Here is a 72,089-nt window from a genome sequence, read left to right as displayed (position 1 = left end):
AAGCTAATTCTCAGTTTGTATCTAAGTGCAGTTTGCGTCTAAGTGCAGATTGCGTCTAAGCGCAGTTTGCGTCTAAACACAGTTTGCGTCTAAGCGCAGTTTGCGTCTAAGCGCAGTTTGCGTCTAAACTCAGTTTTACGTCCAAACGCAGTTTTACGTCAAAACGCAGTTTTACGTCTAAACGCAGTTTTACGTCTAAACGCAGTTTTGCGTCTAAACGCAGTTTTACGTCTAAACGCAGTTTTACGTCTAAACGCAGTTTTGCGTCTAAACGCAGTTTTACGTCTAAACGTAATTTTACGTCTAAATGTAGTTTTGCGTCTAAAAGCAGTTTTGAACCTTGAAAAGCGTTTTACGTAGAAAGCAATTTGCAGTTATAAATGGAATCCGAATGTAAGCGTAAACTGCAGTGTGAAGATCGTACGAAAACACGATTTACGTTTGAATGCAGATTCTGAAAGATCAGAGCTTAAAAACTCGTTCGTAAAGGCGCTGAGGGCAGTAGCAATGTAGGAGGTTTGCAGTAATGATAAAGTGCTCAAGGTAAAAGCAAACCAGAGATTTAGAGTGGTTCGGTCAGTCTTGACCTACTCCACTTTTGGCTTCCTCCTCCGACGAGGTCACCGACGTCAACTAGCTGCCTTCCTTCAATGGGCGAAGGCTAACTGCCCTTTTACAGTTTCTCTCCTTTTGACAGGCTCAGGAGACAACCTTTACAGATCCTTTCTCTCCTCTCTTTACAACTCAAGATTTGAAGAACAGAAGGAGGAGAACTTTAGGACTTTACACAAATTTGAGCTCTTAGAATCACTGAAAAGATCAAGAATTCGGTGTGGATCTGTATCTTTTCAGTGCTGAATGGGTGGGGTATTTATAGGCCCCAACCCAGTTCAAATTTGGAGCTCAAAACGATCAAATCGATCAAATCCCAGAATTCTGGGATCAGGCGGTTGCACCTCTTGACTGGAGAGGTGGCACCGCCTGGCAGAGCTCGAAGACTGAGCTCAGGCGATTGCTTCTCTCTGCCAGAGCTCGAAGACTGAGCTCGGTGATTGCATCACCTGGCAGAGCTCGAAGACTGAGCTTGGTGATTGCATCACCTGGCAGAGCTCGAAACTGAGCTCGGTGGTTGCATCACCTGGCAGAGCTCCAAACTGAGCTCAGGCTGATGCACCTCTCTGCCAGAGCTCGAAGACTGAGCTCGGTGATTGCATCACCTGGCAGGGCTCGAGACTGAGCTCAGGCTGATGCACCTCTCTGCCAGAGCTCGAAGACTGAGCTCGGTGGTTGCATCGCCTGGCAGAGCTCGAAACTTGAGCTCTGGCGGTGCTACCTCTTGGCAGAGGAGGTTGCACCGCCCAGTCTAGCTCGAAGACTGAGCTCTGGGCGGTTGCACCTCTCGGCTGGGGCGGTTGCACCTCCCAGCCTCGCAGCCCTGGCGGTTGCACCTCCTGGCTGGGGCGGTTGCACCTCCCAACCTCGCTGGAAGACATAGCCTGGGCGGTGCTACCTCCAACCCTGGCGGTGGCACCTCTTTCACTATTCCAGCTCACTTGGTTTGGCTCCAAACTTGGTCCAAACCAGTCCGAACTTGGGCCTAATTGGCCCCTACTTGGGTTATAGGATTAACACCTAATCCTAACCCTAATTAACGTGCTAACTATGAATTTAAAGACATTTTCTAAGCTTTTACAAAGTCCGCAAGTCAAGACTTCTTTTGGCGAGCTTCCGGCAAACTTCCGGCGGTCTTCCGATGAACTCTCGGAAACCATTCTGCGGACTCCCGGCAAGCTCCTAGACTTCACGATTTGTTCTTAGCGAGTTCCAACGAGCTTCTTCGGCAAGCTCCGATCTTTCTCGGCGAGCTCCGCGAACTCCCAACGAATCTTCGAACTTCCGTCGAACTCTCGAACTCGCAACAAATCCTTCGCGCTTGACTCCGACACTTTGTTTCGCTTTATGTCTTCATCGTTATCATAGTTAATCCTGCACAATTAAAACAAAACTTCGATCGAGACAATTAATCCTTAGCAATTAACCAAGTTGTCCGGCATGTCATTGGTCCCTCGACGCTTCGTTTGATTCTTCGGCGCATCGTCCTCTCCTGCGGCCTATTGCCCAATCGGCCAGTTGACTCCGCAACTCCGATATCCTTGGCACAATACCCGCTCTTCTTGGCCCGATGCCCGAGTCTACGGCCCGAAGCCTTCTGTCGATACGTCGACCGATCCACCGGCCCGACGTCCAATCTCTTGACATGTTCCTCCGGCACAACATGATTTTCCTGCTTTAATTGTCTCATCCTGATCAAAGCATCCTGCGTCACTCAAAACGCAGATTAAATCATAAACATATATCAAGTAGTTTCATCATCAAAATACGAGATTCAACAATCTCCCCCTTTTTGATGATGACAACCACTTGATGACGGAGTTAAACTTAACTCCCGGAGTTTAAACAAACTCCCCCTATCAATATGCCATATTGATAGAACCTTGAATTCAACCTGAATTCAAGTCATTGCAATATTCATCATGAATACTTGCAACACATCAACATGAACATATGCATAAACTTATGCATCACATGTCATGTCATCAACATACTTCTCCCCCTTTGTCATCAACAAAAAGGAGAAGTACCACAATCAAGTGTTTGTGATATTGGTTCAATTCATTGCATGAAAAACATAGTATCAAGTTTTATCATAATGCAATCTTTGGAGCTAGAAGATTTAGCAAGTATTTCATCATGCTTAGAACATTCATGCTATCAAGTTTTAGATATGCAAGTTTTATAGCATATGAGATAGCAAGTTCTACATCATGTAAGCTAGCAAATTAGAGATGTTCAAGAAGGCAACTCTTGCTTCTTGAAAATTTTGCTCACTTTGCTAGATGCGCAAGTTAGCATTTTTGCCTCTTTTGAGATAGCAACTTTTTGCTTCTCTTTAGACCAACAAGCTAGCAATTTTTACGATATACAAGTTTCACAATATATAAGCTAGCAAAAATTTCGAAAGCAAATACAAGATAGCTTTCTTGTGTAAGCTCATGATTCTTGCTTCCTATTGCAATGTGCAAATTGCAAGTTTTGCTTCAACTAAGATATTCAAGATAGCGATGTTCAAGAAGACAATTTTTCTTCTTGAAATGAGCAAGTTAGCAATCTTTGCTGCTTAAGATAGGCAAGCAAGCAGTCAAGTTTTTGCATCTTCTTGACTTGTACAAGCTAGCTATCTCCCCCTTTGTCATTGTAAAAAAGGAAGAGAGAATACAGTTTTGTACTTCTTTTTTCCTTTTACAACGATTTCAAAATCATGACAAAGGATGAATAATCAAGTTATGAATGTCAAGACAATTTTTCATCATGAATATTTTATCATTGCATGCATCATTATCATAAGTTAAAGTATTACATGCATGATATCATATCACCATTCATAATTACATTAATGTTTCAATATAGCAATTTCTTCTCAAAATGTGTAACTTGGCACTCATAGCATTTTAGATCATGATTTACATCATATGCAATACATCACATCATAATTAGAAAGCAAGTATTGCATGCATAATTGCACATCATAAATGTTTCATATCATGATGGTATCAATTTTGTCAAATTATATCCTACCATGCATGATCAAAACTTCTCCCCATTTTATCATTGAAAACAAGAAGAAGGTAGGGGTAAGAGCATAAAAGTGTTAAATATTTCAATTATTTCAAGGCATTTACATCATAGATCAAGTCATGATTCATGATTCATCATAAATCAAGTTAGTTTTCAATCATCACATAAGGCATTTAAGGAATTTTTGAAACATAGGAGAATGATTAATTTAAGCACACAATGTTTCAATCCAATCCAAGTCATGAATATCAATGCTTTCATATTGTGAGTATCAATTCATGAATACCACAAGATATTATTTGTGACTTCAATTTTGCAAGATCAATATTATGATTTAAATAAAACTTATTCAAATCAATTCATAATCAAGTCATTAAAATTAATTTCGAGATTCACAAAATATCATGAAATCAAAAGACAAGTTGCATTTCATTTGAAGAACTCCTTTTTGATAAATCTAGGGAGCATAATGAACGATCTTGATTTATAAAGAGCTTCATGTTATAATTATCAAGATCATGATTTTAATAATTATTCTCTTTAGCAAAGAATCACAAAAGCACTTTATTTTTGCATTAGAATTCTCATTGTATTATGATTTATAAATTCTTTTTCTGCACATGAATCATAGGAGATATGTATGTGAAACAAATCTTTGCAAGCAAAGACACTATCATTCATATTTCAAGATGGAATTTATAAGCAGGAATCATTTCATCAAATCCATTTTAGAAAAATATTTTTCATAAGTGTATGAGAAAACCCGATTGTTAGGATACCAATTGTTAAGTGAATCCGAAAATGAAATTAGTACTTTCATGCATTCGGATAAGATTTTGCTATAGATTTTCAAGTTCAATTATGAAGATAAAACATGCTCATGATCATAAAAATTTATGTATCCAAAACATATAATTTCCAACATGTTATAGTGTAAAATCATCATGGCAATTAAGTGATTTGAACATTGAATCAAGAATGTCCGAAAAATAATCTTAACACGTTCATGCATTCGAGCACATTTTTGCCATAGTTTTTCAAATATACTCATGAGAATAACACATGCTTATCATTGGCTTAAAACCTCATGCATAAAATTGTTAATCAAAATATTTAATTTCATCATTATGCATTTCTTCAAATCAAACATGATCTTTAATTAAAGTCGAGAAATATCAATGGAAATCAACGTAATACACATTTTTACTTCTTAACCATGATTTCATATTTTCAATCAAGATCATTTTATTTATTTATTATAGCATATGCAATATTATCATTTTCGAAATTACTAGCATGATCATGTAATTTTCAAGAAAATTAATTCTAAACTAAAAAGAAAATACATCATGAAAGCGTCAAGTAATTTCAAAATAAATCAAAGGCATTCTAATTACCTCAACGTCGTAGGCTGTTAAGGCGTAGTTTGCCACCTCGCTTTTGTTGATTTTTTCTTCGTCTTCGGAGGAGCTCGATTCATCCCAACTTTTGTTCTTCTTCTTGCGTTTAAAGCAAGTAGTTCCATTCTTTTTGCTTTTTAATTTTCGTTTCATTTGTAGTTTAAGTTCACCATCACTTGAGCTTATGCTCGAGTGGTCTTCAAATGTTCTATGTCCCAAATCCTTCCTGTTCTTTGGAAGGTTGTTTTGTTCATCATTGTCCTCATCACTTGAGTCATCGCTCAAGTGGCATTCATTTGTCCGGAGTTCCAAATCCTTCCTGTTCTTTGGAAGGTGATTGTGTTCAACATGTTCATCATGTTCATTGTGCACCATTTCGTATGTTATCAACGAACCAATTAGTTCTTCAAGTGGTAAGTTGTTTAGGTTTTTAGCTTCTTGTATTGCAGTTACTTTTGAATTCCACTTCTTAGAAAGAGAACGCAAAATCTTGTTTACGAGTTCAAAATCCGAAAAACATTTTCCAAGAGCTCTTAAACTATTGACGACATCCGTGAAACGGGTGTACATGTCGCCTATAGTCTCGCTTGGTTGCATTCGAAAAAGCTCAAAATCATGCAATAAAAAGTGAACTTTCGAGTCTTTGACTCTACTAGTTCCCTCGTGCGTGATTTCAAGTGTTCGCCAAATGTCAAAAGCCGTTTCGCACGTAGAAATCCGATTGAACTCATTTTTGTCCAAAGCGCAAAATAAGGCATTCATAGCCTTTGCGTTTAAAGAAAAATACTTCTTCTCCAAATCCGACCATTCGTTTGTTGGTTTAGAGGGAAGTTGAAAACCGTTTTCAATGATATTCCATAAATCCAGATTTAGAGAAATCAAGAAAACTCTCATTCGAGTTTTCCAGTAAGTGTAGTCCAATCCGTTAAAGAACGGTGGACGAAAGACCGAATAGCCCTCTTGAAGAGCCATTTCTCTCGGGTGTAAATCCGAAATGAGAAATACCCCGCTCTGATACCAATTGTTAGGATCGAGAGCACTAAGAGGGGGGGGGTGAATTAGTGCAGCGGAAATCTTACAGCGATTAAAAACCAAAAGCTGCGTTCGTTCAATAAAAGCTATTATGATGCAAAAGCTAATTCTCAGTTTGTATCTAAGTGCAGTTTGCGTCTAAGTGCAGATTGCGTCTAAGCGCAGTTTGCGTCTAAACACAGTTTGCGTCTAAGCGCAGTTTGCGTCTAAGCACAGTTTGCGTCTAAGCGCAGTTTGCGTCTAAACTCAGTTTTACGTCCAAACGCAGTTTTACGTCAAAACGCAGTTTTACGTCTAAACGCAGTTTTACGTCTAAACGCAGTTTTGCGTCTAAACGCAGTTTTGCGTCTAAACGCAGTTTTACGTCTAAACGCAGTTTTGCGTCTAAACGCAGTTTTACGTCTAAACGTAATTTTACGTCTAAATGTAGTTTTGCGTCTAAAAGCAGTTTTGAACCTTGAAAAGCGTTTTACGTAGAAAGCAATTTGCAGTTATAAATGGAATCCGAATGTAAGCGTAAACTGCAGTGTGAAGATCGTACGAAAACACGATTTACGTTTGAATGCAGATTCTGAAAGATCAGAGCTTAAAAACTCGTTCGTAAAGGCGCTGAGGGCAGTAGCAATGTAGGAGGTTTGCAGTAATGATAAAGTGCTCAAGGTAAAAGCAAACCAGAGATTTAGAGTGGTTCGGTCAGTCTTGACCTACTCCACTTTTGGCTTCCTCCTCCGACGAGGTCACCGACGTCAACTAGCTGCCTTCCTTCAATGGGCGAAGGCTAACTGCCCTTTTACAGTTTCTCTCCTTTTGACAGGCTCAGGAGACAACCTTTACAGATCCTTTCTCTCCTCTCTTTACAACTCAAGATTTGAAGAACAGAAGGAGGAGAACTTTAGGACTTTACACAAATTTGAGCTCTTAGAATCACTGAAAAGATCAAGAATTCGGTGTGGATCTGTATCTTTTCAGTGCTGAATGGGTGGGGTATTTATAGGCCCCAACCCAGTTCAAATTTGGAGCTCAAAACGATCAAATCGATCAAATCCCAGAATTCTGGGATCAGGCGGTTGCACCTCTTGACTGGAGAGGTGGCACCGCCTGGCAGAGCTCGAAGACTGAGCTCAGGCGATTGCTTCTCTCTGCCAGAGCTCGAAGACTGAGCTCGGTGATTGCATCACCTGGCAGAGCTCGAAGACTGAGCTTGGTGATTGCATCACCTGGCAGAGCTCGAAACTGAGCTCGGTGGTTGCATCACCTGGCAGAGCTCCAAACTGAGCTCAGGCTGATGCACCTCTCTGCCAGAGCTCGAAGACTGAGCTCGGTGATTGCATCACCTGGCAGGGCTCGAGACTGAGCTCAGGCTGATGCACCTCTCTGCCAGAGCTCGAAGACTGAGCTCGGTGGTTGCATCGCCTGGCAGAGCTCGAAACTTGAGCTCTGGCGGTGCTACCTCTTGGCAGAGGAGGTTGCACCGCCCAGTCTAGCTCGAAGACTGAGCTCTGGGCGGTTGCACCTCTCGGCTGGGGCGGTTGCACCTCCCAGCCTCGCAGCCCTGGCGGTTGCACCTCCTGGCTGGGGCGGTTGCACCTCCCAACCTCGCTGGAAGACATAGCCTGGGCGGTGCTACCTCCAACCCTGGCGGTGGCACCTCTTTCACTATTCCAGCTCACTTGGTTTGGCTCCAAACTTGGTCCAAACCAGTCCGAACTTGGGCCTAATTGGCCCCTACTTGGGTTATAGGATTAACACCTAATCCTAACCCTAATTAACGTGCTAACTATGAATTTAAAGACATTTTCTAAGCTTTTACAAAGTCCGCAAGTCAAGACTTCTTTTGGCGAGCTTCCGGCAAACTTCCGGCGGTCTTCCGATGAACTCTCGGAAACCATTCTGCGGACTCCCGGCAAGCTCCTAGACTTCACGATTTGTTCTTAGCGAGTTCCAACGAGCTTCTTCGGCAAGCTCCGATCTTTCTCGGCGAGCTCCGCGAACTCCCAACGAATCTTCGAACTTCCGTCGAACTCTCGAACTCGCAACAAATCCTTCGCGCTTGACTCCGACACTTTGTTTCGCTTTATGTCTTCATCGTTATCATAGTTAATCCTGCACAATTAAAACAAAACTTCGATCGAGACAATTAATCCTTAGCAATTAACCAAGTTGTCCGGCATGTCATTGGTCCCTCGACGCTTCGTCTGATTCTTCGGCGCATCGTCCTCTCCTGCGGCCTATTGCCCAATCGGCCAGTTGACTCCGCAACTCCGATATCCTTGGCACAATACCCGCTCTTCTTGGCCCGATGCCCGAGTCTACGGCCCGAAGCCTTCTGTCGATACGTCGACCGATCCACCGGCCCGACGTCCAATCTCTTGACATGTTCCTCCGGCACAACATGATTTTCCTGCTTTAATTGTCTCATCCTGATCAAAGCATCCTGCGTCACTCAAAACGCAGATTAAATCATAAACATATATCAAGTAGTTTCATCATCAAAATACGAGATTCAACAATAATATATCGTGACAATGTCAGAGCCACTTATCTATGCGCTAATCCAGTATTTCACTCATGCATGAAATACATATCCATCGACTTTTACTTCATGCGAGAACAAGTTATCAGACATCAACTACGTATTTCTCACGTATATACGACTGATCAACTAACGGACCCCCTCACAAAGCCTCTCACCTGCAACTTGCTTTCATCACATCGGTCCAAGATCAACGTCCTTAACAAAAGATCCCATCTTATGGGGGTATGATAACAGTCAAGATCTCCCATGATAACAACCTTAACAACAGTCGAGATCTCCCCAACTTTGTTGAGGAGATGTCGTAAATCTGTTCCTCCTTTATTGAGGAAAATTCTCTCTTCTATTATGTATAAATAGAGAGTATTATATTGTTTCAACTCAATGCATTTGTATTTCATTTTGTATCGCTTCTTTTAGTTGGTGTTAGCTATGGGTCATAATATTATTTTTCACATCATTTATTGTTATCGATTACTTGGTTTTAAAAGATGATTTCTAAGAGCTTCTTTCAACCTAATGCTTAGAATGCCTTCCGTCGTCTATCCTTTTTTTCTGGCTTCCTTTTCAATGGTCTGATCCACCGGATGAAATAGTCCAATTATAGTGTTTTCAGTACTATATGAACAAAAAACAACATAATATATAAAAAATCTAAAATAATGTTTTCATGATATTGTTGAAAACACTATTTGCTATATAATGTAAAAACACTATAACGTAGTACAAAAACGTCGTAATATAATATCTTTATACTGTGTTATAGTGTTTTCAATAAATAAATAAATAAATAAAAACACTGTAACACAGTAGAAAATATTGTAATTGGACAAGTTCATCCGGTGAATCGACTCCTAGAGAAAAGAAAGAGCAAAGACATAAACAACTGGCTCTCAAATCAAGAGTATTTAATGTATTAGGGAAAAAATGACATTGTTAGATGTCATTATTAATTAGGTCTACAAATACAAGATGTGCAAGCATTTCCTTTCCAAGGATTTAGGTCTATAACCACAAGTTCTCCAAACCCTAATCATTTACTTCTCGGCGTGTCTCCAAAGTAGTTTGCATCCCAAGTCTGAACTGGTATACTTTTTATTGGTCTTTGGTTTGCCTCTCCAGTTCTCAATCTTTTTATTTGTTTGGGCTCATATATTGGAACTACAACTACATGAGATCTTCAGACTCCTTATGCAACAAAGTGGATTGAGACTTGATAGGATAGGAATGTAAGGTCCGGAGACTTCTCTCTAAGTACATGAAGTTGTCGGAAGCTTGACATGAAACATTTTGGACATAAGTAGTCTGCAAGTGTTATTATGGCAGCATTCTTCGTCGGTAAAATAATGTCAGTTCATGCAACCTTATGTATCCCGCTTCTGACTATACGTTCAAGATCACACGAGCAAGGAAGCAAATTACTTAATAGGGAAATCCTCTGTTCTGTTGAGAAAAATTTTTCCTCCTAATCTGTATAAATAGGAAAGAGACATGTTAATGCATTCAAGCTTCTTCAATAAAGCTTTTTCAATAAAACTTCTTTAATAATTTTTCTTATCTTCTATTCTTTCCAACATGGTATCAGAGCGTGAGACGAGCGAGGCTCCACGACCATCGAAGCTTGCCATTCATCATATCCTTTGCCTCTGTAGAGCAAAGAAGGGGGGAACTCATTCCCGCCGGACTCACTTCCCCGTTGGACTACCCTCTCCGTTCACTGTATGACCGTCTACTGTACAACGCGTGATGCCTTCGCTGCTACCCCAGCTGCTACCATGACTACACCCGGCGTCGCCATCAGGTGCAGCCATAATAATGAGGGCTTGTTTTGGTGTGGTCGGCTACTCACCCTCGGTAGTGGATCCCTCTCCAACCCCTGCCCACTCCTTCCCTCTTCTCCTCCATGCGACCTTCTTCTTCATCGGCACCGCTTGCACCGACCCCAGGCTCGACTTGTCCGCCGTCGTAGTATCGTCTTCATCAGGCTGTGATTTGCATCAATCACAGCCCGCTACCTCACTATCAACTATCGATCCTTAGCTCCTACTAAGAGCAAATCATTGAAAGTTTCTCCACCAAATCGTTGCAGCTTCCTCTTCTACTATAGCTTTCTCTTCTATTGTAGCATTGTTGTAGCTACCTCCTCTGTTGTAGCATTACTGCTCCTCTACTGCACCTCTACTATAGCTTTCTCCTCTGTTGTAGCATCATTGTAACATCGCTGCAGCTTCCTTCTTTGTTGTGGCTTCTTCCTCTGCTACAGCATTGCTATAGCTTTCTTCTTTGTTGCAGCCATCACCGTAGCCGTCGCAGCTATAGCAATAGCAAAAGTAGCAACGATATGCTCTTGCTCTACTCACGAAGCCTCTCGCTCATAAATTGTTTGCTTTGCATCGATCCAAGATCGGTATCCTTGATAGGAGTACCATCTTGTGGGGCATGATAGCAGATAAGATTTTCCCAAGTATATGAGCAAATCTCTCTACTCTATTGAGGGAAATCCTCTATTCTATTAAGGGAAATCCTCCCTTCTAATTTGTATAAATAGGAGAGGGACATGTTAATATATTCAAGCTTCTTCAATAATTCTTTTTATCTTCTATTCTTTCCAACAGTATCATGATCTCATTTCCTGTTTCCAATCATGGCATCTTCGTGATCACTAGTTGTGCAACTAAATCAACCCAAATACACTACTTTTGCAACGATGATGGAAGCTAAAATTGTCGAGCTTTATTTTTGTTGGGAACAAAAGGCACTTTTTGAATATTTAGAGTCAGATATTTTGGAGGATAAATAAAGAGTTCCAGCATGGAAGAACTTCTAGAAGAAGAAGAAGAAGAAGAAGAAGAAGAAGAAGAAGAAGAAGAAGAAGAAGAAGAAGAAGAAGAAGAAGATCTAAGAATTAGGATTTGATTGTTCTTTAGATATCTTAAGAGAAAAAGTTTTGAACATTTTATTTATTTGGTAAGTGGGTAAAATGATAAGCGATCGTTTGAGCCGAGTAGTATTATTACATTCCTATATATTTTTATACAAAATTGATTCCTCATATATATTATAACGATAACATGCATGAATTAGATGGTTGTAAAAGCACCACATGACATTTCTTTTGATTTCCTTAACTTCGACACAGATGGCAAGGAGAGTTAGTATGACTTTTATCTGAATGTTATTCTCCTCGTATATTCAACATCGACTTCATCTACCACAATAATACGTATGTGGTTGTTGACGATTTGATATTGACATATGGGATGCCAAGAAATTAAGTGTTTTGAATTCCATGGGAAACGGCCATCAATCTTCGAATTTCCAAACTTTAAATCCTACCAAATCTTAATGTGTGTGTGTATTTATTTGCGTTGTCTAAATAGTAAAACAGTACTTCGGTTCCTTTCCTAAAAAAGTAGAGCTTCTTCGAATGGAAACTACTAGATTAAGGTTTAATTTTTAGGAAAAATCTCATACATAGATCGATCCAAATCTTTAGTTCAAAGCTTTCTTAATCATCCTTTCATTAGTTCGACAGATACGCTAGCATTTCAAGGTCTAATTTTTCTGTATCAAATAGTAGGAACCAAGTCCTCGATCATAACTACTAGATTAGACTTGATCCCATTGAATCTTAGATTCAAGAGGAAGAACTCATCATTCTTCCATAACTCCGTCGAAAGAAAACTGCATTGAAACGTAATGCAAGTGCTACTTCTTCCACTTCTGATTTGGAACCTGTTCTAATATGAATCAGCAAAGCGAACAGTTGCGGTATTGCATTTAGATTTCCACTACTGCATCTCCATTTGCGGGTCATCATCGCCTGGTTTGGTTCCCTCAGTTAAAAGCATACATGAGTTCCACCGTCGCACATTTTAAGCTGTCTGCAACGGTGCTTTCCCTTGATGCCGTCCCAGAAGCACACATCGGGGGAGGTGACAAGCCATGTGGATGCATCGTTCGTCTTCCTGCGCTCTTTACAGCAGAAACCATTTCAGAGCTGTGGAAGCATGCAGTGACTCTCAGTCTCCTCCATGGATTGCTGTCCCGCAAACAGTGGGAGGAGGTGACAAGAATGAGCATATTTCATTCCCACTTAGTTTCTCCCTCTCATGTCTCGGTTCTCGGTGGCAGCACCCAATCTGATCCCGCTCATTTCCTGTGCCAAGCTCGTCATGTCTACAGTAACATACCATCCTAACAGTGAGCAACTGGTGATGGACTTCTTCCTCCTCTCTCTCTCTCTCTGTCCTTTTCCTTTGCCTGGTCTTCGTCAGCGTCGACGGGACCGCCCAATCGCAGGCTACGAATCGGGCGTGGACGAGCCGCGTGTCCGAATGACCGGATCTGGACCGTCCGTTTCGCCGACGCGTCCGCCTGGTGCCGTGCGCCCAGCGGCAGGTGCACTGAAGTGCGGGCCCCGCTGTCCACGTGTCGCCGTCGTTCTCGAGACACAATGAAACGAAACAACCGACCAACGCGTCTACCTGGCTGTTCATTGGAACTTGGTGGGCCCGAGCAACCTCCTGATGATATGTCAGGGGGTGAGTGGTAGGAACCGGCAGGCTTGTGGCAGCGTGTTCGCGATCGAAATCATGACGGTGACCACATCACGCATGATCAGGACTCAGTTGGACGGCTGAGATCGTGTCAACGTCGCGCGAGGACGGGTTGGGGTTTCTTCAGGCCGGCGGCACCGGTCGCTTTACCGCAATAAATAGTATGGGGAGTGGGGTTGGAAAACCGAGGCGTAGAGCGGGAAAACGCAAAGGAAAAAGGTGAGCGGTTGCGGCCTCTCTCTGTCTCTCTCCCCCTCTATTATTAACTATTTCTTTCATCGTGACCTTCTTGGCTTTCTGGTCTGCCCCACTCCTCTCTCCCTCTCTCCCTCTCTCTCTCTCTCTCGATCGATCGATCGATCGATGGCGGTTTCCATGGACAGCTTCTCGATTCGGTGAGTATACTCTCTGAATTGTTTCTTTTGACGTTGATTTCTGATTGGGGTTTGATTTATTGGTTCTCGTTCGGGGATTGAAAGAGAGTACGCGGCGAGGATGAGGAGCGTCGACTACGACAAGTGCTGGCCGTTCGCGGATGAGAGAACCGGGCGGTCTTTACCCCCGATTCCGACTCGGAGATTTCGGTGGTGGGTCGATGAGATGCGGACAGCGCGATCCGCCGGCGAGGCGGTCGATCCGGTCGAAAGAGCTGCCGTGGGTATCGTTGTTGAAACCCGGGACGGACCCGGGGTTGACTCTGCTGATGACGGCCGCGGCCTGGATGCAGGCGGCGAGGAGGCGTTGGCCTTGGAGGGGCAGATGAAAGCTCCTCCTCCTTCCATGGCAAAACAACGAACGCTCAAGAAGAGATCTCTTCTCGAGCTCTTTGCGGTGGCCCCAATGATTCACGGTGTACAGGAACTAGACGGCTTGGATGGTGGTGGAGGCATAGAGCAAGGAGAAGAAGCAGCTGCCGCGAAGAGCGATTGTGGGATCGGCGATGGAGGGGATGTATTAGAGCTGATGAAGAGAAAGAAACGGGTCAAGGAAGGTAGGAAGAGGAGGGTGAGAGAACAGATTGGGGCAAACAAAAAGTTGAAGGTCACGAGGAAGATGATGGCGAAAAAGAAGAAACTCAAGGTTGAGATCCGTGCTGCTAAAAAGGTACGTGGGATGTTCTTGAGGACGCATACTTTACCCCCAGCCTTTCTGTATCTGTATGCAATAATTTCACTTGCTTACTCTTACACTGCATAGCATGTGGCTGTACTGGCTGTATGGATCCTGTACCTTTGTATGCGGTAATTTTAGTGTGACTATGGATTGCTTAATCATGCTAAGGGTCAGGTCAGGAAGATCATTAGGGTATAGGGGGAATACGGATCATAGCTATTTTTGGGTGGATGGGCTATTGATATTTCATGTGGATTTTGAGTGTAGTTGGGCCGTTGGTGGCTGGAATCAGCTAGGGCTTTGGTTGATGAGTGGCAGGTGCACGGCATCTGCTTGGCATGGATTGCTGTGCGTGTTCCGGATGTGAACAAAGTGTCAGCTGACGTTTTGGGTCTAGGAAGCAGTCTGTAGGTCGAGTGAGAACATTGCTCATTCTCTCTTTTCGTCCCTTCATCCATTGATAGCGGTGAAGCTAGGAAGGGCATTGCGTTTTGCACTTGCTCCAGCTTTTGTGGATCTATTTTCCTTCATTGGCACGATTATCTACTTCATTGTGGCCACGGATAATTTTCCTTCATTGGCACGATTATTTACTTCATTGCGGCCACGGATAATTTGTTTCAAATCTACTTGTCCAATGTTTGATTCACTTACTTCAAAGGATTCGAGAGTAACCCTGTTAAGAAATTGAACCAACCTACTACAAGATCGAAGAGGACCGAGAAACACCTCATTTGCATGAAGGATTAACAAAAAATGTATTGATAGTCTTTGCATTATAAAATATGTCATTGCTACCGTAATCGAGGTGCAGTACTATAGATCATTGCCTATGATTATTAAATCAGTCAGCTTCTCACATGATTGATGGTTTAGTGTACCCTTGTACCGATCTGTTAGCTTGATGTTCGTCTGCTTTGTCACTTAACATATAGCTAACTGCAGCCCATAAAGTTATGTCTTTTGGTGAATTAAATGGCATTTGAAAACAAAAGAGGGTTCATAGTATAGCAATTTGTATATTTTATTTGCTGTAAGTTCTCTCCTTTTGCCCTTAAAGGAGGCTAATATAAAACCAATGACCACTAGAAGAAATGATATTATAGCATTGGAGTGACATTGTCGTTTTGTTGGAAACATAAAATAGAAAAACAAAACAGCTTGTAAGATGAATTAAATTACTAGAAGAAGTCTCAGGATTGTTCCTTAATCTAGTTTTTTCTGGGGTGAAAGTTACAATTTGGAAGGACAAAATTTCCTTTTTGCCGTAGATAACACTATTCATCATTGCTGGAAGATTTCACCTAGAACCTTGAGTGAATATATAATTGTTGAACGTGGGAAAATGAATAGGTCAGTGATGGTACGAGGTGTGGAGAATTTCCAGAATTGTTTCTTAATTAGTATAAGGCACAAGAGATCATTTTCTTCCTAAGAATTATTGAGATGATGAAGGCACAACATATTAGTGGCACAATATACATAGAGAATAACAAAAAATGTTGGGGGTCACAATGGTAAACTCTTAACTTGGGTGAATAAAGTTGAGCAACATACAAGTGAATGAACCAAAACATAAAAATATCACTTTCTGAAATTTATGAATGTACTTTGGAAGAAATCATATGGCAAAAATAATACTTAATAATGCCAACTTTTCCTCATGAATTATTTAGTGTAAATTGATCTATTAGAAATTGGGGAAGAAGATACATGGAACAATGGGAGTACTAGGAGAGAAAGAAAAGTTTTCTAAGGCACAAACTTTTGGAACTTTAAAGCATTGTAGATTCAGAGAAGTCAGCTTTAGATATCTAGGGAAACCTCAATTTTAAGTATAAGATACTTGAGCTGGCACAAAATAATTATATACTAAAATAGAAATTAATCAAGTCGAGCCATGTTAGATTTGAACGGAGGTTTAGTCTTTAGCCTGAGTATGGATGAAGCTTGAGTATGGGCTGGTCCTTTTGTTGATTGGTTATGAAGAAAGAGGCTAGAGCAAGTTTAACCTATGCGTATTATTGGTGGATGATGATAAAGGAAGTATCCTTGATGGATAAAGATAAAGGAATTGTTATCATCATTAAGCCAAAATTACATCAGTTGTCCATTCGCCACTTCAAATAGGGATAAGGTACTGAATAAGAACTCGGTGGTGGCCAAAGTTATACGGGCCTCCTTTGAGGCAAATCAATTGAAGCAACGTGGGTCCTCTCTTGTTGTCATCCTCCTCTCCTCAATCTTTTCATTTGGCTAATCGAATGTTCTCGATGAGGTTGTCCCATGAATTGATAGAGAAGGCTATCCTAAAGGAATCTATCTATGGGTGTGCTAGGATTGGCAAGTGTCTTGGGATTTCTAGAACTAGTGTCATAGGAGGACAAGGAATCCTAGTACAAGGAGTTCTCATGGAGAACGAAAGGCCTAACAATTAGGGCTTAGTTCTTCTCTACCCATGTATCTCTAGGTTTCGGTGGTGGGGAGAGCAAGATGTGATGAATACTTTGGGTGGTCCTAGTTTCTCTCTAGGGTGTTTAGAGAGGGTGCTCTCTAGGGTTTCTAGACAAGGTGAGAGAAAGGTGTAAATTATTTGGGGTCTATGTGAGACAGTATACAAGGGAATTATGTTTGAGTGGAGATAACTTAAGGGTCTTATAATTGATCTCATATGGTGAAGAATTTGATTTTTCTCCATGGATATAGGCAAGAGTTACTAAACCATGTTAAATCTTGTGTCGGCTTTTTGGTACGTTCTTGATTGTTGATCTCTATGATTTCTTTTAGTTTTTGAAAGTCTTCTCTTCCTTCCTAATGAGTGGTATTAAAGGCCAAGAGATTTGGTGATCAAAGATTCAACAAGGATAAGCGACGAATATTTGAAGGAGTGTGAAGTAAAACTATTTTCTCTTTAGGAGGAACAAAAGTGAATAAAATACTCACCAAGGGAGAGATTGTTGAGATTGATAAGTATTGATCAGAGATTCAACAAGGACGAGTGACCAATATTTGAAGGAGCATGAAGTAAAAGTATTTTCTCTTTAGAAAGAATAAAAGTGGATAAAATATTCACCAGGGGAGAGATTGTTGAGATTGACAAGTATTTTAGGATTCTTGGAGTAATGTCCTTATAGGACAAGGAATCCTAGTACGAGAAGGAATCCTTATGGAGGAAGTAAACCCTAGTAGGGTTTAGTTTATCTACAAATACCTATGTATCTCTAGTTTTGATGGTGGGGAGAGCAAGATATGAAGAATACTTTAAACTAAATTTACATTATAAAACACCAATGAGATATAAAATGAAGATATATACCTAATTCGGACTTAGATACAACTAGGACCAGTACGGCTTCAGTACCCCAATTTGCATTTATTACAGTGGTCCTAGCACCAAAATGAATGACGTGAGTTGGGGATCAATGGATCAGGGTCCTCACATCAATTAGTTTGGAAGGGATTTAAGATAGAATTTAGTGAATTTTGAGAGACATTAGAGAGAAAATGAGAGTGAGAAAGAGAAGGAGTGAGACTAAGGGCAGATTTGGGGGGTTTTGGGGACTGCTTATAAGCTCTAGAAAACCCTCTACTTTTCTGGTTATATACAATTGAAATTAGACAACTTAAAACTAAATTTATATCATAAAACAATAAATGAAATATAAAACAAATGTATGTACCTACTCAAACTCGGACGATGCATCTAGGAACAATACAAGTTTGATACTCTTAAATTGAATTTATTACAATGCTCCTAGCACCAAAAATGAATGACATGAGATGGTCAATGGATTGGGATCCTCCATCAATAAGTTTGGAAGGGATTTAAGAGAAAATTAAGGTGAATTTTGTGAGAAATTGGAAAAAAAAGGCTCTCAAAATGCCTATTTAAATGATTTTCCTTAGTATAGCTCCTGACCAGAGCAATCTTTGATTGTTCATGAATATAGACATTTTCTATTCTACCTTTCCTAGGAGCTTTACACATCCTTCACAACATCCTTGTCTTAGTAAGATCATCATCTTGTTCAATTATTTCTGAATGTACACAAAAGAACTGTCCCATCTCAGTTGTATAGAGAAAGCTAACTAGCAGCTTTTCTAGTTCACTGTATTGGTAGTTCTCAATCTATCATCCCAGCTTAATGATCCATTGCACCATCCTTGACTCTGATTTTAATCCTTTAAGCAGTTGGTCATAATTCTGTGCTGCCTTAATTAACAAGGATTTGAAAATCTGAATATATACCTGCCTTTAATGCTGACACTAAAATCACCAGAATTTGATATAGAAATAAGTTAAGTTACCTTTCCATTTGTTTATCTTGAATTTTTGTGGGAAGTTCACCTATCTGCTTTGTATCTTTTGTTAATTGGTTTTACAAGTCCTGTTTGTAGTTTTGCTTCGTCTTTTACTTCATTTCAGGAGCAATTTATGAGCTAGTGTATTTTCTGTTATGTAGTTTCATCTTGCTTGCTCTGTTACTTCAATAAGTATTTATATCCATTGTGAATATGGATTTGCACATATATGATAGAAAAAGAAGGGATTTCAGTTTTGTAGATATATCCTGTTGTGGTAACTGGTGGGCACTTTATGTACCATGGTAATGCTCCTTGTTGACATTATGTTGATAGAGGCATGCCATGGCACTGATTATGAAGATATAAATGGAAAATGAGATGGGATGATTTATAATGATGGCTTTTGCCAAACAATAACACTGATGGATGGTGGAAGAGAACCAATTGGCCATACTCTTTGATTACAGGGAAAGAAAAAATAGAGGTGCTAATGACCTCATGTTTATTCATTAGATGTTTTTTCTTTTATATAAAAAGTAGATGTAGCATCTTAAAATTTGAAGCATCCTCATAAATAAGAGTGTGCATCAAAGTTACTAGGTTTGCTGTGACACACTTGGAACCACCATCCAGAGTGGTAAATGGTCCAGTTCATGGAAAAGAGACATCCTATGTGAATAGATCAGCATGTGGAAACAAGACTCAAATAATTGCAAAAATTAAAATTAATTCTTTGGTCCATTTAAATTGAAATTTATCCCAACGTTTTGGTTGTACATGTTGGGATTGGAAGAATCTGAATTTGGAAACCTCTTGACCACAACTGCTTTTGATGAGTATCAACTAATGGTAGTAACACATATCAACTATATCATGTTTAGGTACTGTATTGTACCAAAGAACAGCAACACCTTTTGAAAATTCTATTTTTCTGTAGGTATCCCATAATATACTGAACAAGGATAATATATGCTACCAGGTTTAATACCTTGGTCATTATTATATTTGGCAATCCTTATTTATAATATTCTGATATGGATTGGGATGGGCTGATTTTCATCCATATTTCATGACCGGTATTTTTATGTTAAAGAAAATAAAACTGATATTTAAGAGAGTTTCTGATCAATAGTAACGTTTATGTGCCATCCCATAATGTATGATTGAAAATCCTGAATAACGGAGTTGTTAAATATAACCAAGGTAGGCAATACCGAATGATACCGCCCGTACTGGGTGGTACATACCGGTCCGACAGTATACCGGTACGCGGACCGCCCGCTACCGGGTGGAACGAAAAATAAGAATAAAATAATATATATATTTATATATAAATATTTTAAAAAAGGCGACATTCGGCGACGTCGCCGAGGCGATGCGATGTCGCCTTTTTCGGTGAAGTTGCCGAGGCGACGCGATGTCGCCTTTTTCGGTGACGTCGCTGAGGCATCTATTTCGGATTTTATATATGTATATACATATATATACATATATATATATATGTATGCATGTATATATATATATATATGTATGTATGTATGTATATATATATATATATATGTATGTATGTATATATATATATATATATATGTATGTATGTATATATATATATATGTATGTATGTATGTATGTATATATATATATATATACATACATACCGAGCGGTATACCGTTTCGTACCGTACCGAGCGAACGTCGAAACGTTGGTATGGTACGGTATTTCGAACCTTGAATATAACCATCTTGAATAATTTGTTCCCAAACTAATCAAACCCTCAAGCTATTCTTTTATCAGAAAGCATTTCAGAGGATGAAAAAGCTCAATTTCTTTATTTTATCCAATTGCATATGATTTTTAGGAGGCTTATTAAATTTTAGAAAATCCAAATAAATTTTAAAGCAACCAACGTAAATTGCAATTTCTGCCCATTTGTTCAAGTCATTACTATGTGAAACTGAATGAAGAAGCAGGCCTAGTTCTTGTATTGGTTTTTGTTTGGTAACTTACCCTATTGATATCAATTATCTCAGCCAATTTAGAGCAATATATTGCCCAACAAAATATAATTTACCATGGAGACATATGTGTATGAAAATATTAAATTGAAAATTGAAGAGCTAGTTTCCTGATATCGGCCATTATTCAACAAGTACCAATTTCAATGTATGTGTTATGATAATAAAAATGGTTGATTATTCTTTCTTTTCTTTCTCATTTCAGCACTATTGAAGTGATATCTTGTTCCATTTTGGCATTTGTGTCCCAACTAGGCCACTATGATAACCATTCTTAAAAGCACCAGGAGATGCAGAACGATGTTGAGCTTTACCATTAAAAGAGCTGAGTAGGTATGGCTTATGGTTACACTATTACCACCATGATGAATGAAAATTAATGAATCACTTGATTGGAGATGCTTGCATAACTGTGTCGTGCAATGTAAGATAAGGAATTGGGTTTTTTCTGCTTTTTACTCCATGATACATTTGGGTTGGCATGGCCATTTAGTTTTATTAAGTTACCTGCATGTCAGTATGATACTACACATTGATTTATCAATGTAATTTGTGGTAAACCATATTGATTTGTTTTTCAGATCATTTTTTTGTTCCTTATTTTCATTGTACTCCAGTGTAATTTGTAGATGTTTCTCTCCAGAGGATGAGCTTATATCAGCTTATCCAGAACTTAGTTAATATTTCAGTTTTTGCAATAAAACCTAACTGCAGTGGTAGGTGAATTTCTCCTCATGGAAAAGATGAGATATATTTTACCACTACATCCTACGATTGTAGGAAGTTCTCAGAAGCTAAAAAATTATTGTCCTTTCTTTTCCAGGGCAAGAAGTTCAAAATGGCATCTCCAATTGATACTTGCAAACTACTTAGAAACAAAGTGTATAAACAGTTCGGAAAGATGCATAAAAAACATGTTCATAGCCAGACGAAGCCAACTACAGTCAGAACTTTCCTAAAGAATTACATCTTTAGACTTGTTCAGTATTCAAAATTGGTTTCCAGAAACCAGGTGGTAGCATGGGTGCCTCCTGCACATACTCCTCTTAAGAAACAAAAAAGAAGTATTTCTACGAAGAAGAGAAAGACAATAGAAAGAGAAAATATGAAGTGCGGTGATATTGTAGAGCTATGTTGCAAGTCAGCCAAGCGTTTGAGTTTTTCTGGTAAGGATGGTGGATCTGTGCTTGCCAAAAGACGTTTTCCTTTACAGCTGCCTTACTTGCAAACTCTTTGCAAAATAGTTTCTGATGTCTTGGCTGCACCAACAGATCTGGAGAATTTGGAGAAATGTCCATCTGTCACTGAGGGAGCTCAGTTGAACTTGAATGATAGAACAGCTCAACTGAACTTGAATGATGGAGTTATTGCAGGAAATATTGAGACAGGTGAAATTTCCTTTGAAAAGCAACTCACTGGTTCTTATGGTCATGTAAATAATAAAGACTCTGCAGTCACAAAAATGACACCTTTGGTTGGATTTGACTTAAATCAACCAGTGCTGGATTGTGTTGATTTAAACCATGATAGTCTGGATGGATCCACTTTGACACCTAGTCCCGCGTACCTAGCTGAGCATAAGGATCCCAGTCTTGTGAACAAACATGGCCTTGATTCTGATCCTGGAAACTGTCAGGAACAAAGTTTTTCTCTAACCTCAGATGATATCTACAGTTTTCATGATTCTATTAGACAGTCTGTTTCAGTTTCTAATGCAAAAACTTCACAGTGCCATTATTTAAACCGAGACAAGCAGCATTGGATATATTGTTCAGACCAAAGGGTCATGCAATCCACTGAGGGTCAAACTCATATGATGGACCCTATGAAATATGTATGTGATGAATTTCCTGAATTTCAGCCAGTGCATCATCTACCAAAAGACATGGTAATTAGCACTTGTTCTTCAATTATATCAAAGGCTGCTGTAGAAGCATCACCAAATGTGCGGCCTTTTTGGAGGGACACGTGCACAGAGGAAGGTTTCACTGGGTTGCCTCTTAATTCACAGGGAGAGTTTATCCAGTTGCATCCTGGTAATAGGGGGTTTCATGAGGTAGATAAGATGCCAAATTCTGCATTGAATTCTCTTCAGGTTCTTCCCTCTTCCAGTCATTTTCAGCCCCAGTCTAACCATGTTAGGACAAATGACAAGTTTCCTTTTGCACCAATTTACCATGAGGATGATCAACATTGGTTCTTGAAGCACTACTATCCTGCAAGTAAAGTAGTGATATCTGACTGTTCTACTGAGTTGCAAGGTCTTGGAAAGGTGGAGCATCAATCCGATGACAAAACTCAATTTGACAGTTGTGATTCTAGACAGATGGAAATTTGTTGTTGTGGGTGTACCGATCACATCGTAACAGGAAATTGCTTTGATAGGTTGAATTCTCATACAGAGAGGGACTTGGAGCTAGGAGTTTGGCCTGCTATCCAACCAACTATGCGTCTGATGGGTAAAAATGTCACTGTTGGTAGCTACCACAAAGAAAACCAAGAATGTAATGGAGGGAAAACCTATACTGACAAGGAAACTATGACTACCAGCTGCCACACCACAAGGGTGTATGACAAACCCATTTTGAAGAGATGGCATGATGAGGAATGCATTTTGCAAGCAGAATCTAGGGCATCAAGGGAATTTCCTTACAAGTCATTAGAGGTACCTTCAAACTATTGTTGTATATCAGCAGATAAACATATGTTTGATTGGACACATCATGGTTTTAGATCTCATTGGTTAATAAGTAATGCGAACTCTCCCAGTGGTAATTGTGGCTTTCAAAATATAAATCCAATTCCATGCCAATCTTTTCTTAGCAAAGCATCAACTTCTGCAGCTCATCGTTCCCCAGTAACTCAGTTTTTGGATATGGGACAGTTTAAAACATTTGGGACATCCCATCCGCAAAAAAAATGCCAGCATATGCTTCTAAATTCATCCCAATGCAGACACAATCATAGTATATCTTACAACATTCCATCAACTTCCCACCCCCCATATGCTAATCAAGTGCCTATCCAAACATCAAGTGGTCCTTTTTCACAAAAAATTCCCCATTGGCTGCTAAATGCAACCAGTCAACAGCCACCTTTTATCCCTTTTCACCCAGTTGCAGAGGATCAGTCCTGCACCATAGCAGAAAATAGTGGTTCTCCTTATGCTTCATATTTAAAGCACATTACAACTTTCCCTTGTGGTAGTAGCAGCATGTCTCAAACATATGATTCGTATGCTCCCATGTCTGTAGTTTATCCTTCATCTGTTTCAGCCTTAACAACAGATAACTTCAGTTCAATGTCCTCAGATTATGGATACAACATCAAAGCTAAAGATGGCATGAGATTTGACTTTTCTCATGTTAAGAATCAGAATCATTCTAAAAGATGTAGAAAGCCTGCAGCCAAAGATGATAAGATCATTGAAAGAGTGAAAGGGCCTAACCTCAAACTTCAAGAAGACTTAAATTCTCCTACATCAGTTATAAAAGAGCAGCTGCACGGAGGGAAACCAAATATTATAGGATCATTAGAAATCAGTGCTTGTGCAAACAGAAGAATAGATGTCCTTTCAGACGCAGATCATGAAACGGATATAGTCGTGGTTTCAGGTTTGTCATTCCCCTTAAAATCTGGTCACACAAGATCACGACCTGTTAAACTTAGTGCAGGAGCAAGGCATATACTGAGGCCCAATGAAAGCTTGGATCAGGATAAATCTCATCCAATACACTCAACTGTACCTTCTACTCAAGGAACTAGTGCTGGCAAGGATGATGTTTCACAGGAGAAAGCAGCAAAGATCTGTAAGTTTTAAATTTATATCGACTACTCAAGAGACAAAGAGATTTCGGGATGATGTCTGCAACTGTGTATCATGGAACCTACTTTTGCTATGTCAGTAACCTGGATATGCTTTATAGGAATTTTTTTTCTTATTCCGTTTGCTTATGATGTGGAAGGAAAAAATTTTAATGATCCCCCTTCTAAATATAGTCACGTGCAATAGTGTGTGGAAATATTGGCTTTGTATTTTCTTCGTTCTTGTTGACATTGTAGAACTGTATCAATAGTTAACTTGTGTATTTATCCTAAATTCAGTATACTTATAGACATGCTTATTGCAAGTTTTGATATTTGACTGTTCTCTGAGATTGAGTCTCCTTAAATAAGATTGTCATCATTGGTGTCTTTAAGGGAAAGAAATCTCATGCTTTTGCCTGCTTCATGAGATATTGTCTTGTTTTTCGATTTTATGTTAAAAAAATAAATAGTCAATATCTGTTGTCATCAGTCAATCCATATGATCGATATGTACTGGCTTATCGGTGCTATTTAAAACCATGTGGTCAATACACAAACTTTGCTGTTTATGTTCACTATCTAATGTCAATCTAGTGTGATCTTTAAGTTTCTTAATTTCGAGAGTCATGTTCCTGTTAAATTGTTTGTATTCTGTAATGATGATAGATCTGTGTCCTTTTTATTATGATGATAGATCTGTAATGATGATAGATCTAATGATGATAGATCAGCGAAACAAGAGAAAGAAAGGGGACACTATGCTTTTTTTTATTGCCTCGTGGTTCTTTGACTTGATTATGTTGAAAGATATAAATTTTTATCTTTCCTTGGTTAAAGAATGTTGAGCACTATAATGGCAAAATACAATGCAGAGTTGCTCCTATTCATAGTTAACATGTCACATTTGACTGATAGTAAAAAAGTCTGGACAAGGCGATGCTGCTCTTTGCTTCATGTCCTTTTACAATATGCATTATTTCCAATGAAATTTATTTTTCATATAGGAATGATTTGTTGGTATTTGTCAGAAAAATGTTTCCGTTTTATCTTTTCTTACAATAAAAGATGCTATATTATATTTACATAGATTTTAGATGAGAAACACAATTAAATTTCAATTTCTTGGTATCATCGTAGTCATAGTTCTGATTCACTGTCCTTTACGTTCTTCTTCATCTTCTTTCCATCTACAGACATTGTTGTCGATATATAATTATTTGAAAATGCTTGGGAATTACCCAATTATAGTATAGCTTTGCAAGGTATGAATACTTTGTAACACTGCACCTTTTTGCTAGAACAGTGTAATAGTAGAATGTGGGAAATTGGGAACAACAAGATTTTTGTGCAAGAATTTAGGTTTTGGTGCTTCCTCTATCTGTCAGTGTGATTAATATGGTATTTGTTCTTCGCTATTACTCGGCAGCAAGCTGGAGTTGGCTTTAGCATGAAACCAATTTAAATGGGATATATGATATCATAGAATACAAGATCTTCTGATACAATCAATTATTGTTGTTTATTTTTTTTAATGTTCCTGTGTTTCTGAGATTTATTAGATTGTTAGGGGCATCATATATACAATGCTGTATTGAATGGTTTTGCTTTGTGTTTGCATCTCATGTTAAATCTTGTTTACAATCTCATGCCTAATTTTATATCGTTATGCGATAAAAAAAATAACCATGAACAATTATTGAGTATGCCAATCACTCACTAGCTTAAAAAGGATATTTAAATATAAATCTTTTGAGAAGTTTTGCCTATGCGAGGAAGAAATATATGGTTACCTTAAATGGTCATAAAGAAGACCATTTAGAGGGGATGGGTTTTTGACACCTCTGTTAATATACTAAATCCATACACCAGTCGGACTCAGCCAAAACATGACCATTTCTGTTGTTTTTTTTGTCATCCCTTTGTCTTTTCTTTAGTTTGTGCAGCCAACTTTTCTAATCTGGCTTTTATTATTATTATTATTATGTTTTTGAGGACATTTCCGAAACATTCAGAAGGGTATCTTCAGAACACAATGAGCAGCATGCCTTAGTCAGCTTATTTCTAATCTGGCTTCATGTTACCCTCGGTGTTAACCTGAGTGACTTATTGCTGTCACTAATGTTTCTTCCAGATTCATGCCAACTGTTGTTACATTTGCTTGCCCTTGTACTGGTACAATACTAGCATACAAGTGATCCATAGTAACTTTCAAGATTCTAACATACACTGTGGTAATAGTTGCATGAATGATCATCACTGCTCTCTCGTTGATCACCACATGTTTTCACAGTTCCTACAGCTTTTCACTTTCTATGTCGATACACTTTTCTTTTATTACAGTTCACTATCCTCGTTTAATTTTTTCTTATCCTTTCAGTACTTTTTGTCTATTGTCATAGGTAATTTACTTTCATGACATCTCTCCATGACAAATCAAACTGACGTCCAGAGATATACCCATTCATGTCTGAGTTCCTTTTGGTCATTACACCACAACGTCACATAATGTGTGTCTTTGTTAGTTTGGTTTTCACAATAGCCTATGTGAGTCTATTTTAATTTTAGATGTTATGTGATATTGCTTTTTTACATTACCATAGTTCCTAAATTTTCCAACAAGCAGCTTGTGTTGTCACTCCAGATATCAATCGGTATGTTTCCTCGTACAATTTCCCAGCATTCATATTGTACTTTTAATGTTAAACTTGCTAATACTTTTTTGTTTATCAAGTCAGACGGGTGTCTATTTTTAACGTGTTTACAGAGTTACATGAACTAATTGTGAGAAGACCAGAATTTATCGACTCGTATATTCTTGGAGCAATTTGCCAAATGCCAAGAATTGTTATCCATTAATCATTAAATTGGCAGTGGGAGAATGTCCTGGTACCCATAAATGTTTTCTGTGGACGCATCACAGTCCTTCGGGTAGCAGTACAACCGAGATTTGTTTGTACTCTCTAAGAAGCTTATGAGCGCTCGTAGCAAATTAATTGGTCCCGCCCGTATGCTTGCTTATTCATATACACTTTTTTTCTAGCAAACTCTGATAAATACATTCATACACACAACGGTATGTTAATGTTCTCCTATCGTGTGGATCACACTACCAATGCAACATCTAATCAATTGCTCTGAATGAATGCCTAATGGTCTAGCTTGACAGTTTGATTTTTCATGTGCTGAATACCAAGTTCTCTGCACTAGAGGCGCCAAATTTGTGAGGAAAGCTTTGTCTCCGACACAGGAGGAGATCTCAATCCAGGTAGTTTCAAGTTACCCTTTTCATTAGTCATCTTCTGTTAAATTTTATTCTCGAGATTATGTTTTTTTAATTGGCATCGAAACCATAAAACCAATGTTCAATGGCTTACTATACTATGAAAAGATTGTTGACAGATTACGCAAGTATATTTAAACATGAACCACTATCATTTGTTGTAGTATTTATCATCATATATGCGCAGGTGGCATAATGTTTTAGGATTTTCCCTTTGGCCAAAATAGGACGATTTCTGAAATAGCTGCTACAATTAATTTTCTTTCTGAAATTTGTCAATCAGTTCCTCATTTCATAAGAATTTGGTTCTTGTTATGCTCGGCAGCTCCTAATTTAGCATCTGATGTATGGTTGCAATTGCAAAGAAAGAGAATATACATTGACCTGAGATCCAACAGCTCTAGGTTATGAAGAGAAAAAAAATTAAATAATACTTGCAAAATCCATTGTTTAAATCAGGCAAATAAATGTGTGTTATGTTCACTTAGTAACTTCAAGTCATCATTATGATGGTTTAGCAAACACTAAGTAGTGGTTTATTTATGATTGGGATTACAAATATATAATTGAAAGACAATATTTGACTTTAACCTAGAATTCGTATTCATTTATGGCTTAGATACATTTTTTTCTAAATATAATTTATATATCAAGAAATTAGGAGACAAATCTTAAAATATGATTTTTTAAATAATATTTTAGATATTTTTTTATTTTAATTTTTTAAAATCAATGTACTTTCACACTATACAGCAGTACTAACCGATATGCACAAATCCCACTAAAACAACGTATATGGATTGATTGATATATTGATCGGGTAATTCTATGAAGAAATCGTTTTATTGTTCTAACACACGATACAAGAAATTAGGAGAAAATTTTTAAAATATAATTTTTTTAATATTTTAACTTTTTTTTTAATATCAATATACCGACACACGATACAAATTTTACGAAACAACATATAGGGGAGAGAGAGAGAGTGGAGCGAATGCGCAACTAGCCGTGACGGAGAGAGAGAAAAGAGCATAGAGAGAGAAGGAGAGAGAAATATTAGGATCCTGAGTTTTCTACTTAACGATCAGTGGCTATTGTCAGTTTTAGCCCAAATTTTATGCAGAGAATCTTTGTAGTAAGCTTTACAATCTTAACGGTGTTGATTTACAATTTACCCTATCTGAGGTACTTTTCTACTATACCCACTTTGTGAGACCTAAGAGATTCATCTATGTGATGAAGGTATGTTATTCTTGAGCCAAGATATATGATCTTGATGTTATTATGATCCTCTTGCTATTCTTGAGAAGACTTATTGTAAACATATTATCATTACTATTAATAGTAGAAGTTTGAGGTGAACTACGGTCCCGTGGTTTTTCCCACATTGGATTTTCTATGTTAAAATTTGGTCTCACTATATGATTGATTTATTGCTCTATTGTTTATACTGTTCAAATCCCATGAAACAACATATATGGATGTTCCCTAGAGAAATCCACCAAACAACATATATGGATGTTCCCATATCTGAGTGGGGGATTTAATCTCTTGCAAACTGTGTTCTCGCGTTAGTATTCCCGAGTACAAACCAAGTTAGGGATCGCCTTGTTCGTTGACACTCTCTCTTCTATTGCTTGCTTCGGTGAAGGACATGGGCTCTGTAGACATGCTTAACAACTATGTTCTTCCTTTCCATGACTAATAAACCCCTTTCCTTTATTATACGGATATTGTGCTTTTGTGTTTAGTCGCTAACATTGACCTCTTGTGATCTCAAATTAATTGATGGTCTCCCCGGTTTTTTCTTTTTATTTATTTATTTATTTATTTATTTTTATTTAACTGATAATATTTGGTCAGTAAGTACAATTGGGACCATTAAGTGTAATTTGGTAGTCAATGCTATCAAAACCTCCACCATTTGCTATGTCCATGCTCTAATCATGAAATGATGGCTCATTACTTGTGCACCCCCCACGATAAAATATGAGTAACAGTTCCAGTGATCGATAATTCCGCGAGAAAAGATACAACGAGCATCTTTTCATGATTTGGGCCACCGCAATCACATGCAGAACAGCCATGCAGAAGTGACGTGAGGAATGCTGTGCTGACAACCAAGTTTTAGTCAGTGGAAATGAAGTCCTCGCAAACCACAAGCTGACATATCAATTGACATATCAGTGGAAACGAAGTCTTCGCAATCACCACCGCATGATTCACCCTATCACTAAAAAAGCAGTGACAAAGATGGTTTACATATCAATTTTCTTGTGTTAACACCACACTAGTGGTATTTCACCTCCACCACCAAACTCCTCACCCTATCGAAAGACGATGTTTCCTTCGTAGGTGTGATGTGAAGTTTTGGTTTCCATTTTCCCCCCATAGAAATTGATCAGAAACTTACTTGCCATCTATTTTTGACACCATCTCAGATGACACATTCCTTGCAACTCGAACAAGTCTTGGCGGATTACAGATTGGGGAGGAAAGGACTAAGACAACTCAAAGGTGAAACCTTTCGGATTCTGGAAGACAATACAATACAATACAATACGATACGATACAATACAATACAATAAAAGAAGCTCACTGACTCTCGTTTTCTTTTCTTTTTCTTTGTGTTTTTTGTTTCCAAGACGACGACAGCCTGTCGGTGACGAGCACCGATAGATTCTCGTGTTTCAAGAAAAGAGAACCCGGTCGGTGAAGAGCTCCCAGCAGCTTTCTTGTCCCCTTTCTCCACCACCACCACCACCTCACAAATCATTCTACTCTCTCGCTTCCCTCCCCTCCCCTCCCCTCCCCGTACTGTTTGTTCCCCGCTCCTTTTTCCCAGCTTTTCTTTTTCCCTTGCCTGCTTTTGGCTCCTCTCGGTTTCCTTGTTCTTCAAAAGCAACGAGTTTTCCCTCCCCCTGCATCAAATGGAAAACCATTCGAAAGCTCAAGAAACCAACAGCAGCAGTAGCAGCAATTACAGCCGCAACAATGGAGCAACGACACCAGCAGCAGCTCCGTCACCGCCATCGCCACCAGCTCTGCCTCCCAAAACCATTCCGAAAGCCTGCGAGGTGAATCCGTACCCGACGACCTTCGTCCACGCAGACACCTCCTCCTTCAAGCAGGTAGTCCAAATGCTCACAGGCTCAGCCGAGACCGTCGCCGCTGCCGCGGCCGCTAGCTCGACGGCACAGAAAGCACCGGTTGCCCCGGCCACCAAGGCTACCGGCCCAAAAAAGCCTGCTTTCAAGCTCTACGAGCGGCGGAACAGCCTCAAGAACCTCAAGGTACTCAGCCCCCTCGTTCCAGCATTCTTCAACTCCAGCCCCAACCCCAACTCCCTCGTCGCCGCTGCCGGATTCTCTCCTCGGAAGCAGCCGGAGATCCTGTCGCCCAGCATGCTGGACTTCCCTTCGCTGGTGCTCAGTCCGGTGACGCCCTTGATCCCCGACCCCTTCAACCGGCCGCCGCACCACCCGACTTCGGCGGCTGCCAAATGGGCGGAGGACCGGGCGATCGCCGAGAAGGGGTTCTACCTGCATCCTTCGCCGCGGGCTTCGACGGACGCGGAGCCTCCGCGGCTGCTACCCTTGTTCCCAGTGACATCTCCCAAGGTCTCGTTCGACTTATCTCTTGCCGTACCTCACTCCTCCACCAGATAAGTTTACGTCCAGAATTGTGTTCGGTCTCTGTACTCGTTTTAGCTTCGATTGCATGGGTTTATTCCTTCCTCCGCGAATGCAAATCGAGCAGCATGGCACAGAATCATCATCTCCTTATTCCTTCTCTCTTTTGCCGACATGATTGGGAGAGTGATACAAGAAGAAGAAGAAGAAGAAGAAGAAGAAGAAAAATGATGGCTCTTCTAAGTCAGAGAAAAAAAGCCAGCTAGTCCGCACTGCTTCAGCATGTGCGAGTTCTGATGATGAAGGGTGGGTGGAACAATATAAATTGATGAACCAAGCTACTGCCGAGTGAAAGATGACCCCTATCCCTTCCCACTTCTTCGAGTCTGTCGTGAGGTGCTTGGATCGATGGGTTGAAGTCTCTGTTTCACCGTCCTTTTCTTTCTCTCTCTCTCTCTCTCTCTCTCTCTCTTTCACATGACGACTGATGATGAGCCAAGACACCAAGGCTTTTGAATCTCAATGCCTGTGAACACTATAAACCTTACCAGCACTGCTTTTGCTTGCTAGGTTTAAGCAGTACAAAGGTTGCCTCTCGTTTCAGGTATCTTCCCGATGACCGCATGTCTGAAACTGGTGGAAGACAAGGACTGCAGCTAGCTTTTAAATGCATGAAGCACCTACTAACTTCCGGTCAGCTATGATGGATGGACCTGTGTGTCAGAAAGGACAGCGAAAAATCTATCCATCCCGATGCCACTTTTTTTTTTTCCCTACTTGGATGGATGGATGGATCTCATCGACCATAAATAGAAGGGGACCATCATCATCATCATCATCGTTATGGATAGGGCAGGCGATTCATTCATCACATCTGAATTCAGAGTAAGCCAACGACAGCTTCTCTCGACTTCGTTCCGAGATCGACTCCCCTCCTCGGAGTTGACTAATTAAGGTCGCAGCAGATCAGGCAAGAGAAGTTTGGAACCAACGACGATACGATATGACCAAGTTCAAACGAAGAAACGAGACCTTCGTTATTAATAAGCTGTCAACGGGCAATCCTAACTCTTATTTGCATCATCGTCTTCTAGCTGAGGCTTCCACTTTCAGGTTAATTTTTTTGACAGCGATTAACACAATGTCCACCACCTAAATGCAATGCTTGTATCGTAATTGATACTTGGAATAAAAAATAAAAATCTTTTTTGATCCGAGCTTAGCGTGGACGCAATTCCGAGTGCGTGAATCTCAAACAAATAAATAAATAAATACTTGGTACCCTGTATAGAAATTTTGCCTTCAACCCAAACCATATTTCAAAGCTAGTAGCGGATACCAGGCAAAGGCAAAACAAGTTCCACGACGACCGGCAAAAGCAAAAGCGAGACGTCGAAATAAAATTAAACAAAAGAAATTAAGTAAAATAAATTGATATGAAAACAAAATTAAGTAAAAGAAATTGAGTAAAATAAATTGATATGAAAACAAAATTAAGTAAAATAAATTGATATGAAAACAAAATTAAGTAAAATAAATTGATATGGAATAAGCAAAAGAATTAATATGAAAATAAAATTAAACAAAAGAAATTGACATGTAAATAAAATTAAGTAAAAGAAACAAACGTAAAAATAAAATTAAACAAAAGAAACTGACATTTAGATAAAATTAAGCAAAAAAAATTGATATTAATACAAAATTAAATAAAAGAAACTGACATTAGGATAAAATTAAGTAAAAAAACTATCATGTGGTAAAATTAAATAAAAGAAATTAACATGGAGATAAATTTAAACAAAAAAATTAATATAGAAATAAAATTAAGCAAAAAAATTGATATAGAGAAAAAAATAAGCAAAAAAAACTAAAAATGAGAAAAAAATAAGCAAAAGAAACTAAAATAGAGACCAAATTAGGTAAAAAAAAAGGTTACATGAGCACAAATTAAACAAAAGAAACAAGTATGGAAATAAAATTAAGCAAAAGAAATAAGTATGGAAATAAAATTACGCAAAAAAACTAACTTTGAAACAAAATTAAGTAAAATAAACTAACATGGAAGCAAAATTAAGTAAATAAAACTAATATAGAGACAAAATTAAACAAAAAAAATTGACATGCAGAGAAAATTAAACAAAAGAAACTGATATAGAGATAAAATTAAGTAAAAAAAACTGACATTGAGACAAAATTAAACAAAAGAAATTGACACGAAAATAAAATTAAGCATAAGAAACTAACATGGAAACAAAATTAAGCAAAAGAGACTGACATTGAGACAAAAAATTATATAAAAGAAACTGACATCGAGACAAAATTAAGCAAAAGAAATTGGCATTGAGACAAAATTAAGCAAAAAAAACGGGCATGGAGGCAAAATTAAGTAAAAGAAACTAGCATGTAAATAAAATTTAGCAAAAGAAACTGGTATGGAAATAAAATTAACCAAAAGAAACTCTGGTGATAACAAAATTAACCAAAAGAAACTCTCATAAAAACAAAATTAAGCAAAAAAAAAAAAGCATGAGAACAAAATTAAGTAAAAGAAACTAGCATTGAAACAAAATTAAGTAAAAGAAACTGATATGGAAGCAAAATTAAGCAAAATAAACTAATAGAAAAATAAAATTAAGCAAAAGAAATTGACATAGAAACAAAATTTAGCAAAAGAAACTATCATATAAACAAAATTAAGCAAAAGAAACTAACATGAAAACACAATTAAGTAAAAAGACCTACATGAAGACAAAATTAAGCAAAAAAAAACTAATATGGTGACAAAATTATGCAAAAGAAACTCATATGGAAACAAAATTATGAAAAAAACGGATATTGAGAAAAAATTAAGCAAAAGAAACTAACATAAAGATAAAATTAAGCAAAAGAAACTAACATGAAGACTAAATTAAGTAAAAGAAATTAACATATAGATAAAATTAAGCAAAAGAAACTGATATGGAGACAAAATAAAAAAAAATTGACATTTAGATAAAATTAAGCAAAAGAAATTGACATGGAAATAAAATTAAGCATAAGAAACTGACATGGAAATAAAATTAAGCAAAAGAAACTGACATGACGATAAAGTTAAGAAAAAGAAACTAAGAAGATAAAATTAAGCAAAAGAAATTGACATGGAGACAAAAATAAGCAAACAAACTGACATCAAGACAAAATTATGCAAACGAAATTGACATCGAAAAAAAATTAAGAAAAAAAAACTAATATCGAGACCAAATTAAACAAAAGAAATTGGCATTGAGGCAAAATTAAGCAAAATAAACTAGCATGTAAATAAAATTTAGCAAAAGAAACTGGCATAGAAACAAAATCAACCAAAAAAACAATAGAGAAATAAAATTAAACAAAAGAAATTGACATAGAAACAAAATTTAGCAAAAGAAATTAACATGAAAATATAATTAAGCAAAAGAAATTGACATGAAGACAAAATTAAGTAAAAGAAATAGACATGGTGATAAAATTAAGAAAAAGAAACTGACATGGAAACAAAATTACGAAAAAAATAGATATCGAGAAAAAATTAAGCAAAAAAATTGACATTGAGACAAAATTATGTAAAAGAAACTGAAATCGAGATAAAATTAAGAAAAAAAACTGATATTGGGACAAAATTATACAAAAAAAACTGACATCGAGACAAAATTAAGCAAAAGAAACTCACAAGGAAACAAAATTAAGCAATAATAAAATTAAGCAAGAATAAAATTAAGCAAAAGAAACTAACATTAAAATAAAATTAAGTAGAAGCAACTAGCATAGAAACAAAATTAAGCAAAAGAAATTGACATGGAAACAAAATTAAGCAAAAGAAACTGAATCAAAATTAATCAAAAGAAACTACATGGAGACTGAATTAAGTAAAAAAAAATTGACATAGAAACAAAATTAAGTAAAAAAAACTGACATTGCTATAAAAATTAAGCAAAAGAAACTTACATAGAGACAAAATTAAGTAAAATAAATTGACATTGAGATAAAATTAAGCAAAAGAAACTAGCATTGAAACAAAATTAAGTAAAAGAAACTGACATATAAACGAAATTAGGCAAAAGAAATTGGCATGTAAAACAAAATTAAGTAAAAGAAATTATCTTGGAAACAAAATTAAGCAAAATAAACTAGCATGAAAATAAAATTAAGCAATCAAAAACACGAATGGTAACAAAATTAAGCAAAAGTAACTAGGATGAAAAAAATTAAGTAAAAGAAACTAGCATTGGAATAAAATTAAGCAAAAGAAACTAGCATGGAAACAAAATTAAGCAAAAGAAACTGATATTGAAACAAAATTAAACAAAAGAAATCGATAGGGAAATAAAATTAAGTAAAAGAAATTAACATAGAAACAAAATTTAGCAAAAAATCATCATATAAATAAAATTAAGCAAAAGAAATTGACATTAAAATATAATTAAGCAAAAGAAATTGACATGAAGACAAAGTTAAGCAAAAGAAACTGACATACAAACAAAATTACGAAAAAAATGGATATCGAGAAAAATTAAGCAAAAGAAACTAACATAGAGACAAAATTAAGCAAAAGAAACTAACATGAAGACTAAATTAAGTAAAAGAAATTGACATGTAGAAAAAATTAAGCAAAAGAAACTAATATAGAGACAAAATTAAGCAAAAGAAATTAACATACAGAAAAAATTAAGCAAAAAAAACTGATATAGAGACAAAATTAAGCAAAAGAAATTAACATTGAGACAAAATTAAGGAAAAAAAATTGACATCGAAACAAAATTAAGCTTAAGAAATTGACATTGAAACAAAATTAAGCAAAAAAACTTACATGAAGACAAAGTTAAGCAAAAGAAACTGAGGACACAAAATTAAGCAAAAGAAACTAACATGGAGAGAAAATTAAGCAAAAAAAACTGACATTGAGATAAAATTATGCAAAACAAACTAACATCTAGACAAAATTAAGCAAAAGAAACTGTCATGGAGACAAAATTAAGCAAAAGAAACTCTCATTGAAATAAAATAAAAAAATACAAGTATAAAAACAAAATTAAGCAAAAGAAACTAGTATGGAAATAAAATTTCCCAAACGAAACTCTCATGGAAACAAAATTAAGCAAAAAAAACAAGCATGAAAACAAAATTAAATAAATAAACTAGCATGGAAACAAAATTAAGCAAAAGAAACTAGCATTGGAACAAAATTAAGCAAAAGAAACCAGGAAACAAAATTAAGCAAAAGAAACTGATATTGAAATAAAATTAAGCAAAATAAACCGATAGGGAAATACAATTAAGCATAAGAAAATTGACATAAAAATAAAATTTAGCAAAAGAAACTGTCCTATGAAGCTAACATAGAGACATGAAAACATAATTAAGCAAAAGAACCTAGATTAAGCAAAAAACATGAAGATATAAAAATAAAATTTAGCAAAAAAACTAACATGAAAACATAATTAAGCAAAAAAATATAATATGAAGATAAAATTAAGCAAAAGAAACTAACATGGTGACAAAATTAAGTAAAAGAAACTCATATGCAGATAAAATTACGAAAAAAAAGGGACATCGAGAAAAAAATAAGTAAAAGAAACTAACATAGAGACGAAATTATGTAAAAAAAACTAACATGAAGATTAAATTAAGCAAAAGAAATTGACATGCAGACAAAATTAAGCAAAAGAAACTAATATGGAGACAAAATTAAACAAAAGAAATTAACATTGAGTTAAAATTAAGCAAAAGAAATTAGCATTGAAACAAAATTAAGCATAAGAAACTGACATAGAAATAAAATTAAGCAAAAGAAACTGACATGGAGACAATGTTAAGCAAAAGAAATTGAGGAGACGAAATTAATCAAAAAAACTGATTGAGACAAAATTATGCAAAAGAAACTGACATCGAGACAAAATTAAGGAAAAGAAACTGACATGGAAACAAAATTAAGTAAGATCAAAATTAAGGAAAATAAACTGTTATTAAAATAAAATTAAACATAAGAACCTAGCATGGAAATAAAGTTATGCAAAAGAAACTAAATTTAAGATAAAATTAAGCAAAAAAAACTTACATGGAAACAAAATTATGCAAAAGAAACTAAATTTAAGATAAAATTAAGCAAATGAAATTGACATGCAGACAAAATTAAGCAAAAAAAAACTGATATATAGACAAAATTAAGCAAGAGAAACTAACATTAAGACAACATTAAGTAAAAGAAATTGGCACGAAAATAAAATTAATCATAAGAAACTAACATGGAAATAAAATTAAGCAAAAGAAACTGACATGGAGATAAAGTTAAGCAAAAGAAACTAAGGAGACAAAATTAAGCAAAAGAAACCAACATTGAGACAAAATTAAACAAAAAAACAAACATTGAGACAAAATTAAGCAAAAGAAACTGACATTGAAATAAAATTAAGCAAAAAAAACTCACATGGAGACAAAATTAAGCAAAAAAAGAAACTAGCATGTAAATAAAATTTAGCAAAAGAAATAGGCATGGAAACAAAATTAACCAAAAAAAACTCTCATGGAAATAAAATTAAACAAAAAAAACAAGCATGAAAATAAAATTAAGGAAAAGAAACTAGTATGGAAACAAAATTAAGCAAAAGAAACTAGCATTGGAATAAAATTAAGCAAAAAAATAGCATGAAAACAAAAATAAGCAAAAGAAACTAATATGGAAATAAAATTAAGCAAAAGAAACCAATAAGGAAATATAATTAAGCAAAATAAATTGACATAGAAACAAAATTTAGCAAAAGAAATGGTCATATAATTAAGCTTTCTATGTCAAAACGGATATTGAGAAATGGTCATAAAAATGGTCATAAAACATAGAAATGGTCATAAAACATAATTAAGCAAATGAAACTGACATGAAGATAAAATTAAGCAAAAGAAATTGACCTAGTGAGAAAATTAAGCAAAAGAAATTGACATGCAAACAAAATTAAGTGAAAGAAACTTATATGGAGACAAAATTAAACAAAAGAAATTGACATTGAGACAAAATTAAGCAAAAGAAATTGACTTAAAAATAAAATTAAGCATAAGAAACTAACATGGAAATAAAATTAAGCAAAAGAAACCGAGGAGACAAAATTAAGCAAAAGAAACTAAGGAGACAAAATTAAGCAAAAAAAAAACTGACATTAAGATAAAATTAAGCAAAAAAACTGACATTTAAACAAAATTATGTAAAAGAAACTAACATCGAGACAAAATTAAGTAAAAGAAACTGATATGAAGATAAAATTAAGCAAAAAAAAATGGCATGGATGCAAAATTAAGCGAAAAAAATTAGCATGTAAATAAAATTTATCAAAAGAAACTAACATGGAAACAAAATTAACCAAAAGAAACTATCATAGAAACAAAATTAACAAAAAATAATAATAATGAAAATAAAATTAAGCAAAAAAGAACTGAAATGAAAATAAAATTAAGCAAAAGAAACTAGAATTAGAACAAAATTAAGGAAAAGAAACTAGCATGGAAACGAAATTAAGCAAAAAAAACTGATATGAAAACTAAATAAAACAAAAGAAATTGACATAGAAACAAAATTTAGCAAAATAAATTATAATATAAATAAAATTAAGCAAAAGAAACTAATATTATAACACAATTAAGAAAAAGAAACCGATATGAAGATAAAATTAAGCAAAAGAAACTAACATAGTGATAAAATTAAGCAAAAGAAATTGACATGCAAACAAAATAATGAAAAAAACGGATATTGAGAAAAAATTAAGCAAAAGAAACTAACATAAAGATAAAATTATGTAAAAAAAACTAACATGAAAACTAAATTAAGCAAAAGAAATTGATATGCAAACAAAATTAAGCAAAAGAAACTGATATTGAGACAAAATTAAGTAAAAGAAATTAACGTTGACACAAAATTAAGTAAAAAAAATGGGCATGGAAATAAAATTAAGCATAAGAAACTGACATGGAAACAAAGTTAAGCAAAAAAAACTAAAGAGACAAAATTAAGCAAAAGAAACTAACATTAAGATAAAATTAAGCCAAAAAACTAACATTGAGATAAAATTATGTAAAGAAACTGACATCGAGACAAAATTAAGCAAAAGAAACTGACATGGAAACAAAATTAAGTAAGAAAAAATTTAAGCAAAAGAAACTGATATTGAGACAAAATTAAGGAAAAGAAATTGGCATAGAGGCAAAATTAAGCAAAAGAAACTAATATGTAAATAAAATTTAGCAAACGAAATTGGTATGGAAACAAAATTAACCAAAAGAAACTCTCATTGAAAAGAAATTAAGCAAAAGAAACTAGCATAGAAAAAAATTAAACAAAAGAAACTAGCATGGAAAAAAAATTAAGCAAAAGAAAGTAGTATTGGAACAAAATTAAACAAAAGAAACTAGCATATAAACAAAATTAAGCAAAAGAAACTGATATTGAAACAAAATTAAGCAAAGGAAACTGATAGGAAAATAATATTAAGCAAAAGAAATTGATGTACAAACAAAATTTAGCAAAAGAAACTATCATATAAAAAAATTAAGCAAAAGAAGCTGACATGAAGACAAAATTAAGTAAAAGAAACTGATATGGTCACAAAATTAAGTGAAAGAAACTAACATCCAAATAAAATTACGTAAAAAAATAGACATCGAGAAAAAATTAAGCAAAAGAAACTAACATAGAGACAAAATTAAGCAAAAGAAACTAACATGAAGACAAAATTAAGCAAAAGAAACTAACATGAAGACAAAATTAAGCAAAAGAAACTAACATGAAGACTAAATTAAGCAAACGAAATTAACATGCAGACGAAATTAAGCAAAAGAAACTGATATGGAGACAAAATAAAATGAAAGAAATTGGCATGGAAACAAAATTAAGAATAAGAAACTGACATAAACATTGAGACAAAATTAAGCAAAAGAAATTGGTATTAAAACAAAATTAAGCAAAAGAAACTGGAGACAAAGTTAAATAAAAGAAACTAAGTAGACAAAATTAAGCAAAAAAAAACTTAGGAGATAAAATTAAGCAAAAGAAACTAACATGGAGACAAAATTAAGCAAAAAAACTGACATTGAGATAAAATTATGCTAAAGAAATTGACATTAAGATAAAATTAAGCAAAAGAAACTAACATGGAGATAAAATTAAGCAAAAGAAACTGGCATGGAGGCAAAATTAAGCAAAAGAAACTAGCATGTAAATAAAATTTAACAAAAAAAACTGGCATGGAAACAAAATTAATCAAAAGAAACTCTCATTGAAACAAAATTAAGCAAAAAAAAACAAGCATGAAAACAAAATTAAGCAAAAGAAACTAGCATAGAAACAAAATTAAGCAAAAGAAACTAGCATTGAAATAAAATTAATGAAAAAAACTAGCATGAAAACAAAATTAAGTAAAGAAAAACTGATATGAAAAACAAAATTAAGCAAAAGAAGCTAACATTGGAACAAAATTAAGCAAAAGAAACTGTCATGGAAACAAAATTAAGCAAAAAAAACTGATAAGGAAACTAAATTAAGCAAAAGAAATCAATAGGGAAATAAAATTAAGCAAAAGAAATTGACATAGAAACAAAATTTAACAAAAGAAACTGTTATATAAATAAAATTAACAAAAAAAAAACTAACATGAAAACATAATTAAATAAAAAAAACTGACATAAAGATAAAATTAAGCAAAAGAAATTGACACGTGACAAAATTAAGTAAAAGAAACTAGCATGCAAATAAAATTATGAAAAAAAATAGACATTGAGAAAAAATTAAGCAAAAGAAATTAATATAGAGATAAAATTAAGTAAAAGAAACTAATATGAAGATTAAATTAAGCAAAAGAAATTGACATGCAGACAAAATTAAGCAAAAGAAACTAATATGAAGACTAAATTAAGCAAAAGAAATTGACATGGAGTCAAAATTAAGCAAAATAAATTGATTTTGAGATAAAATTAAGCGAAAGAAATTGGAATGGAAATAAAATTAAACAAAAGAAACTAATATGGAGACAAAGTTAAGCAAAAGAAATTGAGGAGACAAAATTAAACAAAAAAAACTAACATGGAGATAAAATTAAGCAAAAAAAACTGACATTGAGGCAAAATTATGTAAAAGAAACTGACATTGAGATAAAATTATGCAAAAAAAACTGATATTGAGATAAAATTAAGCAAAAGAAACTTAAATTAAGCAAGAACAAAATTTTTTGCTTAATTTATCTCAATATCAGTTTTTTTTATCTCAATTTACTTAATTTATCTGAATATCATAATTTATCTAAAATTAAACAGAAGAAACTAGCATTGAAACAAAATTAAGCAAAAAAATTAACATGAAAACAAAATTAAGTAAAATATATGGAGTCAAAATTAAACAAAAGAACTAACATGGAGACTAAATTAAACAAAAAAAACTGACATTGATATAAAATAAAGCAAAAGAAACTTACATAAAGATAAAATTAAGCAAAAGAAACTAGCAACGAAACAAAATAAAGGAAAAGAAACCGATAGGGAAATAAAATTAAGCAAAAGAAATTGACATAGGAATAAAATTTAGCAAAAGAAATTATCATATAAATAAAATTAAGCAAAAGAAACTAACATTAAAACATAATTAAGAAAAAGAAATTGACATGTAGACAAAATTAAGCAAAAGAAACTGACATAATTACAAAATTAAACAAAAGAAACTGACATGTAAACAAAATTAGGCAAAACAATTGGCATGGAAACAAAATTAAGCAAAAGAAATTCTCATGGAAACAAAATTAAGTAAAATAAACTAGCATGAAAATAAAATTAAGTAAAAAAAACACGTATGGTAACAAAATCAAGTAAAAGAAACTAGCCTGGAAAAAAATTATGCAAAAAAAACTAGCATAAAAAAAATTAAGTAAAAGAAACTAGCATTAGAACAAAATTAAGCAAAATAATCTAGCATGAAAACAAAATTAAGTAAAAAAAACTGATATGGAAACAAAATTAAGCAAAAGAAATTGATAGGAAAATAAAATGAGGCAAAAAAATTTAACATAGAAATAAAATTTAGCAAAAGAAACTGACATGGAGACAAAGTTAAGAAAAATAAACTAACATGGTGATAAAATTAAGCAAAAAAACTGATATCGAAACAAAATTATGCAAAAGAAACTAGCATCAAGATAAAATTAAGCAAAAAAAAATGACATAAAGACAAAATTAAACAAAAGAAACATGTAGGTAAAATTAAATAAAAGAAACTAGTATATAAATAAAATTTAGCAAAAGAAATTGGCATAGAAACAAAATTAACCAAAAGAAACTCTCATGAAAACAAAATTAAGCAAAAAAATAATTATCAAAACAAAATTAAGCAAAAGAAACTAGCTTGGAAACAAAATTAAGCAAAAAAGAAACTGACATTAGAACAACATTAAGCAAAAGAAACTAGCATGAAAATAAAATTAAACAAAAAAAACTGATATGGAAACAAAATTAAGCAAAAGAAACTGATAGGGAAATAAAATTAAGTAAAATAAACTGACATAGAAACAAAATTTAGTCAAACAAATTATCATATAAACAAAATTAAGCAAAAAAAACTAACATTAAAACATAATTAAGCAAAAGAACCTGACATGAAAACAAAATTAAACAAAAGAAACTGACATAGTGACAAAATTAAGCAAAAAAAACAGACATCGAGAAAAAATTAAGTAAAAGAAACTAACATAGAGATAAAATTAAGCAAAAGAAACTAACATTGAGACTAAATTAAGCAAAAAAAATTGACATGCATACAAAATTAAGCAAAAAAAACTGATATGGAGATAAAATTAAGCAAATGAAATTGATATTGAGGCAAAACTAAGTAAAAGAAATTGACATGAAAATAAAATTACTCATAAGAAACTAACATGGAAACAAAATTAAGCGAACGAAATTGACATGGAGATAAGTTAAGCAAAAGAAACTAAGGTGATAAAATTAAGCAAAAGAAACTGACATGGAGATAAAATTAAGTAAAAAAACTAACATTGAGACAAAATTATGCAAAAGAAATTGACATCGAAACAAATTTAAGCAAAAGAAACTAAGGAGACAAAATTAAGAAAAAGAAATTGATAAAAAGAAAAAATAAAAGAAAAAAACTGACATTGAGACAAAATTATGTAAAAGAAATTGCCATCGAGACAAAATTAAGCAAAAGAAACTGACATAAAGACAAAATTAAGCAAAAGAAACTGGTATATAAATAAAATTAAATAAAAGAAACAGGCATGGAAATAAAAATAAGAAAAAGAAACAAGTATGGAAATAAAATTATGTAAAATAAACTAACATTTAAACAAAATTAAATAAAAGAAACTTACATGAAAACAAAATTAAGCAAAAAAACTAACATTAAGACAAAATTAAGCAAATGAAATTGACATCTAAGCTAAAGAAACTAACACTGAGACAAAATTAAGCAAAAAAAATTATCATATAAATAAAATTAAACAAAAAAATTAACATGAAGATAAAATTAAGCAAAAGAAACTGACATAGTGACAAAATTAAGCAAAAGAAACTGACATGCAAATAAAATTACGAAAACAAATAGACATCGAGAAAAAATTAAGTAAAAGAAACTAACATAAAGACAAAAATAAGTAAAACAAACTAACCTAAAGACTAAATTAAGCAAAATAAATTGACATATAGAAAAAAATAAGCAAAAGAAACTGATATAGAGACAAAATTAAGCAAAAGAAATTGACATGCATAAAAAATAAAGCAAAAGAAACTGATATAGAGACAAAATTAAGCATAAGAAATTGACATGGAGATAAAATTAAGGAAAACAAATTGGCATGGAAACAAAATTAAGCATACGAAACAAAATTAAGCAAAAGAAATTGATATGGAGACAAAGTTAAGCAAAATAAACTGAAGAGACAAAATTAAGTAAAAGAAACTAACACGAAGACAAAATTAAACAAAAAAACTAACATTGAGATAAAATTATGTAAAAAAAATGACATTGAGATAAAATTAAGTAAAAGAAACTCACAAGGAGAGAAAATTAAGTAAGAACAAAATTAAACAAAATAAACTAATATTAAAATAAAATTAAACAGAAGAAACAAGCATGGAAACAAAATGAAGCAAAAGAAATTGACATAGAAACAAAATTAAGCAAAAAAAACCAAAATTTAGAGAAAATTAAGCAAAAGAAACTGAAATGAAAATAAAATTAAGCAAGAACAAAATTAAGCAAAAGAAACTGATATTAAAATAAAACTAAACAGAAGAAACTAGAATGGAAACAAAATTAAGCAAAAGAAATTGACATTGATAAAAAATAAAGCAAAAAAAAATAAAATTAAAAATAAATTAAGCAAAAGAAACTGAAATGGACATAAAATTAAGTAAAAGAAACTTACATTAAAATAAGAAAATAAAATTACGCAAATGAAACTGACAGAGAAATAAAATTAAGTAAAAGAAATTGCCATAGAAACAAAATTTAGCAAAAGAAACTCTCATGTAAATAAAATTAAGTAAAATAAATAAGCATGAAAATAAAATTAAGCAAAAGAAACTATCATGGAAATAAAATTAAGCAAAAGAAATGAGTATTGGAACAAAATTAAGTAAAAAAAACTGACATACAGAAAAAATAAGCACAAGAAATTGATATAGAGAAAAAATTAAGTAAAAGAAATTGTCATACATATAAAATTAAGCAAAAGAAATCGATATAGAGACAAAATTAAGCAAAAGAAATTGACATTGAGATAAAATTAAGGAAAACAAATTGGCATGGAAACTGATATTAAAATAAAACTAAACAGAAGAAACTAGAATGGAAACAAAATTAAGCAAAACAAATTGACATTGATAAAAAATAAAGCAAAAAAAATAAAATTAAGAAAAAATTAAGCAAAAGAAACTGAAATGGACATAAAATTAAGTAAAAGAAACTTACATTAAAATAAGAAAGTAAAATTAAGCAAATGAAACTGACAGAGAAATAAAATTAAGCAAAAGAAATTGCAAGCAAAATTTAGCAAAAGAAACTCTCATGGAAATAAAATTAAGTAAAATAAATAAGCATGAAAACAAAATTAAGCAAAAGAAACTATCATGGAAATAAAATTAAGCAAAAGAAATGAGTATTGGAACAAAATTAAGCATAAGAAACTAGCATGAAAACAAAATTAGTCAAAAGAAACTGACATAAAAATAAAATTAAGCAAAAGAGACTATCATATAAATAAAATTAAGCAAAAGAAACTAACATTAAAATACGATTAAGTAAACGAACCTGACATGAAGGCAAAATTAAGCAAAAAAAACTAACATACAGAAAAAATAAGCAAAAGAAACTGATATAGAGAAAAAATTAAGTAAAAGAAATTGACATACATAAAAAATTAAGCAAAAGAAATCGATATAGTGACAAAATTAAGCAAAAGAAATTGACATTGAGATAAAATTAAGGAAAACAAATTGGCATGGAAACAAAATTAAGCATAAGAAATAAAATTAAGCAAAAGAAATTGACATGGAGGTAAAGTTAAGTAAAAAAACTGACATTGAGATAAAATTAAGAAAAAAAATTGACATTGAGATAAAATTATGGAAAAAAAATGACATCGAGATAAAATTAAGCAAAAGAAACTGACATGGAGACAAAATTAAACAAAATAAACTGATATTAAAACAAAATTAAACAGAAGAAATTAGCATGGAAACAAAATGAAGCAAAAGAAATTGACATGGAAACAAAATTAAGAAAAAAAAATCAAAATTTAGAGAAAATTAAGCAAAAGAAACTCACATAAAAACAAAATTAAGTAAGAATAAAATTAAGCAAAAGAAACTAACATTAAAATAAAATTAAACAGAAGAAACTAAAATGAAAACAAAATTAAGCAAAAAAAATTGACATGGATAAAAATTATGCAAAAAAAATAAAATTGAGACAAAATTAAGCAAAAGAAACTAAAATGGAGACAAAATTAAGTAAAAGATAATTACATGAAGACAAAATTAAGCAAAAGAAACACGTATAGAGACAAAATTAAGCAAAAGAAACTAGTTTAGAAACAAAATTACACAAAAGAAACTTAAATTAAAATAAAATTAAACAAAAGCAATTAACATGAAGACAAAATTAAGCAAATGAAGTTGAACAAAAATTAAGCAAAAAAAATTGAAATGGAGATAAAATTAAGCAAAAGAAATTGGCATTGAGATAAAATTAAGCAAAAGAAATTGTTATATAAATAAAATTAAGCAAAAAAACTAATATTAAAACATAGTTAAGCAAAAGAAATTGACATAAAGACAAAATTAAGAAAAAAACTAACATAGTAACAAAATTAAGCAAAAGAAACTGATATGCAACCAAAATTACGAAAAAAAACAGACATCGAGAAAAAATTAAGCAAAAGAAACTAACATAGAGACAAAATTAAGTAAAACAAACTACCATGATGACTAAATTAATCAAAAGAAATTGACATACAGAAAAAAATTAAGTAAAAGAAACTGATATAGAGACAAAATTATAAAAAAAATTTGACATGCACAAAAAATTATATAAAAGAAACCGATATAGAGACAAAATTAAGCAAAAGGAATTGACATTGAGATAAAATTAAGGAAAACAAATTTGCATGGAAACAAAATTACACATAAGAAACAAAATTTAGCAAAAGAAATTAACATGGAGACAAAGTTAAGCAAAAGAAACTGACATGGAGACAATATTAAGTAAAAAAACTGACATTTACACAAAATTATGTAAAAAAAATGACATCGAGATAAAATTAAGCAAAAGAAATTGACATGGAGATAAAATTAAACAAAATAAACTGATATTAAAATAAAATTAAATAGAAGAAACTAGCATGGTAACAAAACAAAGCAAAAGAAATTGACATGAAAAACAAAAGTAAGCAAAAAAAACTAGCATGGAAACAAAATTAAGTAAAAAAAAATAGTATTGAAACAAAATTAAGCATAAGAAACTAGCATGGAAACAAAATTAAGCAAAAGAAATTGATATAGAAACAAAATTAAGCAAAAGAAACTGATTGATAAATAAAATTATGCAAAAGAAATTGACATAGAAAAAAAATTTAGCAAAAGAAACTATCATATAAATAAAATTAAGTAAAATAAACTAACATGAAAACATATTAAGTAAAAGAACATGACATGAAGACAAAATTAAGCAAAAGAAACTAACATAGTGATAAAATTAAGCAAAAGAAACTCACATTCAAACAAAATTACGAAAAAAATAGATATCGAGAAAAAATTAAGCAAAAGAAACTAACATGAAGACTTAATTAAGCAAATGAAATTGATATGACAAAATTAAGCAAAAGAAACTAATATGGAGATAAAATTAAACAAAAGAAATTGACATTGAGATAAAATTAAGCAAAAGAAATTGGCATGAAAACAAAATTAAGCATAAGAAACTAACAATGAAATAAAATTAAGCAAAAAAACTGACATATAGACAAAGTTAAGCAAAAGAAACTGACCTAGAAATAAAATTAATTAAGAACAAAATTAAACAAAATATACTGATATTAAAATAAAATTAAACATAAGAAACTAGCATGGAAACAAAACTAAGCAAAGTAAATTGACATGGAAACAAAATTAAGCAAAAAAAACCAAAATTTAGACAAAATTAAGCAAAAATAACTCACATGAAAACAAAATTAAGCAAAAAAGCTGACATTAAAATAAAATTAAACAGAAGAAACTAGCATAAAAACAAAATTAAGCGAAAGAAATTGACATGGAGAAACAATTAAGCAAAAAATATAAAATTGAGACAAAATTAAGCAAACGAAACTAAAATGGAGACAAAATTAAGTAAAAGATACTTACATGAAGACAAAATTAAGCAAAAGAAACGTGCATAGAGACAAAATTAAGCAAAAGAAACTAGTCTGGAAACAAAATTATGCAAAAGAAACTTAAATTGAAACAAAATTAAACAAAAGAAATTAACATGAAGACAAAATTAAGCAAATGAAGTTGACATCCACACAAAATTAAGCAAAAGAAACTAAAATGGAGACAAAATTAAGCGAAGAAAATTGACACCGAGATATAATTAAGCAAAAAGAAATTGTCATATAAATAAAATTAAGCAAAAGAAACTAATATTAAAACATAGTTAAGCAAAAGAAATTGACATAAAGACCAAATTAAGCAAAAGAAACTAACATAGTGACAAAAGTAAGCAAAAGAAACTGACATATAAACAAAATTATGAAAAAAAAACAGAAATCGAGAAAAAATTAAGCAAAAGAAACTAACATAAAGACAATTAAGCAAAACAAACTATCATGAAAACTAAATTAAGCAAAAGAAATTGACATACAAAAAAAATTAAGTAAAAGAAACTGATATAGAGATAAAATTATAAAAAAAAAATTGACATGCATAAAAAATTATACAAAAGAAAACGATATATAGACAAAATTAAGCAAAAGAAATTGACATTGAGATAAAATTAAGGAAAACAAATTGGCATAGAAACAAAATTAAGCATAAGAAACAAAATTAGCAAAAGAAATTAACATTGAGACAAAGTTAAGCAAAAGAAACTGACATGGAGACAAAATTAAGCAAAAGAAACTGACATTAAAATAAAATTAAACAGAAGAAACTAGCATGAAAACAAAATTAAGCGAAAGAAATTGAGATGGAGAAACAATTAAGCAAAAAATATAAAATTGAGACAAAATTAAGAAAAAGAAACTAAAATGGAGACAAAATTAAGTAAAAGATACTTACATGAAGACAAAATTAAGCAAAAGAAACACGCATAGAGACAAAATTAAGCAAAAGTAAATAGTCTAGAAACAAAATTACGCAAAATAAACTTAAATGGAAACAAAATTAAACAAAAGAAATTTACATGAAGACAAAATTAAGCAAATGAAGTTGAAATCCAAACAAAATTAAGCAAAAGAAACTGAAATGGAGACAAAATTAAGCAAAAGAAACTAACATTGAGACATAATTAAGCAAAAATTTTTTTATATAAATAAAATTAAGCAAAAGAAACTAATATTAAAACACAGTTAAGCAAAAGAAATTGACATGAAGACCAAATTAAGCAAAAGAAACTGACATAGTGACAAAATTAAGCAAAAGAAACTGACATGTAAACAAAATTACGAAAAATAAAAGATATCGAGAAAAAATTAAGTAAAATAAACTAACATAGAGACACAATTAAGCAAAACAAACTATCATGAAGACTAAATTAAGCAAATGAAATTGACATACAGAAAAAATTAAGTAAAAGAAACTGATATAGAGATAAAATTATAAAAAAAAATTAACATGCATAAAAAATTATACAAAAGAAAACGATATATGTACAAAATTAAGCAAAAGAAATTGCCATTGAGATAAAATTAAGGAAAACAAATTGGCATAGAAACAAAATTAAGCATAAGAAACAAAATTTAGCAAAAGAAATTAACATTGAGACAAAGTTAAGCAAAAGAAACTGACATGGAGACAAAATTAAGCAAAAGAAACTGACATTAAAATAAAAATAAACAGAAGAAACTAGCATGAAAACAAAATTAATCGAAAGAAATTGACATGGAGAAACAATTAAGAAAAAAATATAAAATTGAGACAAAATTAAGCAAAAGAAACTAAAATTGAGACAAAATTAAGTAAAAAATACTTACATGAAGAGAAAATTAAGCAAAAGAAATGCGCATAGAGACAAAATTAAGCAAAAGAAAATAGTCTAGAAACAAAATTACGCAAAAGAAACTTAAATGGAAACAAAATTAAACAAAAGAAATTTACATGAAGACAAAATTAAGCAAATGAAGTTGAAATCCAAACAAAATTAAGCAAAAGAAATTGAAATGGAGACAAAATTAAGCAAAAGAAACTAACATTGAGACATAATTAAGCAAAAATTTTTTTATATAAATAAAATTAAGCAAAAGAAACTAATATTAAAACTCAGTTAAGCAAAAGAAATTGACATGAAGACCAAATTAAGCAAAAGAAACTGACATAGTGACAAAATTAAGCAAAAGAAACTGACATTTAACAAAATTACGAAAAATAAAAGATATCGAGAAAAAATTAAGTAAAATAAACTAACATAGAGACACAATTAAGCAAAACAAACTATCATGAAGACTAAATTAAGCAAATGAAATTGACATACAGAAAAAATTAAGTAAAAGAAACTGATATAGAGATAAAATTATAAAAAAAAATTGACATGCATAAAAAATTATACAAAAGAAAACGATATATAGACAAAATTAAGCAAAAGAAATTGCCATTGAGATAAAATTAAGGAAAACAAATTGACATAGAAACAAAATTAAGTATAAGAAACAAAATTTAGCAAAAGAAATTAACATTGAGAAAAAGTTAAGCAAAAGAAACTGACATGGAGAAAAAATTAAGCAAAAGAAATTGATAAAGAAACAAAATTAAGCAAAAGAAACTGATTGAGAAATAAAATTATGCAAAAGAAATTGACATAGAAATAAAATTTTACAAAAGAAACTATCATATAAACAAAATTAAGTAAATGAAACTAACATGAAAACATAATTAAGTAAAAGAACTTAACATGAAGACAAAATTAAGCAAAAGAAACTGATACGGTGATAAAATTAAGCAAATGAAACTCACATTCAAACAAAATTATGAAAAAAATGGATATCGAGAAAAAATTAAGCAAAAGAAACTAACATGAAGACTTAATTAGGCAAATGAAATTGACATGCAGACAAAATTAAGTAAAAGAAACTGATATGGAGACAAAATTAAGCAAAAGAAATTGACATTGAGACAAAATTAAGCAAAAGAAATTGGTATGGTAACAAAATTAAGCATAAGAAACTAACAATGAAATAAAATTAAGCAAAAGAAACTAACATGTAGACAAAGTTAATCTAATGAAACTGACCTAGAAATAAAATTAAGTAAGAACAAAATTAAGCAAAATAAACTGATATTAAAATAAAATTAAACAAAACTAAGCAAAATAAACTGATATTAAAATAAAATTAAGCAAAAAAAATAAAATTTAGACAAAATTAAGCAAAAGAAACTCACATAAAAACAAAATTTAGCAAGAACAAAATCAAGCAAAAGAAACTGACATTAAAATAAAATTAAACAGAACATACTTGCATGAAAACAAAATGAAGCTAAAGAAATTGAAATGGAGAAACAATTAAGCAAAAAATATAAAATTGAGACAAAATTATGCAAAAGAAACGCGCATAGAGACAAAATTAAGCAAAAGAAACTAGTTTGGAAACAAAATTACACAAAAGAAACTTAAATAGAAACAAAATTAAACAAAAGAAATTAACATGAAGACAAAATTAAGCAAATGAAGTTGACATACAGACAAAATTAAGCAAAAGAAACTAAAATAGAACAAAATTAAGCAAAAGAAATTGACATTGAGACATAATTAAGCAAAAGAAATTGTCATATAAATAAAATTAAGCAAAAGAAACTAATATTAAAACACAGTTAAGCAAAAGAAATTGTCGTGAAGACCAAATTGAGCAAAAGAAACTGACATAGTGACAAAATTAAACAAAAGAAACTGACATGTAAACAAAATTACGAAAAAAACAAACATCGAGAAAAAATTAAGTAAAAGAAACTAACATAGAGACATAATTAAGCAAAACAAACTATCATGAAGACTAAATTAAGCAAATGAAATTGACATAGAGAAAAAATTAAGTAAATGAAACTGATATAGAGATAAAATTATAAAAAAAAAATGACATGCATAAAAAATTATACAAAAGAAACCGATATAGAGACAAAATTAAGCAAAAGAAATTGACATTGAGATAAAATTAAGGAAAACAAATTGACATAGAAACAAAATTAAGCATAAGAAATAAAATTTAGTAAAAGAAATTAACATGGAGACAAAGTTAAGCAAAAGAAACTGACATGGAGAAAAAATTAAGCAAAAAAACTGACATTGAGACAAAATTATGTAAAAATAATGACATCGAGATAAAATTAAGCAAAAGAAACTAACATGTAGATAAAATTAAGCAAAATAAACTAATATTAAAATAAAATGAAATAGAAGAAACTAGCATGGTAACAAAACGAAGCAAAAGAAATTGACATGCAAAACAAAAGTAAGCAAAATAAACAAGAATGGAAACAAAATTAAGCAAAAGAAATTAGTATTGGAGCAAAATTAAGCGTAAGAAACTAGCATGAAAATAAAATTAAGCAAAAGAAATTGATATTTAAACAAAATTAAGCAAAAAATAAAATTTAGCAAAAGAAACTATCATATAAACAAAATTAAGTAAAATAAACTAACATGAAAACATAATTAAGTAAAAAAACCTGACATGAAGACAAAATTAAGCAAAAGAAACTGATATGGTGATAAAATTAAGTAAAAGAAACTCACATTCAAACAAAATTATGAAAAAAATGGATATCGAGAAAAAATTAAGCAAAAGAAACTAACATTAAGACTTAATTAAGCAAATCAAATTGACATACAGACAAAATTAAGTAAAAGAAATTGATATGGAGACAAAATTAAGCAAAAGAAATTGACATTGAGACAAAATTAAGCAAAAGAAATTGGTATGGTAACAAAATTAAGCATAAGAAACTAACAATGAAATAAAATTAAGCAAAAGAAACTGACATGTAGACAAAGTTAAGCAAAAGGAACTAACCTAGATATAAAATTAAGTAAAAACAAAATTAAGCAAAATAAACTGATATTAAAATAAAATTAAACAAAAGAAACCAGCATAGAAACAAAACCAAGCAAAATAAATTGACATGGAAACAAAATTAAGCAAAAAAAACCAAAATTTAGACAAAATTAAGCAAAAGAAACTCACATGAAAACAAAATTTAGCAAGAACAAAATTAAGCATAAAAAACTGACATTGAGACATAATTAAGCAAAAGAAATTGACATAGAAACAAAATTAAGCATAAGAAAAAATTTAAGCATAAGAAACAAAATTTAGCAAAAGAAATTAACATGGAGACAAAGTTAAGCAAAAGAAATTGACATGGAGACAAAATTAAGCAAAAAAACTGACATTGACACAAAATTATGTAAAAAAAATGACATCGAGATAAAATTAAGCAAAAGAAATTGACATGGAGATAAAATTAAACAAAATAAATTGATATTAAAATAAAATTAAATAGAAGAAACTAGCATGGTAACAAAACGAAGCAAAAGAAATTGACATGAAAAACAAAAGTAAGCAAAAAAAACTAGCATGGAAACAAAATTAAGTAAAAAAAACTAGTATTGAAACAAAATTAAGCATAAGAAACTAGCATGGAAACAAAATTAAGCAAAAGAAATTGATATAAAAACAAAATTAAGCAAAATAAACTGATTGATAAATAAAATTATGCAAAAGAAATTGACATAGAAAAAAAATTTAGCAAAAGAAACTATCATATAAATAAAATTAAGTAAAATAAACTAACATGAAAACATATTAAGTAAAAGAACCTGACATTAAGACAAAATTAAGCAAAAGAAACTAACATAGTGATAAAATTAAGCAAAAGAAACTCACATTCAAACAAAATTACGAAAAAAATGGATATCGAGAAAAAATTAAGCAAAAGAAACTAACATGAAGACTTAATTAAGCAAATGAAATTGATATGCAGACAAAATTAAGCAAAAGAAACTAATATGGAGACAAAATTAAACAAAAGAAATTGACATTGAGATAAAATTAAGCAAAAGAAATTGGCATGGAAACAAAATTAAGCATAAGAAACTAACAATGAAATAAAATTAAGCAAAAAAACTGACATATAGACAAAGTTAAGCAAAAGAAACTGACTTAGAAATAAAATTAATTAAGAACAAAATTAAACAAAATATACTGATATTAAAATAAAATTAAACATAAGAAACTAGCATGGAAACAAAACTAAGCAAAGTAAATTGACATGGAAACAAAATTAAGCAAAAAAAACCAAAATTTAGACAAAATTAAGCAAAAGAAACTCACATGAAAACAAAATTAAGTAAAAAATCTGACATTAAAATAAAATTAAACAGAAGAAACTAGCATAAAAACAAAATTAAGCGAAAGAAATTGACACGGAGAAACAATTAAGCAAAAAATATAAAATTGAGACAAAATTAAGCAAACGAAACTAAAATGGAGACAAAATTAAGTAAAAGATACTTACATGAAGACAAAATTAAGCAAAAGAAACGTGCATAGAGACAAAATTAAGCAAAAGAAACTAGTTTGGAAAGAAAATTACGCAAAAGAAACTTAAATTACAACAAAATTAAATAAAAGAAATTAACATGAAGACAAAATTAAGCAAATGAAGTTGACATCCACACAAAATTAAGCAAGAGAAACTAAAATGGAGACAAAATTAAGCGAAAGAAATCGACACCGAGACATAATTAAGCAAAAGAAATTGTCATATAAATAAAATTAAGCAACAGAAACTAATATTAAAACATAGTTAAGCAAAAGAAATTGACATAAAGACCAAATTAAGCAAAAGAAACTAAAATAGTGACAAAAGTAAGCAAAAGAAACTGACATGTAAACAAAATTAAGAAAAAAACAGAAATCGAGAAAAAATTAAGCAAAAGAAACTAACATAAAGACACAATTAAGCAAAACAAACTATCATGAATACTAAATTAAGCAAAAGAAATTGACATACAGAAAAAATTAAGTAAAAGAAACTGATATAGAGATAAAATTATAAAAAAAAAATTGACATGCATAAAAAATTATACAAAAGAAAACGATATATAGACAAAATTAAGCAAAAGAAATTGACATTGAGATAAAATTAAGGAAAACAAATTGGCATAGAAACAAAATTAAGCATAAGAAATTAACATTGAGACAAAGTTAAGCAAAAGAAACTGACATGGAGACAAAATTAAGGAAAAGAAACTGACATTAAAATAAAATTAAACAGAAGAAACTAGCATGAAAACAAAATTAAGCGAAAGAAATTGACATGGAGAAACAATTAAGCAAAAAATATAAAATTGAGACAAAATTAAGCAAAAGAAACTAAAATGGAGACAAAATTAAGTAAAATATACTTACACGAAGACAAAATTAAGCAAAATAAAGGCGCATAGAGACAAAATTAAGCAAAAGAAAATAGTCTAGAAACAAAATTACGCAAAAGAAACTTAAATGGAAACAAAATTAAACAAAAGAAATTTTCATGAAGACAAAATTAAGCAAATGAAGTTGAAATCCAAACAAAATTAAGCAAAAGAAACTGAAATGGAGACAAAATTAAGCAAAAGAAACTAACATTGAGACCCAATTAAGCAAAAAAATTTTTATATAAATAAAATTATGAAAAAGAAACTAATATTAAAACACAGTTAAGCAAAAGAAATTGACATGAAGACCAAATTAAGCAAAAGAAACTGATATAGTGACAAAATTAAGCAAAATAAACTGACATGTAAACAAAATTACGAAAAATAAAAGATATCGAGAAAAAATTAAGTAAAATAAACTAACATAGAGACACAATTAAGCAAAACAAACTATCATGAAGACTAAATTAAGCAAATGAAATTGACATACAGAAAAAATTAAGTAAAAGAAACTGATATAGAGATAAAATTATAAAAAAAAATTGACATGCATAAAAAATTATACAAAAGAAAACGATATATAGACAAAATTAAGTAAAAGAAATTGCCATTGAGATAAAATTAAGGAAAACAAATTGGCATAGAAACAAAATTAAGCATAAGAAACAAAATTTAGTAAAAGAAATTAACATTGAGACAAAGTTAAGCAAAAGAAACTGACATGGAGAAAAAATTAAGCAAAAGAAACTGACATTAAAATAAAAATAAACAGAAGAAACTAGCATGAAAACAAAATTAAGCGAAAAAAATTGATATGGAGAAACAATTAAGAAAAAAATATAAAATTGAGACAAAATTAAGCAAAAGAAACTAAAATGGAGACAAAATTAAGTAAAAGATACTTACATGAAGACAAAATTAAGCAAAAGAAACGCGCATAGAGACAAAATTAAGTAAAAGAAAATAGTCTAGAAACAAAATTACGCAAAAGAAACTTAAATAGAAACAAAATTAAACAAAAGAAATTTACATGAAGACAAAATTAAGCAAATGAAGTTGAAATCCAAACAAAATTAAGCAAAAGAAACTGAAATGGAGACAAAATTAAGCAAAAGAAACTAACATTGAGACATAATTAAGCAAAAATTTTTTTATATAAATAAAATTAAGCAAAAGAAACTAATATTAAAACACAGTTAAGCAAAAGAAATTGACATGAAGACCAAATTAAGCAAAAGAAACTGACATAGTGACAAAATTAAGCAAAAGAAACTGACATTTAAATAAAATTACGAAAAAACAAAGATATCGAGAAAAAATTAAGTAAAATAAACTAACATAGAGACACAATTAAGCAAAACAAACTATCATGAAGACTAAATTAAGCAAATAAAATTGACATACAGAAAAAATTAAGTAAAAGAAACTGATATAGAGATAAAATTATAAAAAAAATTGACATGCATAAAAAATTATACAAAAGAAAATGATATATAGACAAAATTAAGCAAAAGAAATTGCCATTAAGATAAAATTAAGGAAAACAAATTGGCATAGAAACAAAATTAAGCATAAGAAACAAAATTTAGCAAAAGAAATTAACATTGAGACAAAGTTAAGCAAAAGAAACTGACATGGAGATAAAATTAAGCAAAAGAAACTGACATTAAAATAAAAATAAACAGAAGAAACTAGCATGAAAACAAAATTAAGCGAAAGAAATTGACATGGAGAAACAATTAAGAAAAAAATATAAAATTGAGACAAAATTAAGCAAAAGAAACTAAAATGGAGACAAAATTAAGTAAAAGATACTTACATGAAGACAAAATTAAGCAAAAGAAACGCGCATAGAGACAAAATTAAGCAAAAGAAAATAGTCTAGAAACAAAATTACGCAAAAGAAACTTAAATGGAAACAAAATTAAACAAAAGAAATTTACATGAAGACAAAATTAAGCAAATGAAGTTGAAATCCAAACAAAATTAAGCAAAAGAAACTGAAATGGAGACAAAATTAAGCAAAAGAAACTAACATTGAGACATAATTAAGCAAAAAAATTTTTATATAAATAAAATTAAGCAAAAGAAACTAATATTAAAACACAGTTAAGCAAAAGAAATTGACATGAAGACCAAATTAAGCAAAAGAAACTGACATAGTGACAAAATTAAGCAAAAGAAACTGACATGTAAACAAAATTATGAGAAAAAAAAGATATCGAGAAAAAATTAAGTAAAATAAACTAACATAGAGACACAATTAAGCAAAACAAACTATCATGAAGACTAAATTAAGCAAATGAAATTGACATACAGAAAAAATTAAGTAAAAGAAACTGATATAGAGATAAAATTATAAAAAAAAATTGACATGCATAAAAAATTATACAAAAGAAACCGATATAGAGATAAAATTAAGCAAAAGAAATTGACATTGAGATAAAATTAATGAAAACAAATTGACATAGAAACAAAATTAAGCATAAGAAACAAAATTAAGCAGAAGCAACAAAATTTAGCAAAAGAAATTAACAAGGAGACAAAGTTAAGCAAAAGAAACTGACATGGAGACAAAATTAAGCAAAAAAACTGACATTGAGACAAAATTATGTAAAAAAAATGACATCGAGATAAAATTAAGCAAAAGAAACTGACATGGAGATAAAATTAAGCAAAATAAACTGATATTAAAATAAAATTAAATAGAAGAAACTAGCACGGTAACAAAATGAAGCAAAAGAAATTGACATGAAAAACAAAAATAAGCAAAAGAAACTAAAATAGAACAAAATTAAGCAAAAGAAATTGACATTGAGACATAATTAAGCAAAAGAAATTGTCATATAAATAAAATTAAGCAAAAGAAACTAATATTAAAACACAGTTAAGCAAAAAAAATTGACGTGAAGACCAAATTAAACAAAAGAAACTGACATAGTGACAAAATTAAACAAAAGAAATAAGCAAAATTACGAAAAAAACAAACATCGAGAAAAAATTAAGTAAAAGAAACTAACATAGAGACATAATTAAGCAAAACAAACTATCATGAATACTAAATTAAGCAAATGAAATTGACATAGAGAAAAAATTAAGTAAACGAAACTGATATAGAGATAAAATTATAAAAAAAAAAATGACATGCATAAAAAATTATACAAAAGAAACCGATATAGAGACAAAATTAAGCAAAAGAAATTGACATTGAGATAAAATTAAGGAAAACAAATTGACATAGAAACAAAATTAAGCATAAGAAATAAAATTTAGTAAAAGAAATTAACATGGAGACAAAGTTAAGCAAAAGAAACTGACATGGAGAAAAAATTAAGCAAAAAAACTGACATTGAGACAAAATTATGTAAAAAAAATGATATCGAGATAAAATTAAGCAAAAGAAACTAACATGGAGATAAAATTAAGCAAAATAAACTAATATTAATTTAAAATTAAATAGAAGAAACTAGCATGGTAACAAAACGAAGCAAAAGAAATTGATATGCAAAACAAAAGTAAGCAAAATAAACTAGAATGGAAACAAAATTAAGCAAAAGAAACTAGTATTGGAACAAAATTAAGCATAAGAAACTAGCATGGAAATAAAATTAAGCAAAAGAAATTGATATTTAAACAAAATTAAGCAAAAAATAAAATTTAGCAAAAGAAACTATCATATAAACAAAATTAAGTAAAATAAACTAACATGAAAACATAATTAAGTAAAAAAACCTGACATGAAGACAAAATGAAGCAAAAGAAACTGATATGGTGATAAAATTAAGCAAAAGAAACTCACATTCAAACAAAATTATGAAAAAAATGGATATCGAGAAAAAATTAAGCAAAAGAAACTAACATTAAGACTTAATTAAGCAAATCAAATTGACATACAGACAAAATTAAGTAAAAGAAATTGATATGGAAACAAAATTAAGCAAAAGAAATTGACATTGAGACAAAATTAAGCAAAAGAAATTGGTATGGTAACAAAATTAAGCATAAGAAACTAACAATGAAATAAAATTAAGCAAAAGAAACTGACATGTAGACAAAGTTAAGCAAAAGGAACTAACCTAGAAATAAAATTAAGTAAGAACAAAATTAAGCAAAATAAATTGATATTAAAATAAAATTAAACAAAAGAAACCAGCATAGAAACAAAACCAAGCAAAATAAATTGACATGGAAACAAAATTAAGCAAAAAAAACCAAAATTTAGACAAAATTAAGCAAAAGAAACTCACATGAAAACAAAATTTAGCAAGAACAAAATTAAGCATAAAAAACTGACATTAAAATAAAATTAAACAGAAGAAACTAGCATGAAAACAAAATTAAGCGAAAGAAATTGACATTGAGAAATAATTAAGCAAAAAATATAAAATTGAGAAAAATTAAGTAAAAGATACTTACATAAAGACAAAATTAAGCAAAAAATACTTACATGAAGACAAAATTAAGCAAAAGAAACGCACATAGAGACAAAATTAAGCAAAAGAAACTAGTCTGGAAACTAAATTACGCAAAAGAAACTTAAATGGAAATAAAATTAAACAAAAGAAATTAACGTGAAGACAAAATTAAGTAAATGAAGTTGACATCCAAACAAAATTAAGCAAAAGAAACTGAAATGGAGACAAAATTAAGTAAAAGAAACTGACATTGAGACATAATTAAGCAAATGAAATTGTCATATAAATGAAATTAAATAAAAGAAACTAATATTAAAACACAGTTAAGCAAAAGAAATTGACATGAAGACCCAATTAAGCAAAAGAAACTAACATAGTGACAAAACTAAGCAAAAGAAACTGACATGTAAACAAAATTACGAATAAAAATAGACATCGAGAAAAAATTAAGCAAAAGAAACTAACATAGACACACAATTAAGCAAAACAAACTATCATGAAGACTAAATTAAGCAAAAGAAATTGACATACAGAAAAAATTAAGTAAACGAAACTGATATAGAGAAAAATTATAAAAAAAATTGATATGCATAAAAAATTATACAAAAGAAACCGATATAGAGACAAAATTAAGCAAAAGAAATTAACATTGAGATAAAATTAAAGAAAACAAATTGGCATAGAAACAAAATTAAGCATAAGAAACAAAATTTAGCAAAAGAAATTAACATTGAGACAAAGTTAAGCAAAAGAAACTGACATGGAGACAAAATTAAGCAAAAGAAACTGACATTAAAATAAAATTAAATAGAAGAAACTAGCATGAAAACAAAATTAAGCGAAAGAAATTGACATGGAGAAACAATTAAGCAAAAAATATAAAATTGAGACAAAATTAAGCAAAAGAAACTAAAATGGAGACAAAATTAAGTAAAAGATACTTACATGAAGACAAAATTAAGCAAAAGAAACGTGCATAGAGACAAAATTAAGCAAAACAAACTAGTTTGGAAACAAAATTATGCAAAAGAAACTTAAATGGAAACAAAATTAAACAAAAGAAATGAACATGAAGACAAAATTAAGCAAATGAAGTTGACATACAGACAAAATTGAGCAAAAGAAACTGAAATGGAGACAAAATTAAACAAAAGAAACTGACATTGAGACATAATTAAGCAAAAGAAATTGTCATATAAATAAAATTAAGCAAAATAAACAAAAATTAAAACACAGTTAAGCAAAAGAAATTGATATAAAGACCAAATTAAGCAAAAGAAACTGACATAGTTACAAAATTAAGCAAAAGAAACTGACATGTAAACAAAATTACCAAAAAAAACAAACATCGAGAAAAAATTAAGTAAAAGAAACTAACATAGAGACACAATTAAGAAAACAAACTATTATTAAGACTAAATTAAGCAAAAGAAATTGACATACAGAAAAAATGAAGGAAAAGAAACTGATATTGAGATAAAATTATAAAGAGAAAATTGACAAGCAAAAAAAATTATACAAAAGAAACCGATATAGAGACAAAATTAAGCAAAAGAAATTGACATTGAAATAAAATTAAGGAAAACAAATTAGCATAGAAAAAAAATTAAGCATAAGAAACAAAATTTAGCAAAAGAAATTAATATGGAGACAAAGTTAAGCAAAAGAAACTGACATGGAGACAATTAAGCAAAAACAACTGACATTGAGACAAAATGATGTAAAAAAAATGATATCGAGATAAAATTAAGTAAAAGAAACTGACATGGAGATAAAATTAAGCAAAATAAACTGATATTAAAATAAAATTAAATAGAAGAAACTAGCATGGTAACAAAACGAAGCAAATGAAATTGATATGAAAAACAAAAGTAAGCAAAAGAAACTAGCATGGAAACAAAATTAAGCAAAAGAAACTAGTATTGGAACAAAATTAAGTATAAGAAACTAGCATGGAAACAAAATTAAGCAAAAGAAATTGATATAGAAACAAAATTAAGCAAAAGAAACTGATTGAGAAATAAAATTATGCAAAAGAAATTGACATAGAAATAAAATTTAGCAAAAGAGACTATCATATAAACAAAATTGAGTAAAAGAAACAAACATTAAAACATAATTAAGTAAAAGAACCTGACATGAAGGCAAAATTAAGCAAAAGAAACTGATATGGTGATAAAATTAAGCAAAAGAAACTCACATTCAAACAAAATTATGAAAAAAATGGATATCGAGAAAAAATTAAGCAAAAGAAACTAACATTAAGACTTAATTAAGCAAATCAAATTGACATACAAACAAAATTAAGTAAAAGAAATTGATATGGAGATAAAATTAAGCAAAAGAAATTGACATTGAGATAAAATTAAGCAAAAGAAATTGGTATGGTAACAAAATTAAGCATAAGAAACTAACAATGAAATAAAATTAAGCAAACAAAACTGACATGCAAACAAAGTTAAGCAAAAGGAACTAACCTAGAAAGAAAATTAAGTAAGAACAAAATTAAGCAAAATAAACTGATATTAAAATAAAATTAAACAAAAGAAACCCGCATGTAAACAAAACTAAGCAAAATATATTGACATGGAAACAAAATTAAGCAAAAAAACCTAAAATTTAGACAAAATTAAGCAAAAGAAACTAACACGAAAACAAAATTTAGCAAGCACAAAATTAAGCAAAAGAAACTGACATTAAAATAAAATTAAACAGAGGAAACTAGCATTAAAACAAAATTAAGCGAAAGAAATTTACATGGAGAAACAATTAAGCAAAAAAATATAAAATTGAGACAAAATTAAGATAAAGAAACTAAAATGGTGACAAAATTAAGTAAAAGATACTTACATGAAGACAAAATTAAGCAAAAGAAACGCACATAGAGACAAAATTAAGCAAAAGAAACTAGTCTGGAAACAAAATTACGCAAAAGAAACTTAAATGGAAATAAAATTAAACAAAAGAAATTAACGTGAAGACAAAATTAAGTAAATGAAGTTGACATCGAAACAAAATTAAGCAAAAAAAACTGAAATGGAGACAAAATTAAGTAAAAGAAACTGACATTGAGACATAATTAAGCAAAAGAAATTGTCATATAAATGAAATTAAACAAAAGAAACTAATATTAAAACATAGTTAAGCAAAAGAAATTGACATAAAGACCCAATTAAGCAAAAGAAACTAACATAGTGACAAAACTAAGCAAAAGAAACTGACATGTAAACAAAATTACGAATAAAAACAGACATTGAGAAAAAATTAAGCAAAAGAAACTAACATAGACACACAATTAAGCAAAACAAACTATCATGAAGACTAAATTAAGCAAAAGAAATTGACATACAGAAAAAATTAAGCAAAAGAAACTGATATAGAGAAAAATTATAAAAAAAATTGATATGCATAAAAAATTATACAAAAGAAACCGATATAGAGACAAAATTAAGCAAAAGAAATTGACATTGAGATAAAATTAAGGAAAACAAATTGGCATAGAAACAAAATTAAGCATAAGAAACAAAATTTAGCAAAAGAAATTAACATGGAGACAAAGTTAAGCAAAAGAAACTAACATGGAGACAAAATTAAGCAAAAGAAACTGACATTAAAATAAAATTAAACAGAAGAAACTAGCATGAAAACAAAATTAAGCGAAAGAAATTGACATGGAGAAACAATTAAGCAAAAAATATAAAATTGAGACAAAATTAAGCAAAAGAAACTAAAATGGAGACAAAATTAAGTAAAAGATACTTACATGAAGACAAAATTAAGCAAAAGAAACGTGCATAGAGACAAAATTAAGCAAAACAAACTAGTTTGGAAACAAAATTACGCAAAATAAACTTAAATGGAAACAAAATTAAACAAAAGAAATTAACATGAAGACAAAATTAAGCAAATGAAGTTGACATACAGACAAAATTAAGCAAAAGAAACTGAAATGGAGACAAAATTAAACAAAAGAAACTGACATTGAGACATAATTAAGCAAAAGAAATTGTTATATAAATAAAATTAAGCAAAATAAACAAATATTAAAACACAGTTAAGCAAAAGAAATTGATATAAAGACCAAATTAAGCAAAAGAAACTAACATAGTTACAAAATTAAGCAAATGTAATTGACATGTAAACAAAATTACCAAAAAAAACAAACATCGAGAAAAAATTAAGTAAAAGAAACTAACATAGAGACACAATTAAGAAAACAAACTATTATTAAGACTAAATTAAGCAAAAGAAATTGACATACAGAAAAAATGAAGGAAAAGAAACTGATATTGAGATAAAATTATAAAGAGAAAATTGACAAGCAAAAAAAATTATACAAAAGAAACCGATATAGAGATAAAATTAAGCAAAAGAAATTGACATTGAAATAAAATTAAGGAAAACAAATTAGCATAGAAAAAAAATTAAGCATAAGAAACAAAATTGAGCAAAAGAAATTAACATTGAGACAAAGTTAAGCAAAAAAAACTGACAAAGAGACAATTAAGCAAAAACAACTGACATTGAGACAAAATTATGTAAAAAAAATGACATCGAGATAAAATTAAGTAAAAGAAATTGACTTGGAGATAAAATTAAGCAAAATAAATTGATATTAAAATAAAATTAAATAGAAGAAACTAGCATGGTAACAAAACGAAGCAAAAGAAATTGATATGAAAAACAAAAGTAAGCAAAAGAAACTAGCATGGAAACAAAATTAAGCAAAAGAAACTAGTATTGGAACAAAATTAAGTATAAGAAACTAGCATGGAAACAAAATTAAGCAAAAGAAATTCATATAGAAACAAAATTAAGCAAAAGAAACTGATTGAGAAATAAAATTATGCAAAAGAAATTGACATAGAAATAAAATTTAGCAAAAGACACTATCATATAAACAAAATTAAGTAAAAGAAACAAACATTAAAACATAATTAAGTAAAAGAACCTGACATGAAGGCAAAATTAAGCAAAAGAAACTGATATGGTGATAAAATTAAGCAAAAGAAACTCACATTCAAACAAAATTATGAAAAAAATGGATATCGAGAAAAAATTAAGCAAAAGAAACTAACATTAAGACTTAATTAAGCAAATCAAATTGACATACAAACAAAATTAAGTAAAAGAAATTGATATGGAGATAAAATTAAGCAAAAGAAATTGACATTGAGACAATTAAGCAAAAGAAATTGGTATGGTAACAAAATTAAGCATTAGAAACTAACAATGAAATAAAATTAAGCAAACGAAACTGACATGCAGACAAAGTTAAGCAAAAGGAACTAACCTAGAAATAAAATTAAGTAAGAACAAAATTAAGCAAAATAAACTGATATTAAAATAAAATTAAACAAAAGAAACCAGCATGTAAACAAAACTAAGCAAAATATATTGACATGGAAACAAAATTAAGCAAAAAAACCTAAAATTTAGACAAAATTAAGCAAAAAAAACTCACATGAAAACAAAATTTAGCAAGCACAAAATTAAGCAAAAGAAACTGACATTAAAATAAAATTAAACATAGGAAACTAGCATTAAAACAAAATTAAGCGAAAGAAATTGACATGGAGAAACAATTAAGCAAAAAAAATATAAAATTGAAACAAAATTAAGATAAAGAAACTAAAATGGCGACAAAATTAAGTAAAAGATACTTACATGAAGACAAAATTAAGCAAAAGAAACGCACATAGAGACAAAATTAAGCAAAAGAAACTAGTCTGGAAACAAAATTACGCAAAAGAAACTTAAATGGAAATAAAATTAAACAAAAGAAATTAACGTGAAGACAAAATTAAGTAAATGAAGTTGACATCCAAACAAAATTAAGCAAAAGAAACTGAAATGGAGACAAAATTAAGTAAAAGAAACTGACATTGAGACATAATTAAGCAAAAGAAATTGTCATATAAATGAAATTAAACAAAAGAAACTAATATTAAAACACAGTTAAGCAAACAAAATTGACATGAAGACCCAATTAAGCAAAAGAAACTAACATAGTGACAAAACTAAGCAAAAGAAACTGACATGTAAACAAAATTACGAATAAAAACAGACATCGAGAAAAAATTAAGCAAAAGAAACTAATATAGAGACACAATTAAGCAAAACAAACTATTATGAAGACTAAATTAAGCAAAAGAAATTGACATACAGAAAAAATTAAGTAAAAGAAATTGATATAGAGAAAAATTATAAAAAAAATTGATATGCATAAAAAATTATACAAAAGAAACCGATATAGAGACAAAATTAAGCAAAAGAAATTGACATTGAGATAAAATTAAGGAAAACAAATTGGCATAGAAACAAAATTAAGCAAAAGAAATTAACATGAAGACAAAGTTAAGCAAAAGAAACTGACATGGAGACAAAATTAAGTAAAAAAACTGATATTGACACAAAATTATGTAAAAAAAATGACATCGAGATAAAATTAAGCAAAAGAAATTGACATGGAGATAAAATTAAACAAAATAAACTGATATTAAAATAAAATTAAGTAGAAGAAACTAGCATGGTAACAAAACGAAGCAAAAGAAATTGACATGAAAAACAAAAGTAAGCAAAAAAAACTAGCATGGAAACAGAATTAAGTAAAAAAAACTAGTATTGAAACAAAATTAAGCATAAGAAACTAGCATGGAAACAAAATTAAGCAAAAGAAATTGATATAGAAACAAAATTAAGCAAAAGAAACTGATTGATAAATAAAATTATGCAAAAGAAATTGACATAGAAAAAAAATTTAGCAAAAGAAACTATCATATAAATAAAATTAAGTAAAATAAACTAACATGAAAACATATTAAGTAAAAGAACCTGACATGAAGACAAAATTAAGCAAAAGAAACTAACATAGTGATAAAATTTAGCAAAAGAAACTCACATTCAAACAAAATTACGAAAAAAATGGATATCGAGAACAAATTAAGCAAAAGAAACTAACATGAAGACTTAATTAAGCAAATGAAATTGATATGCAGATAAAATTAAGCAAAAGAAACTAATATGGAGACACAATTAAACAAAAGAAATTGACATTGAGATAAAATTAAGCAAAAGAAATTGGCATGGAAACAAAATTAAGCATAAGAAACTAACAATGAAATAAAATTAAGCAAAAAAACTGACATATAGACAAAGTTAAGCAAAAGAAACTGACCTAGAAATAAAATTAATTAAGAACAAAATTAAACAAAATATACTGATATTAAAATAAAATTAAACATAAGAAACTAGCATGGAAACAAAACTAAGCAAAGTAAATTGACATGAAAACAAAATTAAGCAAAAAAAACCAAAATTTAGACAAAATTAAGCAAAAGAAACTCACATGAAAACAAAATTTAGCAAGAACAAAATTAAGCAAAAGAAACTGACATTAAAATAAAATTAAACAGAAGAAACTAGCATGAAAACAAAATTAAGCGAAATAAATTGACATGGAGAAACAATTAAGCAAACAAAATATAAAATTGAGACAAAATTAAGCAAAAGAAACTAAAATGGAGACAAAATTAAGTAAAAGATACTTACATGAAGACAAAATTAAGCAAAAGAAACACGCAAAGAGACAAAATTAAGCAAAACAAACTAGTCTGGAAACAAAATTACGCAAAAGAAACTTAATTGGAAACAAAATTAAACAAAAGAAATTAACATGAAGACAAAATTTAGCAAATGAAGTTGACATCCAAACAAAATTAAGCAAAAGAAACTGAAATGGAGACAAAATTAAGCAAAAGAAACTGACATTGAGACATAATTAAGCAAAAGAAATTGTCATATAAATAAAATTAAGCAAAAGAAACTAATATTGAAACACAGTTAAGCAAAAGAAATTGACAAGAAGACCAAATGAAGCAAAAGAAACTGACATAGTGACAAAATATTTGAATCTCGTATTTTGATGATGAAACTACTTGATATATGTTTATGATTTAATCTGCGTTTTGAGTGACGCAGGATACTTTGATCAGGATGAGACAATTAAAGCAGAAAAATCATGTTGTGCCGGAGGAACATATCAGAAGATTGGACGTCGGGCCGGTATATTGGTCGACGTATCAACAGAAGGCTTCGGGCCGTGGACTCGGGCATCGGGCCAAGAAGAGCGGGTATTGTGCCAAGGATATCGGAGTTGCAGAGTCAACTGGCCGATTGGGCAATAGGTTGCAGGAGAGGACGATGCGCCGAAGAATCGGACGAAGCGTCGAGGGAGCAATGACATGCCGGACAACTTGGTTAATTGCTTAGGATTAATTGTCTCGATCGAAGTTTTGTTTTAAGTGTGCAGGAATAACTACGATGGAAGAAAGACATGCAGTAGGAGTTACGCCGGAATCAAGACAATGATCACGTTGGGAGTTCGAGAGTTCGACGGAAGTTCGGACAGTCGTCGGAGGTTCTGCGGGAACAAATCCGAGAAGTCCATGAGCTTGCCAAAGAAGCTCGTCGGAACTCGCCAAGTGGATCATCGCAAGTCCAGGAGTTTGCCGGAAGTCCGCAGGAGCATCACTGAGGGTTCATCGGATGATCGACGGAAGTTCGCCGGAAGCTCACCAGAAGAAGCGACTGACGCACGGAGCAAGTTGCAATAAATGTCTTAGGAAATATCATAGTTAGCACAATGATTAAGTTGGAAATGGGAGGTGATCCCATTAACTTAATCTTGGGGCAATTGGGCCCCTGAAAAACCCAAATTAGGACGAATGGATCAACCCATTCGGACCCTGATTTCTGCTAGGCGGTTGAACCGCCCAAGCCAGGTGGTGGCACCACCTGGGCTCAGTCTCCGAGCGAGACTGGGCGGTGCAACTGCCCCAGCCAGGCGGTGGCACCGCTTGGGCTCAGTCTCCGAGCGAGACTGGGCGGTGCAACCGCCCTTGACAGGAGGTGGCACCGCTTGAGCTCGGTCTTTGAGCTCGGGTAGGCGGTGCAACCGCCAGATCCCGGAATTCTAGGAATTGACAGTTAAGAGCTCCAAATTCAAACTAGGTTGGGGCCTATAAATACCCTACCCTTTCAGCACTGAAAGGGCACTCAAAAACCACCGAAATTCTGATTTTACTTTATGATTTTTAGAGCTCAAAATTGTTGTATGAGTTGAAAGTTCTTCTTCCTCTTTTCTTCCAAGTTCTAATCTGTTAAGAGAGGAAAGGAAATTCTGTAAGGGTTGTCTCCTAAGCCTGTCAAAAGGAGTGAAACTGTAAAAGGGTGGTTGGCCTTCGCCTATTGTAAGAAGGCCTCTAGTTAACGTCGGTGACCTCGTCGGTGGAGGAAGCCAAAAGTGGAGTAGGTCAAGATTGACTGAACCACTCTAAATCTCGATTTGCATTTACTTTAAGCATCTTATCTTTACTGCAAACCTCCTCAAAAGCTTACTGCCTTCTACGCATATACGATCGTGTTTCAAGCTCTGCATTTTCCAAATCGATGTTTAGACGTAAATCATTTTTATCGTACGAACATCATATTTCAGTTTGCGTTTACGTTATGATTTCTATCATAACTGGAAACTACCTTTATATCTTTGCTTTAACTGCATCTTACTTGGTTACAAGTTAAAGTGATTTACAAATCGGATTTTCTACCGAAATCGCTCTTATCATACGAATGCGATTTTAATCGTCGAAAGTTTTCTACTGCACTAATTCACCCCCCCCCTCTTAGTGCTCTTGATCCTAACAATTGGTATCAGAGCCCAGTATTTCTCATTTCGGATTTACACCCGAGAGAAATGGCTCTTCATGGCTTTTAAGAGGGCTTATCGGTTGTTCGTGCACCGTTGTTTAACGGATTGGACTACACTTATTGGAAAACTCGAATGAGAGTTTTCTTGATTTCTATGAATTTGGATTTATGGAATATCATTGAAAACAGTTTTCAACTTCCCTCTAAACCGATGAACAAATGGTCGGATTTGGAGAAGAAGTATTTTTCTTTAAACACAAAGGCTATGAATGCCTTATTTTGCGCTTTGGACAAAAATGAGTTCAATCGGATTTCTACGTGCGAAACGGCTTTTGACATTTGGCGAACACTTGAAATCACGTACGAGGGAACTAGTAGAGTCAAAGACTCGAAAGTTAACATTTTATTGCATGATTTTGAGCTTTTTCGAATGCAACCAAGCGAGACTATAAGCGACATGTACACCCGTTTCACGGATGTCGTCAATAGTTTAAGAGCTCTTGGAAAATATTTTTCGGATTTTAAACTTGTAAACAAGATTTTGCGTTCTCTTTCTAAGAAGTGGGATTCAAAAGTAACTGCAATACAAGAAGCTAAAAACCTAAATAACTTACCACTTGAAGAACTAATTGGTTCGTTGATAACATATGAAATGGTGCACAATGCACATGATGAACATGATGAACAAAATCACCTTCCAAAGAACAGGAAGGATTTGGAACTTTGGATAAATGAATACCACTTGAGCGATGACTCAAGTGATGAGGACAATGATGAACTTGAACTTCGAACACTAAATCTTAATAAGTTTATTAAACAAAAATCTAAAATAGACAATGAACTTGAATGAAGGAAGAGGCCAAAGAAGAGGAAGGCAACCAAGGATGAATCAAGAACTTCCAAAGGTGAAACGGCAAATTGGGCTTTGACGGGCTTCGACTACAAGGTAAGTAACTCAACTCTCTTGAATTATTTTGAAATTACTTGAAGTTTTTCATGAGTGCTTAATTTATATAGTAGGAATAAAAAAAAAATTATTTTTCAAAAATTATGTCATGTTTTTCTTTTTAGCATCTTTGAAGAACTAAAAATTTGATCATGAAAAGTATATTGCTAAGGTTTCATGCATGTTATGTTTTGAAATGTTGAATGATGTATGCAACATTATGGATGATAGTTATATGATATGTGATATTGCTTAAGATTAATCCATGCATGTGTATTTTGATGATTTTATGTCATGCATGAGCTTTTGAAGTAAATGTTGATTTGAAACTCTCATTTTGGATTAACATGTTTTTTGTTTAATCATTTTTATGACATATTAAGATGACATAGTGCATGTACATCTATGTATGAATTTCTTGATAAACTTTTGATGATAGATGTGATATCATGATGTTTTATTTTTGATGTGTTTGGTCTTGACGGCTTTATGACGAAACTTATGTTTTGATTTTAAATGATGATACATGTTTTCACAAAAAGACTTGAACACCCTCACATGAAATCAATTGTATGAAATGGAAATAAATTTTATATCCTATTGAGATTAATGAATTTATTTTACCAATCTTGTAAATCTCATGAAAATAAACATGATGAATATTTTGAAAATAAATGAGTGTATCATGCATTTGGTCTTAATGATTTCTCTTGAACATACTTTTTGAAATCATACTTAATAATGAATATCAAGATATTAAAAGGATGTTATCATGGAATCATACTTGATAATTTATTTTACGAAATTTACCTTTCTATGTTGACATTCTTTTTAAAAAGCAAAGGCATGCTCATAAGAAGCAAATCACATGAATAGAAATTTATAAAAATGAAATGTAATCCTTTATCTTATTGATTTTTCAATAAATCTATGCTTGTTATATATGAATTTATTGAATGTAATTTTGAGGATGATTTCAGATTTGACAAATGCTTGATTCGTATTTATGACATAAGATACATTTTAAATATGAATCATGCTAAATGCTTCAATCATTTTCTATCTCTAGCGTTCTCGATTTTGATGAAATAGTAATAACGTTATTCATGTTATGAATCTCAAAAATGATAATTTGATTATGATTTTTTTTTGAATTAACTTGAATGAAATTTTGTTTTAACCGAATCATGAACTTTCCCTTGACTTCTTGACTTAAGAATTTTGAAGAAACATGATGATTACTTGATATTTGATACTTGAAATTTCTTGTAAAATGTGATCTTGATAAGAACGTTTCAAGTTGCTCTTTGTGCTATATCTTTTCAAATGAATCATGAGCCTTGATATCATATATTTAATAATATAGAAATAACAAGATTTCTTTGCCTTGTATATCTTGTGTAATGATTGTACATCAATTTGCTTTATTATGAATTATATGAATCCTGATCGTGAACTTCTTAAGAAGAATTTTAATGAACCATGAATCATATCTTTGGTATTCACGAATTGATCCTCATTGATATGATAAATTATCATCT

General features: G+C 31.4%; 2 protein-coding genes across 5 annotated transcripts; both read left to right on the top strand.

The window, feature by feature from the left end:
* Positions 1–13,349: 13,349 nt before the first annotated feature.
* LOC135671180 (uncharacterized) lies at positions 13,350–24,733 on the top strand. Of its 4 annotated transcripts, none has more exons than XM_065179143.1 (4): positions 13,350–13,555; positions 13,640–14,264; positions 21,418–23,259; positions 23,906–24,305. In XM_065179143.1, the coding sequence occupies exons 1-4, from the start codon at positions 13,524–13,526 to the stop codon at positions 23,939–23,941; spliced, it is 2,535 nt and encodes an 844-aa protein (XP_065035215.1). In that variant the 5' UTR covers positions 13,350–13,523; the 3' UTR covers positions 23,942–24,305. The 4 variants fall into 4 exon arrangements, with proteins under 4 accessions (XP_065035215.1, XP_065035213.1, XP_065035212.1 ...); XM_065179141.1 differs by having other exon boundaries at positions 13,351–13,555; positions 21,418–21,760; positions 21,866–24,733; XM_065179140.1 differs by having other exon boundaries at positions 13,351–13,555; positions 21,418–24,733.
* Positions 24,734–30,272: 5,539 nt separating this feature from the next.
* On the top strand, positions 30,273–42,945 carry LOC135671181 (VQ motif-containing protein 4-like). Its single transcript, XM_065179144.1, has one exon. The coding sequence runs from the start codon at positions 30,612–30,614 to the stop codon at positions 31,347–31,349; it is 738 nt and encodes a 245-aa protein (XP_065035216.1). The 5' UTR covers positions 30,273–30,611; the 3' UTR covers positions 31,350–42,945.
* Positions 42,946–72,089: the final 29,144 nt, after the last annotated feature.

This window comes from Musa acuminata, unplaced genomic scaffold (genome assembly GCF_036884655.1).
Source record: "Musa acuminata AAA Group cultivar baxijiao unplaced genomic scaffold, Cavendish_Baxijiao_AAA HiC_scaffold_1138, whole genome shotgun sequence".
Classification (NCBI taxonomy): Eukaryota; Viridiplantae; Streptophyta; class Magnoliopsida; order Zingiberales; family Musaceae; genus Musa; species Musa acuminata.
This window is presented reverse-complemented; position numbering and strand designations above follow the sequence as displayed.

What these genes read in the sequence shown, in the direction of transcription:
- LOC135671180 (XM_065179140.1), top strand. Translation starts at nt 13,524, where the DNA reads ATGGCGGTTTCCATGGACAGCTTCTCGATTCG. An exon ending in ATGGACAGCTTCTCGATTCG is followed by an intron (nt 13,556 to 13,639) that starts GTGAGTATACTC and finishes GGGGATTGAAAG; the next exon opens with AGAGTACGCGGCGAGGATGA. An exon ending in AGATCCGTGCTGCTAAAAAG is followed by an intron (nt 14,265 to 21,417) that starts GTACGTGGGATG and finishes TTTCTTTTCCAG; the next exon opens with GGCAAGAAGTTCAAAATGGC.
- LOC135671181 (XM_065179144.1), top strand. Translation starts at nt 30,612, where the DNA reads ATGGAAAACCATTCGAAAGCTCAAGAAACCAACAGCAGCAGTAGCAGC.